Genomic DNA, 60,948 nt, shown 5'->3' with positions numbered 1-60,948 from the left:
TAAATTTCATGATGAACAAGGATGTGAACCAGCACTACTGGTCACACATATCTCTGCAATGATGATTTCTGTGCCTTGCCTGTGAAGAAAACTTCTTCACTGAAAGGGTTGTGAGGCACTGGAACAGGCTGCCCAGGGAAGTGGTGGAGTCACCATCCCTGGAAGTCTTCAAAAGACGTTTAGATGTAGAGCTTAGGGAAATGGTTTAGTGGGGACTGTTAGCGTTAGGTCAGAGGTTGGGCTCGATGATCTTGAGGTCTCTTCCAACCTAGAAAATTCTGTGATTCTGTGAAAAACCCAGCAGAGGGAGCCTTGTTCCTTCATGTCACTGCCCTGCAGAGATGCAAGACCACTCTGTTTGGTGGCTTTCCAGCCACTGGTGGGAGACATTTATCCTTCCTCATTACAAAGGTCAGAAGCAGAAATTACCTGCATGGTCCAGGTCTGGACTGCTCCCTGCTCAGGAGTGTCTGCAGCTGGGGGTACCCAGGCCCCACTGGCTTAAGCTACAGGATGGCTCTGCCAGCACCCATGGGCCTTCCTGCCCCAGGACCCTGCATCACGGTGCTGTCATGGCCCCAGACTTCCCCGGTTTCAGAATTTCCGATGTTAGACAGGAACTGGAAGGTGAAGTGCTGTTGATCCTGCTGCAGGACAGGAGTGTCCCTGCAGAGCTAGGTACTGCTTTGAGGCAAGTGGGAGAGGAGACCCCCAGCAAGATCATCTCTAGTACCAGCATGCCTGCAAAACCACCTCCTGCCAGAGCCCTCGGGACTGGGACTGAGGAGTGGACATCTCTCCTCTGTGGTGGGTCTGTGTGGCTTTTTGATGAGCGTCACCCTGGGGTGACACAGATGTAGTTGGTCTGGCCATGGCCAGGGAGATGGACCATGACATGTGTCTGGATCTCTGTGCACGCCATGCTATGAGGGCTGCAGTACTCCTGACCAGGAGACCGCTTCACACCAAGGAGCCAGTGACACAGACAGCAGTGGCCCTTTGTGGACTCACGGTGTGGCCCCAGCTCATAGTAACAGAGGAGCATGTGGGCAGCTCCCACTTGGTACCACTGATTACACCAACCATATGGCCTTGCCTTTGTCAAAAAGTGCAGCAAGAAGATTCTATGAGAAAATCCTTTCTGTTTGCTGGTAGAAATGATGAATAGAGATGTTTTCTTGCAAGCAAGTCACGTAACAGCTTGAATGATGACAGATGGGATCTGTGCAGTGTGTTGTGGAAAAATACATCTAGTGTCCATCTAATGCTGAACACATGCAGGGTTCCCGAAACTGAAAGGGAAATACAATTTATTTGCTACCTATATTCTTCTTTTTATTCTGCCTTATTAAAACAGCTCTTTTATTAAGCCATTTGTTGCCTTGACCTTTCTTACTGAGATCCAGAAAGAGCCCTGCCCCATCTTTCTTGCCCCTGTCACCCTAATGCTGAATATTTGTTATTATGGTCAGGATTCGGAGAAAAATACCATTATAGAAGAGGGCTAGTGAATAACTGAGCACTGGCACAGGCTGCTGAGAGAGGTTATAGAGTCTCCTCCTTGGAGATCTTCAAAAGCCTCCTCAATGTGGTTTGTGGCAACCCACATGAGGTATCCTTGTTTGAGGAGTGGGGTTGGACCAGGTGACTTCCAGAGGACCCTTCCAAACTCAAAAATCCTGATTCTGTGATTCCTTGAAATTAGAGAGGAGGAAAATCTCAAATGGGTGCTGCACACAGGCATGGGGGCTGGGTTACTCAGGTGACCCCACAGTGAGCAGGGAAGCTGAGAAGGATACACCCCAGTGCCCACATCTGAGGATGTTGACAGATGATCAGAGAAGCACAGCACTGACATGGAAGTAGATGCTGTGAGGAAGGGGAGGATAAATGTGGCTGCCTTGCAGTGAGCATGGACAGAGACTTGAGGAGGCCACACAGGCTGATGCTGAACAAACCACAGCCCCTACAGATTCCTGTTGGTAGATGCTCAGCCGTGGCTGTGTCCTTTCCTTCTACCCATCCCTGTGCTCACCAGCACATGCTGCTGGTGATAAAGCATTTGGAGATCAAGATTTCTGCTGCAGCTCTTTTCTGAGCACTGATTTCCATTACCCCCTCGCTCCCCTTCATTCCCCACCACCTCACTCCACCTGTGCACCACAGAGTGGGCACGAGCAGCAGCATTTCAGCAGCTCTACTCCAAAAGATTTGCGAAACTCTTCCCATGAGCCCCAAGCAGGGGATTATGTACAGACTTTTTTGCTGATGCTGCCAAAGTTGTGGTTTCAAGTTAAGAAAGCTTTTTCAGGCTCTTGAGGGAGGAGATGAGAACTCACCATCAAAGGCCCCCTGTCTGCATGACCTGGGGTCTCTGAGCAGCTTGTTTTCCACACTGGGACAGGTTCCTGCAGGACAGCCAGCACCTGCCTCAGTTCAAACACCACAGAAAACCTGCTCCTGTGTTGCCCAGACTCAATGAGATGCATCCCCTGAGCAAGACATATAGTGTGAGTACCTGAGTTGTCACCTTTAGTCCCAGCTCCTGCCTGTGAATTTCTCTTTTCTCCTGCACTGAGTTACCTGTGCACTTCGCAGTTCCACTGAAGTCTCAGTTCTTCTAGGAGCTGCTTATTTCTTGTGGTTGGGCAGTCTGCCATCTACATTTAGGAGATGAGATGTACAGAGCTGCCTGAGCAGCCAAATTCATGTAGTTGGTTGTCACCCCTTTTCATACATTGCACAATTCTTGGGTACCTTCTGTATTACCATCACTGATGGATGTGTTAAACCTGAAAATGAGTAATATAGATAACACTTCAACACTACCAGTCACTCCTATGAGAAATGTTCTGTCTTCAGCTATTACAAGAGTTAATACCCAGGAGACCTTGGCTGTCATATACCTACAGCTTGACTCACATGCAATACTTCCATCTAATGTGACATTGCCCACCCTGGCTATCAACAGGCAGCAGTGAAATATTTGCAGATTTTCTAGGTGCTTGTGCTCAGAGATTTATCACTTTAGTTTCTTGTGGGTGATACAATTGTTCACACCAACATTGCACTGACAACCATGATCTGAACCATTAGATCAGCTGCAAAGCACATCAGACTTCCATGGCACATCCCAACAAGCCGTGTTGGGTCAGGATGGGTCCCCAGCAGATATCTTGCAGAGTTGGTGGAAATCCAATCTTGTTCAGGGCTTTACTGAATTGCTGGTCTCTGAGAGCATCCTGCAGAATGGGTGTTTTGAGAAGGAAGTGTGATATGATCATTTCACTTGACTATTTCTCTGGTGGGTGCAGGGTGGGCAGAGGGCCCTTCCAAGGAAAACCATCCAGGCAAACATGGTGTCCTTCACCATCGTTGACTAACAGCAGTGCCAGGCAATCTCCAATAGACATCTTCACCAAAAGTTCTTGGTGTGCAGGAGCAGCAGTGCTGCTTCTCCTCTCATGATGAAGTGGGGCTGTGGCACAGGAGCTGCTGGTGAGATGGGGCACCTCACCTATGCGTGGAACAAATTGCAGATCTCTTACCATTGACGTTCCTATTCCTGTGAAATGGCAGAGTGATCATCCAGGAGATAAGTTAAATATTTCCGTTTCGGTATGTGTAAACTAAAGACATAGAACTCATTGGCTTGTGGTTTTACACACCTTAATGTAACATTTGTCACACAGAGGAAGAGGCAGTTTGAGACTGCTGGCTGTTAGGGTATAGACCTTGCCAGTGGCTTGGTGTTGAAAGCAAAGTACTGCCAGTATATATGTATGAAGATATATTCACCTCTCAGATTTCTTTTACATAAAACAAAATTTCCTGGCATTCTTTCACGCAGTGTTGGATTATGGATGACAGCCTGGGGAGCCTGCTGTCCGGTGGAGACCTGGAGGACTTGCTGGTGAGTTGCTCCCTGGCTGCTGCCCTGCAAGCTGAGCCCTGGGGCACACCTGAGGGGCCCAGGTTTGTGACTGGGATGTGTGGGGCTTTGCTACTGGGAGAGACCATGCTGGTGGGGACAGTGAGGGTGTGGTCACAGTTCCCAGAAAGCAGCGTGTGTGAAAGCATCTCCCACTGAGCAGGCTGCATGTGTCAGGGCTGACTGTCCCCTGGGGCAGGGCTGGCCCTAGGAGTGTCCAGGGGGGTCCCTGTGCTGGGGATGTGCCCTCACCGCTCTTGCTGCACTGGGCTGGCCATGGTAGTTGTGGCTGTGGGGGCTTTGAAGCCATCGGCACCCATCCATCCCCATTAGCCATGCAAAGGCCTTAACAAAATACAGAATTGAGCCCCAAAACCTCTACTGGGGGCTCTCAGCACCCTGGCTGTGCCCATTTGGTTGCTGGTTTGGTGATGCTTCCTGGGTGTCTCACACCACCTGCTCAGTGGCATGGGGCAGGCATAGGGCTGGGCACCCCCAAGGAGCTGTGGGGGGATGCTGGTACCCCCCCCCCGCCCAGGCTTACCACAGCATTTCTGCCCTTGCCCCTCTGGTGCAAGAGCCTCACCCCTGCAGGGCAGGACTGGCCACATACGTTCCTTCCTCTTTTTCATTCTCTGACCTGGCCAAGGCACACCTGATTTTTCCTTGTGCATGTGGTGTGAGATGAACTCTGCCAAGTATATTTACTAAGAGCGTAATTTGGGATTATGGCCTCATGAGCTTCAATGTCCTTGAACAGGTGGATTATCAATCAACAGTTAACTCCTCTGCATCCTATGATGACATCTTCCTCTACTCTGAACTGAACATTGACTGTGAACTTGAAACTATTCCAGCATTTGCACAGATTTTTTTTCCAGTGCTGTACACTGTGTTGTTTGTGACCGGCCTTGTGGGAAATGCTTTGGTCATTTGGGTCCTAATGGCCTTCAAGAAAGTCAGGGCCATGACAGACATCTATCTGCTGAACCTTGCCATCTCTGACCTCCTCTTTGTCTTCTCTCTCCCCTTCTTGGTTCAGTACTCCCTGGTGAGCCAGTGGACTTTTGGTAATGCCCTGTGTAAAATTGTCAGCTCAGCTTACTTCATTGGTTTCTACAGCAGCTCCTTCTTCATAACCATCATGAGCATTGACAGGTACTTGGCCATTGTGCGGTCTGTGTATGCTCTGCGGGTGCGCACGTCCGCCCATGGGGTCATCGCAAGCCTGGCCCTTTGGGCAGTCGCCATTTTAGCATCAGCGCCAGACCTCATTTTCTTCCAGGAAATGGATGACAGCAACAGGACTGTGTGCCTGCCTCACTATCCTGGTAGTGACAACAGCTGGAAGATTTTCAGTAATTTTGAAGTCAATGTCCTGGGGTGGCTGATCCCGGTGGGCATCCTCATTTTCTGCTATCACAACATCTTGAAAAACCTGCAACGGTGTCACACTCGCAACAAGTACAAAGCAATGAAGCTGGTTTTCATTGTCGTCACGGTGTTCTTCCTTTTCTGGACCCCCGTCAATGTCGTGCTCTTCCTGGACTCCATGAGGAGCATGCACATCATCGACAACTGCCAGGCAAGCCAAAGGCTTGACCTAGCCCTGGAGCTGGCTGAGGCGCTCTCCTTCGTCCACTGCTGCCTCAACCCCATCATCTACGCCTTTGTGGGTGAGAAGTTCAACAAGTATCTCTGCGAGGCTTTTGGCAAATACGCACGTTTTCTCTTGACCTGCAACAACTACAGTGTGTTCCACAGGCACAAACCGGACAGGCAGTCCTCTGTGCACATGGGGTCCTCGCAGTCATCTTTTGTTGGTAGTGTCTTGTAGAGCTGCAAGACAAAAGCTCCCATACTTCATGCATGACCTGAAGTTGAGAAGTCCTCCCGGTGATTCAGTTAATAAGTCTTCTTGTTGCCTTAGTGTAGGAGGTTTAGGTGCAGTGGCCCATTACCAAAGTGTGACTAGGAAATCACGCAATCCTAGAGCAAGCTGCAGTGCACCTTGCTCCATTATATGCTGTAATACCATTCTGAGCGGATGCCTGCATGGATGCAATTCTTCTGAAATACTTCTCTGTTGTTAGGAAATGTGAATGAGAGCTTCATACACTGAAATTAATCTGACAGTGATGTAGTTTTTGTGGTTTTCATGTTGCTTTGGGAAGTGGGTTTCAGCATAATGCTAGAGAAAGCCAGATATGGACTGTTTTCATACTCTGTGATGCCATTTTAGGTCTTACTGGATGGTGGATCATCCTTATCTGTGAGATGTCTACCTATCCTCAGTGTTCTTTTCTACCTAACTGTTCTTTAAGGCTCCTTTCAACCCCAAACATTCTGTGATCTTCCCAGTGCTAAAGAGGCAGTCTTACAGCTCAAAGTTGAAATATGTTGAGTAATCTGCCTTTTTCCTCCTGAAAAAGTTTCCTAGATCTAGCAGCAGTGTCCTCATCTATTCAGATTTTTGCTGTGCTGTGCATAGGTGGAGGCATTAGACAAAGACTCTGCCTTTCTAACAGAGACCATTAACCTGTCAGAGGTGGGATGCTGATAAAGCAATACATGCATGCAGCCATATATATGTGTGTGTATATATATATATATATGTATATATATTTGTACTTCTGAGAGTCTGTCCCTGAAATGCAGAGAGACATAATGGATGGAAAGACAGTTGAGACATGCACATGAGAGTAATGTATAACTTTCCCTGCCATTTTCCCTTTTTATTAACAGAATGTAATACTCCTTTTCAGGAAAATCTTTCTACCACTTGGCTGCCTCTTTCTAGGACGAAAGTATCTCCAGGAGTAAGGGTGACATGCCTTGAGGTGAAGTGGGTGCAGAGCACACACCCAAACTCACAGCCACCTTCTAGATGAGATGTAATTTGGTTAGCATACTCTCACCATGTTTATCACCATGCGCCTTCCCTGCCACTCCTCTAAGAGAGAGGTTGAGTTCCTCTAATTTGGAAAACATTACAGACATACCATGAATATACAGGAAGACACAGTGGGTGGTTAAGATCAGCCTCTTGCACGGAAGCCTGTAAAGAGAGTAACATTGTGTATATGCACATTTCCTCCAGGAACAGAGCTTTTATCCACTTCACTCCTTTGTATTCTGCATTTTACAAACACCACCAATGAATCAAAAGAATATATATATATATATATATTAGGTTTAAGTTTGAACATGAAGATCTATTACTTTGTGTCTGTTTTAAGATTACACACTGAAGCCAGAATGGGAGAACACCTGACTATTTAATGTGCTACCGTCATTGTGACTTCCCTTTAACCTGTGTCATCTCATCAAAAAGAAAGATAATGATCGGGATGCAAAGCTAAGTATCAGACGTGAGTGGGACCAATATTAAAATTGTGGTAGGCACCTTTTAAGCAAAGGTGTGACCATAAATAAAGTCTGTGCAGAATGGCCCAGCCCTTGGCAGTTGGGTGCTTTTCTTGGGACAAGCAGCTGTTGGGACAGATGCCTACAATTTGGCATCATCCTCAAGCTGCCTTGACTTAGGGCTCCAAATTGAGCAGATGCAGATAGATGCTTCCTGCTCTCCTGTGCTCCCAGTGCCCCACAAACAACAGCAGGGCAGAAGACACTCCACAGCTTGTCCCATCAGAAAAAAAAGAGGAGCTCTGAGACCTGTAGGTGACATGGGGCAGGTCCTGCTGGCTGCACAGCCTCCGGATGTGGGTCTCACCTCCTCCCCCTTCTCAGCAAGGCAGCAGCAACAGTTTGAAGCATCTGGGCTGCAAGGAGGTGCTGAGGTTGGCCCAGCTCAGGCTCCTGATGCAGCTGCTGCAGAGGAGGAAGGCAGCAGCCCCAGGCAGGAAATCCTTCATGCTGCAGAAAAGACCTCCTGCCTCCTCAGGAGAAGGCTTTGAAAATGGGACTGAGGCAGCAGCAAAAGGAAGATGCCCTTTAAATGCTACTGAGAACTAGGAAAGTGAAAGGCTTTGAAAAAAAGTCCCTTTTCTCATGTTCAACTTTATTTCAAAATGCATAAAATATGAAAATACGCACTTGAACTTTTCTGTTGTAAGACTGTGCTGAAGAACATGTCTATTAAAACAGCAGAACAGTGAAAACAGTGGGAAAAATTGTCATGTCTCACACAGAATCACAGAATTGTCTAGGTTGGAAGAGACCTCCAAGATCACATAGTTCAACCTCTGACCTAATACTATCAAGTTATCCACTAAAACATATCACTAAGCTCTACATCTAAGTGTCTTTTAAAGACCTCCAGGGATGGTGACTCCACCACTTCCCTGGGCAGCCCATTCCAATGCCTAATAACCCTCTCAGTAAAGAAGTTCTTCCTAATATCCAACCTAAACCTCCCCTGGTGCAACTCTAGCCCATTCCCCCTCGTCCTGTTGCCAGGCACGTGGGAGAATAGACCAACCCCCACCTTTCTACAGCCTTCTTTACTGTACTTATAAAGAGTGATAAGGCCGCCCCTGAGCCTCCTTTTCTCCATGCTGAACAAGCCCAGCTCCCTCAGCCGCTCCTCACAAGACTTGTTCTCCAGACCCCTCACCAGCTTTGTTGTCCTTCTCTGGACTCTCTCAAGCACCTTGATGTCTTTCTTGTAGCGAGGGGTCCAAAACTGAACACAGTACTCGAGGTGCGGCCTCACCTGAGCTGAGTACAGAGGGACAATCCCTTCCCAAGCCCTGCTGGCCACACTGCTTCTTATACAAGCCAGGATGCTGTTGGCCTTCTTGGCCACCTGAGCACACTGCTGGCTCATATTCAGCTATCAACCATCACTCCCAGGTCCTTCTCTGCCAGGCAGCTTTCCAACCACTCATCTCCCAGCCTGTAGCTCTGCTTGGGGTTGTAGTACCCCAGGTGCAGGACCTGGCACTTGGCCTTGTTGAACTTCATGCAGTCTCGGGTATAACAAACTGAGGAGACCTGGCCATGGGGAGGGGGGGGATGGGGGGGGCAAACAGAGGGAGGGAGCAGAGGAGCAGAAACCCAAAGGTTTCCTCACAGCATGCATCCTTCCAAGGCTGAGGATAAGGAGCTGTATGCATGCAATGAGACACTGAGCCAGCGAAGCATTCCCTTTTCAAAACACCAAGAGTTTTGGTGAGAGCTGATCCTATAATACTTGTCATCTGCCAGCTCCCCCACACAGCGTAACATCTTCCCAACTCAGTTGCTAGTGTCCTCAAGCATTACACCTCAATTGTCATCAGAAATTAAAATTTTAAATACAGCAAAATGAGCCCACTTATGCTAGACTGTGACACACGCAGCTAGGGAGGATGCTTTCCAAGAGGAGCAAAGTGAACCAGCTCACCCAACCAGATGAGGACAGGTTGTTGGAGGAAGCAAAGGTATTTTGGATGCTTGAGTTCTTTCAGCACTCATGTGTCTCACTTGAGATTATTCTTAACTCCCTTTACCATTAATGCAGTAACAGGAACTAGAGATTTCTTGAGTCCCTGTGGTACGTTTTTGTCACAGGATGACACAAATGACTGAGAGTAACCCAAATGAATTCTGCACAGATCAAAAAGTTCACTGTCACGTTAGAGTATAACCCACAATTACAGCACATCCCAGAACCAAGAAAATCTGAACACTCCCCCACCACACACACCCCTGACCCTGTTGTCCTCTTCTGATGTGCTCCTGTTCTGCAGCAGAGCCTCACTGTAGGCTGTGCACATCTTTTTTTGGTGACCTTGCCTAACCTACACCTCCACACACCCTTTTCAGGACTCTGTGGAGTAATACAACTGCTCAGTTTGTATTTTTGACTGTTACTGGAAAATGCTCTCTGGGAGTACAGCCTAAGTACTGATCACGAATATTGCTGAGCTTCAGAAAATGCCTGATGTGGTCCAGGAGAGGTAGGAATGATTTTCTGTAAAGCTTAGAGACACATCCTTCAGAAAAAAAAAAAATATATATATATATATGTGTGTGTGTGTGTGTGTGTGTTGTTCTTCATCTAAATGTCTTGGATCCCCGTTAGGCCACAGGTTAACTTGCCGCTCTTGAAAAGTCTTCTTCTAAAAGGAAATTCTCCATCCTGCATTTGCACGAGTAAGGGGTTGCTCCATGTTACCAAACTTGCTGGCCATTCAGTCTGACTGCAAACTTGAAATGACAGTGCAAAGAAGGTGCATTGACCTAATTTTGCAGAAAAATGGAAAAATGCAAAAATGTTAGGGTTTCTTCAGATCACTTTTGCATTTACTGTCTCAGTGTGCAAAGGGGAAGGGGAAAAGTGGAAATGGAGGGCATGTGTTCAACAAGCCAGGAAGCTCCCCTGTGACTGCAGGGATGTTTTTTTCCAATCCATGCTGCAGTCTCTGCAGATGCCCATTCTCTGACCTCACTCTTCTCTGGGTATCACAGAGGTGATGCGGGGGAGCTGCTCTGGAGGGTTGGCAGGGTGGGAGCATAGGCAGTGAGAAGGGATGAAATAACTTGCATTTCCTGTTATTCTGCAGTCTTGAGGGTACTCCTGTTTTCCTGCAGTGAACTGGTGATGGAAATTAAATGACTGTGCCAGCTACTGGGGGAAGAGCTGTGGGGGTAACCACTGCAGTGCAAGGAAGATTTTTGTCTGCATGTCAGTAGTGCAGAATCCTCTGTTGCTTCACTTCTGGAGGAAGCAAGCCATTGTACTGGGTCTGGCTGGAATGTTAACTTTCCCGGCAGCAGCCCATTCAGTGCCGTGCTCTGTACTTGTAGCTGGAACAGCAGTGTTATCACACCAGTGTTGTGTCTACTGCTGAGCAGCAGTGGAACAGCATTGGGCCTTTCTCTAACCCTCCTAGGGGGTGGGCAAAAAAGTGAGGAGAGAAACATCACTAGGGCAGCTGACCTAAACCAATCAAAGGGATATTCCATACCATGTGGTGTCACACTCAGCAATAAAAGGTGGAAACAGGAAGAAGAGGGGAGGGGTGGGCTCTTGTTGAGAAGACGTCAGTCCTCCTCTCAAACACCGGCTGCGTGCGTTGAGGCCTTGCTTCAAGGACGTGGTCAATCATCGCTCATTTGTGGGAAGTAGAGAGTAATTTCTTTCCTCTGCACTTCCATATAGCTTTCATTTATTTTGTTTGTTTGTTTTCCTCCCTTTTTCCCCTTTCCCTTTTATTTCCCCTTAGTTAAATTGTTTAGTTCATGGTAGTCTTTATTTAATTATTATAATTATTTCCCTTTAATTAAATTATCCTTATCTCAACCCGTGAGTTGTTCTTTGCTTTACTTCTCCCCCTCCTCATCTAAAGGAGGGGGAGTGAGAGAGCGGTTGTGGGGTTTAGCTGCCCAGCACGGTAAAACCACCATAGCCATGAAATCCTACAGTATTGTACAGACACCAACATGTACACCACTGTGGGGATGCAGAACTTGTTTCCATCTCCTGTGCTTCCAACAAGGTGCAATCTAGGGGGCTCATGCTGCAAAGTTTCAGGGGTGAGAAATTGTTTATGCTGTCCTTCTGCCCACCACCCTTTGTCTTTAACCTTAATATCTGTGAATCCTGTTCTTGGGCACATACAAAGAAAAAAGCCTGGTTGACCATGAGTGGTGAGGCACCTGAATGGCAGGAGCTGCACTGCAGGAGTGACATCAAGGAATCAGTTAAACGTTTTCCTTTATTCACAGTCTTTGGTTTATGATTTGTGGAATGTGTCATGGCCCACATGAAAGAACATTTGTTTTTTTCACATGCAGTGTTACCAGACTGTTCTTGGAAAAAAAAAAAATGTATCTTGCAGATTGCAAATACTAACATGCATTAAAATAATAAACCCTATCTGAAAAAGATCAGTGGCTGAACAGAATTGTCTTTTGTGTTTTGTTGGTTCTTTTCCAGGAATTAACCCCAGTATGTGTGGGGATACTGCAAGGGTAGGCTCTTACAGTGAATTAAATTGCTAGAAAAAAAGATAATAAGATAATCTGCTCTCAGCCTCTTTTTCCCAGGGAGAGGGGGAAGAGGGAGGGAGAGAGGAGGTAGAGAAGAGGCAGCTGGAGGGATAGTCAGTTGTGTAAAACTGCTTGGGATAGAAGAAAAAAGCATAGGCTGAAAGAATCAGTGACAGGACAAGGAAGTTCCTCAGGTTCTGGGATTGTGCAATTACACTGCATACAGTATCTTTATTATAAAACTCCAAATAGGGTCATACCTTGAAGGGAGAAATAGACCAGGGCCAAAAACTTCAGAACATTGCATTTATCTATCAATATTTGTGTGCGTGTATATATACATATACGTATATACATACATATTCACACACACACACATTTAATATATATATACACATATATATGTGATTATATTTTATATGTACACATGTATATGTATATGCATGGTTAACCATTCACATATATATCATTCATTTGCAGTTACCAAGCTCAAACAGCAGAAGGGAATGTCTCAAGAAGCTCATACTAGTGCATCACTTGTTTAAAGTGTTCAGAAAGCCTGTCTGGGTTTTAGGCAACTCTGAAGTGTCTGGCCACTCACACCAGTCTGTGTCATCTGGTTTAGATACCACCTGAGTTACAGGCTCTTGGTGTATTTCCCTATTTGTCTTCTCTCCATCCTGTTGCAGGCTTTCAGCAGAACAACCACCCCTCAGCTCATGGGTCAGGGCTGTGCTGAAAGCAACCACCTCCTTGGACACCTCCAGCACATCTCCAGGAAGTTTTTACATATGACCTTTACCAATCTCTCAGCTTACATTCGGTGTTTTCCACTCTTCGGTCTCTTTTTCCTAGTAACTATTTCTCCACTCATACCCAGGGCACTCATTCATTTCCATCAGGGTTTTTTTCTTAAGACTCCCACAGTGTCATTTCTCAGCTGTGACTTTTAAACCCTTCCAGCCCAGTAGCTGCAGGTCCTGGTAGCAAAGAACTTAGGCAGATAGGGAGGCAGGGTCATACCTAGATACTCTTCCATCTTCATGTTAACAAAACCCAGGCATAAAGTTAATTTCTTTGTTGCTTGACTAACTGATTGTTTACTAAACTCTTTCTGGGCTGGGAATGTTGTTTAGATATCAGGTAGAAGCCAGACCCTGGAGTGATTCTTTAAATGTGGGGACTGTTTCCCTCCCAAAAGCATGTTCCCCCTCCCGTGTTGAGTCCAGTCCCCACTGACAGAGAAAATCCACTCTGTTTTAATTCCCTGTGCCATTACTGTTGTCTATTCACATAATTAGTGTGCAAACCACTTTCCTTGGAGGGGAGTTAGTTGTTTTAATGGACACATCTGGCATCTTTCCTACATACAGACGATACAGCCAGCTCTGAGAGCAGTTCAGGACTAACTGCCTCCCCCAGGGGAGCAGCTCACTCAGGAGCTATGAATAATTAAATAAGCAATCCAGAAATAAGTATTACGCCTTTGTTTTGTTAACATCAGAAGTATTTAGGTGTAACCTTGACACCCTGTCTGCAAAGACAGACTGCCTCCTCCTTGTACTTTGATGCACAATTTCATGATTTTATTAGAGATATTTGAGGACCATGCATCCTGTGCTGGAGGCACTGGGTGCACCTTTCTGTACTACTAGGGCAGTGATGAGTCTGCTGGCAAATTTGGCCTCCTTTTCACAAAGAAGGTAGAGAAGTATTTCAGAAGAATTGCATCCATGCAGGCATCCGCTCAGAATGGTATTACAGCATATAATGGAGCAAGGTGCACTGCAGCTTGCTCTAGGATTGCGTGATTTCCTAGTCACACTTTGGTAATGGGCCACTGCACCTAAACCTCCTACACTAAGGCAACAAGAAGACTTATTAACTGAATCACCGGGAGGACTTCTCAACTTCAGGTCATGCATGAAGTATGGGAGCTTTTGTCTTGCAGCTCTACAAGACACTACCAACAAAAGATGACTGCGAGGACCCCATGTGCACAGAGGACTGCCTGTCCGGTTTGTGCCTGTGGAACACACTGTAGTTGTTGCAGGTCAAGAGAAAACGTGCGTATTTGCCAAAAGCCTCGCAGAGATACTTGTTGAACTTCTCACCCACAAAGGCGTAGATGATGGGGTTGAGGCAGCAGTGGACGAAGGAGAGCGCCTCAGCCAGCTCCAGGGCTAGGTCAAGCCTTTGGCTTGCCTGGCAGTTGTCGATGATGTGCATGCTCCTCATGGAGTCCAGGAAGAGCACGACATTGACGGGGGTCCAGAAAAGGAAGAACACCGTGACGACAATGAAAACCAGCTTCATTGCTTTGTACTTGTTGCGAGTGTGACACCGTTGCAGGTTTTTCAAGATGTTGTGATAGCAGAAAATGAGGATGCCCACCGGGATCAGCCACCCCAGGACATTGACTTCAAAATTACTGAAAATCTTCCAGCTGTTGTCGCTACCAGGATAGTGAGGCAGGCACACAGTCCTGTTGCTGTCATCCATTTCCTGGAAGAAAATGAGGTCTGGCGCTGATGCTAAAATGGCGACTGCCCAAAGGGCCAGGCTTGCGATGACCCCATGGGCGGACGTGCGCACCCGCAGAGCATACACAGACCGCACAATGGCCAAGTACCTGTCAATGCTCATGATGGTTATGAAGAAGGAGCTGCTGTAGAAACCAATGAAGTAAGCTGAGCTGACAATTTTACACAGGGCATTACCAAAAGTCCACTGGCTCACCAGGGAGTACTGAACCAAGAAGGGGAGAGAGAAGACAAAGAGGAGGTCAGAGATGGCAAGGTTCAGCAGATAGATGTCTGTCATGGCCCTGACTTTCTTGAAGGCCATTAGGACCCAAATGACCAAAGCATTTCCCACAAGGCCGGTCACAAACAACACAGTGTACAGCACTGGAAAAAACATAGATGTAAAGTATTTACTATGTTCTGTGGTGCAAGTGGAAGCCATTTCAGGATAGTAGTAGTCCTCATAATAATTTGAAGAGGAATTTGGTGCTGGTGACATGGCATCTGTTGTCCTGTGAAATGAGTTGTAGATATTATACAATGGAGAGGAGTTAAGAGTTGTTGAAAGGTAATCCATAGTGAGAGGAACCTATTCGGAATAAATAACTTAATCAGTTAATAAGCCTAAAAACAGTCTAATGTTAGTCTGAACTAAGCTTTTGCAAGAGGATATAATTTAGATACACAGAGATAAGGCCAGGCAAAAAAAGTACAACAATAGCAGCAAGCAAAAGCAGCTCACTGCTGCTTCCAGTGCCATACTGTCTCCCCATACAGGGGACGACATCATGAACTGCATGTACAGAAGGAAACCAACCGAACTTTCTGGCAGCTGACAGTCTCAGGATAATTCTTTTCTGTGCATTCTTTTACATTCACATAAACTTCCTATTCTGAAAATCATAGCATTGCTTTTCCTGCTTCCATGAAAACAAGGATGGAGAAATCTCGGGAAAAGAAGTTTCTCTCTCCTGCACATGCTTTGCAGCTGCAGAAAGCTAGAGCTGTGTGATTACCCTGACCGAAAGCCCCTGTGGAGCTAGTGCACATCCACAGCATGCAGCTGGGACAAACCACTGTGTCCAAGTCAGAGGATGAAAATGAGGAAGGAACATATGTGGCCAGTCCTGCCCTGCAGGGGTGAGGCTCTTGCACCAGAAGGGCAAGGGCAGAAATGCTGTGTTAAGCCTGGGCGGGGGGGGGGGGGTACCAGCATCCCCCCCAGCTCCTTGGGGGTGCCCAGCCCTATGCCTGCCCCATGCCACTGAGCAGGTGGTGTGAGACACCCAGGAAGCATCACCAAACCAGCAACCAAATGGGCACAGCCAGGGTGCTGAGAGCCCCCAGTAGAGGTTTTGGGGCTCAATTCTGTATTTTGTTAAGGCCTTTGCATGGCTAATGGGGATGGATGGGTGCCGATGGCTTCAAAGCCCCCACAGCCACAACTACCATGGCCAGCCCAGTGCAGCAAGAGCGGTGAGGGCACATCCCCAGCACAGGGACCCCCCTGGACACTCCTAGGGCCAGCCCTGCCCCAGGGGACAGTCAGCCCTGACACATGCAGCCTGCTCAGTGGGAGATGCTTTCACACACGCTGCTTTCTGGGAACTGTGACCACACCCTCACTGTCCCCACCAGCATGGTCTCTCCCAGTAGCAAAGCCCCACACATCCCAGTCACAAACCTGGGCCCCTCAGGTGTGCCCCAGGGCTCAGCTTGCAGGGCAGCAGCCAGGGAGCAACTCACCAGCAAGTCCTCCAGGTCTCCACCGGACAGCAGGCTCCCCAGGCTGTCACCTGCAGTCTCTGTGTAGGAAGAAATACCAAAATCAATGCCTCTGTAGATTATAGACACCTGAGACTTGAATATACACACTTATGTATACTTGAGTATACACACTTATGTTTCAATGCCAAGTCACTGACAAGGTCTTCACTCTAACAGCAGACAGTCAAAAATTGCCTCTTCCTTTATTCTTTACCTGTGTATTGCAATAAAGACCCATGCTGACCACAAGCCAATGAGGTTGGTTTCTTTAGATGATTGTCATACAAAACCAGCAACCTCAGCTTCAGCTTGAAACAGTGCTTTAGTCAGCAGAGGTAGAAACGTCATTGGAAGAGATCTGCAATTTTCCCCACACGTCTGCAAGGTGCCCATGTCTCTCAGCAGGTGCCCCTTTCTCAGTGGTAGCTCCAAATCACCAGGAAAGAGGAAGATATGCTGCTGCTCCTGGATTTGTGGAGGAGATGTACAGCCCTGTGTTTTGCAATTATTATTGCAAATGATCTTAATTTTCTTAGGAGGTATCAACCCCAAAGGAAAGTTCAGTCTGAGGGGTCACATCATTTGCCCTTGAGACACGTATCTAGTGGAATAGCTAGATACGTGGAATAGCTAGAACAGTATGGGAAAGTCTCAGAAACGCTCCTTTCTGGACACATTCCCCAGCCAGAAGTGCTGCTTTGCCTCCTTTTTGCTGTGATAATATCCATGTATGTCCAGAGATCAGAACTGGTAAAAAACATGAGAAAAATAAAAGAGATTTTAATGAGAGGCATTTATTTGTGTGACACACCTCTCTTGGCTGAAAGATGCTCCTGCAAAGGGATGTATCTTCATGACCACAGAAAACTCAGAATACCCCAGTAACTGGGTCTTGTCCAGGATAATCCTGTGTTATTTTCATCCTTTTGAAAGTGCTGCTTTAGTCTACCAGTAGTGAAACACAATGAAATCACTAATTATTCTGGGATGGTCGCCTTCCAAACAAGGACATAGGCAAAGCAGAGATGTTTAATGCCTTTTTCACCTTTGTCTTCAACACCGCTGATAGGCTTCAGGACCCAGAGCTCCATGAGCTGGAGGACTGTGACAGTGGAAATGATAAACTCTGAACAGACCCTGAACATCTGCAGGATTTGCTGCTCCACCTGGATCCATACAAGTCCATGGGTCTTAGTCATATGCACTTAGTCATATGGTCTGAATTTTTGGGTAGACCAGTGTGGTGCTAGGAGTTGGACTAGATGATCCTTATGGGTCCCTTCCAACTTGGGATATTCTAAGATTCTATGATTCTATGAGATCCAGAATAGATCACAACAGAAAAATAAATAAATAAATAAATAAAAAGGAAAAAAAAAAGTGACTTGAGCTATTCTGTCCAAATGTAAAAAAAAAAAAAAAAAAAAAAAAAAAAAAGAAGTTTGGGAAATAGAAGGTCTATTCTAAAATATCCTTGGTCTGAAGATGTCCATTGTAACTGTGAAATGCAGACTGGCACACATTTTTTTGTTAACATTTATATCAGAGCTATTCCTGGACATATGCTTTGCAGTTTGGCCAAAAAATGTTGGCCACAGCAAAGTTGTGATGAACCATGCCAGTTCTGATACACGACTTTTTACGTGACTTACTTTTTGCATAAATCTATGTTTCTGTTCACTCAGCTAAAATGCCAAAATGTACAGAGCTGCGTCACAGAAATCCCCATTCAGAGTAATGGTGTCATATTTTGGGTTTCAACAGACTCTGCTGACTCATGCATCTGCTGAGGTGTTGTCTGTAGCCAACGCCACTCTTATCTCAGAGCTGGCAGGACTTGCTGCCTGGGTACAATGTGCTTTTTGGCTATTTGGTACAGTCAGAGAGTGCTACTGTAACTCTGGCATGAACAGATGCATCAGACCCCATGCAGGACAAGACACCTCATTAAACGCTATTTTTCCTCACCATGCCCTGACATCCAGACACACTTCCCACTGACATTAATATACAGACATCACAAAGACATTTATTCACACATCTTTTCTTCAGCTGGCACTCTCCAAGGATGCTCAGTGTCTCTGTAATCCTCCATATGCTTTGGTTTGCAGAAGGTAAAACATGAGTTTTGAAAGAAAAGGGCACTCAGGCACCACAACCAGCTGAGGTCTTGATGTCACACCTGCTACTGTTTGCTGCCCAGTTATTCATTCCTGTACTTGAGGATACTGCAGGTACAGGAGGGCTTCTGAACAAGGCCAAGTGGTGCTCTTTCCTCTACAGAAAACAAACAAACAAACAAACAAAAGACAAAAACAGGCTGTTAACTGATGAAGAGCAGCAAGGATAATCATTCCCAAAGCCCTAGCCATTGCTTCAAGATAAAGGTGATCTTTCTAACAAATGTGAGCGTGGTGCCAAGGTGTGGTACTCACATGTGAAACAAACTGCAGGGGTGAAGCAAAGCCTGTGCTCTGGCTTTGCCAAAGAGAGGTGGCAAATTAAGAAACAGAGTGGAGCAGGGCAGGTCTCTGCTCACCTCTCCATTTCCTAACAGCACCCTCTCTAAGCCAGCACCAAGACCATCACGGCATGAATAGGCTTCTCTGAATTTCAAAGACATGACAGTCCTCTCTGAAGCATGGTGGCTGCCATGGAGGATCAGCCCCAGCCTCGCTCATTCCTGAAGCTGAACTTTGGTGCTGAGCTTACTGACTGACTGCTGTGAAGGCTGTTTCAGAAAAATGTGATCAATCATGATCTGAGGGGAAATGCCCATTTAGTACCAATCTCCCAAAACAGTATCCAGTCCATGTCAAAGGCTGAGCAGGTCTTGGCCGACCAGTGGATAGGGTTGTGGCAGTTTTCAAGAGGGGGATCCTTTCTGCATGGATCTGGGCAGCATTAGAAAAAATGTCTATGCATAACCCCCTGTTCAGGGCTTATGGGCAGAATTTCCTAGATCTTTTGGAGCAGAGCTGCTGAAATGATGCCTCTTGTGCCTGCTCTCTGGGCTCGCTGGTGCACAGTCCCTGGGGCGAGGAGGACAGGACCAAAGGGAAGCAAGGGGGCAATGGAAATCAGTGCTTGGCTCAGAAAAAAAGCTCCAGCAGAAACCTTGATCTCTGGTTGCAGATGAGAGAGCAGCATGTGCACAGGTGAGCACAGGGACAAGCAGAGGGAAAGGACACAGACATGGCTGAGCATCTACCAACAGGAATCTGTAGAGGCTGTGCTTCATTCAGCATCAGACTTCAGCTTAGCACCTGGCGAAGCAACAAGTCACAGACATCAGTAAGCATTTTCCAAGTCACTGGCACAAAGCAGTGCTTTTCTGCATGAAAGGTGATTGAGGAAACAGGCAACTCAACTGTGGAAGCAGGGAGAGAGCAGAGAGCAAGGCTGGGTGGCCTCCCTGGGTTTCTGTCCAAGGTAGCTGCATTCATTCCCCCCTTGCTCATAGCAGCTGCTTTCTCTGGGTTCTATGTAGCCCCATTGGTCCTCAGTGTCCACACCAGAGCCTGTCTCCAGAGGTGATGGGTACAAGGGCACCCATCAGCCTTCAGCTCTGCCTCACAGATGTCCTGAGCAACATGAGGAATGGAGAAAGGGGGGAAAGGAAGGCAGGACAGGGAAAGGAATTTTATCTTTGCAGTATTCTGAATGAGAAGTTGATGAATTGCAGCTGTGAACCTGTTCCTCCAACCTGGGTGAGCCCAGCAGAGAAGAGATGTGACTGCCCAGCTGATGGATCAACTGATCATTATTTTGGGTCTGTCAGTTTTGCAGCCAACACCCACAAGCAGCACAGCTTTGGCAATGCTCTTCACTGATGGGTATTACTCTGGTAAAACCTGAAGTTTGTGTCACATGTGTCACAGCAACTGTCCCAGGGATGAGGACACCTCTCCAGGAGGCGTGGCCAGGCCTCCATCACCTTCACAGGGCAGTAGCGCACTGTCCCCCCCCTCCGGCAGCTAGAGGCTAGTGATCAGCTCAGAAGCACAGCTACGGTCACCAAGGCATGAGCAAGAGTTTCACATCAATCTGTTTCAATGCTCTTATCCCCTTGGTGTCTGATGTGGGGATACATGTTCCTCTTCATGTCCAATTCCTGTTTGGGCCACACTCCTTCTGCTTGCAGAAAGTGTGCAAGCTTTGAGTGCAAGTGTGTCAGCTTTCTGTGGCTCTTCCCTTCAGGGAAATTTCTGCCTCTCCATCTTCGTAATGAAGAAGAATATCTGTGTCTCCTGCCGGTGGTTAGGAAGCCCCCAAGCCGAGCAGTCTCCTTGTGTCTGCAGGGCAGCGACATGGGGGAACCAGGCTCCCTCTGCTGGGCTCTCCTGCAGAGGCAAGGCACGGAAATCGTGTGTGAGGCGTGTGTGAAGTTCACTCCTCAGAGCAATGATTCAGAGGTGCTTTTACTGTGTCTTCAAAGTGGAAACCAAACATGTCATGGTTTAAAGTCAAATTTAGTTGGAGGAACAAAACACCCCTGGCAGTGCTTTTCACAGCCAAGGTCAAAACAGGGCTGTATCCATTTCTGTGAGACTTTGAACCATAATGCTATTTTATCACCAAGGTTTGGATGCTTGCAAGTTTGTATGGACATTTTTGTTCCCTTATGTTCAGAAAGTACTGTCCATGTAGACACTGTACTCTCCACAGTAGCCCTTTTTCTTCTTATTTACAAGGAATTAAATCCTCAAGGGCCATTGATGCAATGCCAAATCCTTGTTCCGGTGCTGCGGCACTGGGAGGAGGGTGTCAGTTCCCCTGGTTTCCCCAGGCAATGCCCAGGGCACCTCAGGGAAGCCCTGCCCTCAAGAGCTGAGACAGCCCCTTTCTCCAGAAAGCCACCACTGTCAGGCACCTTCCTGTGCCTTGTAGATGGAAGACAGTGTGCTCCAGCTAGCCCTTCCCAGGAAAATCTCTCTAGTTATGAGGGTTGCAATGTCTGTTTCTTCCCAGCTTTTTCCCCTAAATAAAAGTCTTTCCAGGAGCTTTCTCAGACTTTATCTCTGAGCTGTGTCTTGAGTGCCAGAGGGTGAACAGAGGTAGAAGATGGAAAACAGAGATATTTCTTCACGTTGCAATTGTCATTCAGGCTGTATTCATTCCACACATATTCATGTTACACTAGAAATATACACTATGATAATGATTAATGCTCTTAACTAGGGCTATCATTAACAGCAGAGTACAACAGAAGTCTTTTCTGTTTCCAAAGAAGATCTGTTGAGGATGTGTGTGAGTCAACCTGATTTGATGCCTTCCCATTAGAGCTTGTAGTGATTATCCCATTTGGCAAACTTCTTTTCTTCATGAAGGTGGTAGCCTACTCCTGGCTTGCTTGGCTTCACTTCAGTGCTGGGCAGTGTGGGAGGGAAAGGGCTGGCCACAGCCTTCAGAGAAACTCATCAGCATGGAGTTCCTGTCCCTAGCAACTGCTTCCACCCAGAGGCAAGCAGTGGCTGGAGTAATCTCTCCTGCTGTAATGTGAGCAGTCCTGACCCTATTTGCAAGGTTTTTTAATGCAAAGAGCAACATCGGAGATGCTGTCTCAGGTACCACTGACTAAGCCCCGGGAGCCAGTACCAGCCAGGATATTGCATCATCCATGCCTTTTCTGTAAGACTCATTTGCAGGAGGTGTAGGCTAGGCAGGATGCAGCCTTGCATAATGCCTGTGAGGAAAATCACAGAATCACAGAATGGTTTGGGTTGGAAATGACTTTAAAGACCATCTAATTCCACACCCCCTGCCATGGGCAGGGACACCTCCCACTAGACCAGGTTGTCCAAAGCCCCATCCAGAGTGGACTTGAAAACTGCTAGGCTTGGGGCATCCACAGCTTCTCTGGGCAACCTGTCCCAGTGCCTCACTACCCTCTGAGAATTTTATTTTTTTTTCCAAATATCTAATCTAAATCTACTCTCTTTTAGTGCAAAGCCATCACTCCTTGTCCTATTGCTACACTTCCTGAAAAAGAGTCCCTCTCCTGCAGGCCCCCTTTAGGTACTGGAAGGACACTATAAGGTCTCCTGAGAGCCTTCTCTTCTCCAGTCAGAACAACCCCCAATTCCTCAGCTTGTTTTCATAGGAAAGTTACTCAGCTCCTTGATCATCCTCATGGCCCTCCACTGGAATCTTTCTAATACTTCCATGTTTTTCTTGTGCTGGAGGCCCCAGAGCTGAATGCAGAGCTCTAGGTAGGGTCTCATGAGGACAGAGCAGAGGCAGAGAATCACCTCCCTCACCTTGCTGGCCACTCTTCTTTTGATGCAGCCCCTTATACAGTCTCTGGGCTGCAAGTGCACATTGTCAGCTCAGGTCAAGTTTCTTGTCAGCCAACACCCCCAGGTCCTTCTCCTCAAGGTTGCTCTCAATCCATTCTCTGCCCAGCCTGTGTTTGTGCTTGAATGTTGGAGACAGCTTTAGATTTTGGTTTCCTCTCAAGCCCAGTGCACTTTCTGCAGGGTACATGGATGGATTAGTGCTGCAGGGAGAACTTCAAACCATCACTGACATTGAAGAAGCTATAATTTGCCTTTCTGAATCTGGCAGTTCTCACAATGAGAACCTTTTCTTAATGCTGTATACCAGAAATTATCTTTTTGAAAGTTGAAAGTTTGTGATTTTGGCAGTCACACTGCTAAAAGAGAACTGCTATTTTCAGTGTGTGTGGAGAAACCAACCTTGAGTCTTTTGATGTTTTCCTGAAAGAAAAAAAAAATGCACAGTTTCCTACCTCTATTTATGAAGAAGGGGCATGTTGGGGCTGCTAGCACTTGCCAGAGAAAAAGGTCAGATTTGAAAATCCGCTACTTTGACCCTTTGCTATTCCCTAACCTTTAAACTTTATTTTCAGAAACTTAACCTTGCTGCTCTTTGCTAGCACCTAGATCTGGGTTCCCTGATTATTTCCATGTATGCTTGATCTGACCTACTTGGATGACATCACTTGCATAATTCAGTTGGCGCTGAGTTCAATCTGCATCATGTTTCTATACAATCATTGGAGATGTAACCCTAATTAAAACCCAGTTAGACAGGTGATATGAGAAAGAGGAGAGGAGAGAGAGGAGAGGAGAGGAGAGGAGAGGAGAGGAGAGGAGAGGAGAGGAGAGGAGAGGAGAGGAGAGGAGAGAGAGGAGAGGAGAGGAGAGAGGAGGAGAGGAGGAGGAGAGGAGAGGAGAGGAGAGGAGAGAGAGGAGAGGAGAGGAGAGGAGAGGAGAGGAAGGAAAAGGACAAACAAGAACAACAACAAAACCTCATGCAGTTGGCAGAAATAAGAGGATTAATTTATACAAGAGTGTTTGCCTGGTAGCTTGCTGCATCAGTCAGTGAGCAAACAGCTCAGACCGCCTGGAAGATGCTCTCCACCTCAAAACCCCATCCAGCTCTGGCAGTACAGGGGGTGCCTGGGACCAAGCTTGCATGGTCCCAGCCAACATGCTGAGCATCCTGTGTGTCTCCTCCCATGTGTCACAGATTCAGGCTCCAGCAGTACTACAGGGTGCAGAAAGGTCTCAAAACTGAGTCATGTCACTGGACCAGCATTTCAAATTCCCAATGGCACCTAAGGCAGGGACAGTACCTGGAGGTGTTTGTAGGAGTGTGTTCGAGGATCTTGGCAGTAGTACATCCCCCAGGTGGAGGCGGTGCCTTGCATCCCCACAATAACACAGCACACAGCTTCCTGTCACGGTGCCTGGAAATGTGCTACTCATCCCAGCTGGGGTGCACTGCACTGTGCACTAAACCACGACTACAGGCACACCCTTAACACAGCCCTGAGCATCTTGAGTGCCCTGGTCTGGGGACAGAAAGGCTCCTTGATTAATGCTAAAACTTTAAGCTGTCATACTCCTCCCGTCCAGTGGTCTGCAGGGAGATGTTATGCTCAAAACCTTATTTGTGGGCAAAGAAGCAGCAAGCATAGGTAAAGTCAATAATTTATTGTGAGTGTAATGCCAGTCTCAAGGCCTCCTGTGCCTGCACCCTTGCGTCCACAAGGCTTGTGGCCCCTGCTTGTCATACCAGACCTGTATTTCTCTACACTACACCACTGTGACAGCTCTAAACCACCTCTTTCTGCATAGAATCACTGCTCATTACTATCTGTACAAAAGTGTAGTTGTACCACAAAGATAAACAAAAGTAAAAGAAATTAGCCATAGACACCTAGTCAATTAGAGGAAGTGCTGCAACTGCTAAACCAAGTAAAAGAAAGCTGACAGAAGGTAAGCTGAAAGTCCAGGCAAAGTAGACCTGACAAGCCTCAGTACAAACTCAGTACAAACCTTATGACCAGTGACTCGCAATGGCAATTTTGGGGCTGCAGTGGTTACCAGGGACCAGTGTGCAGGAGAACCCTCTGCAGCAAAAGTACCACCACACTGTCCATGCTCCCAGTCACCACCCAAGCTCCCCCCAGCCCCTGGCATCTGAGACCATCCCCAGGTCTGAGGCTTGGTCCTTTCCATCCCCTGGTGCAGTCCTGGGAGACCTGCACTCTCACAACAAAGGCCAGAATTTGGATGAAATGCCCCCAGCACCGTGCACCTGGTTGGGGTGAAGATGAGAAGATCCCAAGGGATTACTTCTCTCCTCTGCAGTCCTTCTGTAGGCACTTCTGCTCCTCTGACTGGCCATATCCTGCTTCACTATTTCACAACATGACAGGAGGACCATAGTGGGTACATTAATATTCTCAGCTCAGCCCTGAAGCTCAGCCCAGGAAGCTGCCCTGCTTCATAGTTCAGGTTTCATAGGACAGGCAGAAGCACTAGAGAAGAGGAAATACACATTTGAAAACCATCAGGCTCAGCCTGAAGAAAAGATCGGTTTTCAACGCAACTATGAATTAAGGTAAGAGACAAGTATATTTCACCTATACTTTGCCACAGCAGGATGATAAGATTGTTGTGTCATGAACTTTGGGAAGCTCTTCACTGCTTAACTCTGGGAATCTAAGTGATACTTACTTTGGGTATAGATGAAGTGGTGGAAATGTTTATGAACCGTGCAAGTAGAAAGGGGAACAGTTTTAATAGTCAAAGCAGACCAGGACAAAGACATTTTATTTGGTAGCTGTTTTTTTGTGGCATCTTGTAGTGAGAGGAATATTCACCCCCTACTAGAAGTCCTCAAGGTTAAAGCAAAACCTGACAGGTGAATAGTGTGTAGCATCAGCATAAAAGGATGGACCAAGAAGATAAAGCCCTTCTACTTCATTAGATTTTTATTTTTTTTGGATGCCTGCAGGGATTTCACAAACACGGTGCTTGACAGCACTGGCAGGCACTTGCCAGCACTGCTTGCTTTTGGTTTAGGACAGTGAACCACCACCACAAACATCAATGATGATCAAAGACGGCCCAATACAGTGTTTTGGTAGAGATGATAGCTAGTGTCTAATGTGGACAGACTGGGTAATGATATGACAGAAGTCCCAAAACTTGAGAAACCAACTTTCTTTATGACCACATTACTTAATTTCTCTGTGATTCAGCCTCTTTCTGTGGGAAGGATGTTGCACAGAGGTGTCTGATCATTTTGGTGAGACATTTTGGTAACTAAGTTGCAGCAGCCTATTAAGTACTTGTGTGATATAAATATAGATGCAGAAACAGTGGCTCCCAAAATCTGGTCTGCTCTGGCAAGCTCTGTGCAGAGGCAATGCAGGCGGAGGCCGTGAATTGGGCAACAGAATAAAAAAAAAGAGAGCACCTGAAATGAATTACAAAAGTTTGGGCAGTGAAGAAAAAGTCCAAAAGGAGGAGGAAAAGGCTAAACTTGGACAAAGTGAATAGGAGAACAAACGGTGAACTGGGAGGTTGGCCAGAGGATAATGCAATCTTGCCAGGGATAATTTCATCTGGACACAGTCAAGGGATAATGTGCACTGCCCTCTAAAAGGAGGATTATAGAAGATGATTTAACAGATCTCCCATTTCTGGAGAGCATTCTCAGGTTTCTCAAGGATGCCATGGCAATGTGATATTATTAATAACAAAAAGCAAGGGGCAGGAAGTAAATAGGCGCAGCAATAAAGGTGGCAGGAGGATGGAACCAGTGGTAACTACAAACAAGCATAAACAGGGCACACTGCTATTAACAATTGTCTGTTTTTGATGTTCCTTCAACAGAAAACACAAACAAAATTTGAATGCCACTTAAGAAGGGAAGGCCTGGGGAAAAGAAATACTGAGGGAAAGCAGGTAAGGGAAAACAGGCAAAACACTCAAGTATGCATGTAAAAATAGAGAAATAGCATTATGAGCAACTGTCTAAATGGAAACGCCAAATAGGGAAACTACCAGGCTAGAGGAAATGTTTGTGAAGCAAATTTTTCAAGAAAAATGTGATCCTGGCCACCATCATCCAGCCAGATGACCACCCCAGACTGGCTCTGCAGTGGGCAGCTCTTGGAGGAACCTCTTCCCTCTTCAGCTCTGCCACTGCCCTTGGGGGCACCTTGAAGGTAGCCACTAGAAGCCTCCATCACAGTGCTGCACTGCTTTTGCAGGGATATAAGTGTGGTTCTTCCAGCCAACACAGCTAACTGGGTGCATTCAGTATGAGTCTTACACATTTCTCACACTTTCCCATCCTGTGGCAGGTCCCTGGGGGCTGACACTGCCTGGAAGCTATCTCAGGTTGCAAAAGTGCAGTATAGCACCCTAACGCCCATATCCATGGATCTGGTCCTAGCATCAAGACCACAAAATCACAACCTTGAGAGGCATGTGTGAAAAATTCAGAACCGTTTTTTGATGATTTTTGAACCTGTTTTAGGACGCATGTTCTACACAGGATCACACTGTCAGGTCATATTCTCCTAAGTGCTTAAAAAGTGCTTAAGTCATTTCTGAAACTGATATTTAGGGCTGTGAGCTCTGTATGGCCAGATTTCTAAAGGTACTTGTGCTACCAGAGGTTCAGACTGATGCCTTGTGGTGTTTTCAAAAGCACCCCAGTGCTTAGCTCCCATTGAGAAGAATTATTTGAATTAGTGATAGCATACCAGGAAAATGCCTTGATATGCTTATCTGCAACTTCACTTGCTCAAGAGCATTTACAAGTCATGTTCTGAAAGCTGAGCCCATATCCTGCTCCATTAAGGTCATGTTCATTTATGTTGCTATCTAAAGAATAACAGCAATAACAAGATCAAGAAAATCACCTGAGTTTTTGTAGAGAAACCTAAGGATACAGCAGGAACAAAAGACCCTCTGAATGGCTTTGAGTAAATTTGAAGAGAAAGATGTCAGGAGCAGGGGACCCATGGCACCCTATCTGCCTGGCCACAGACTCAGGGGCACTTTGTCCTCCCTGGTGTTGAGAAGGAGCTTAAAGCATTACAAGACTTACAGGTTTTATTATAAATACAGCAATAACCACAGGGGCAAGCTGCCATGGCACCACCAAACCACACACAGCCTTGGTGGTTTTGTCCCCCCTGGGCAGCTTGCAGCAAGTCTTCCTGATGGAACAGAAAAAAAAAGCTAATGAGGGGATGTGGCTGGGGGCAGGATGCCTTGTTGGGACCAGGGCTCAGTCCAATTTGTTGTGAAGTTAACACAAACATCCCAAATGAGACCCCTGCGCTGGCCAGCTGGGTGGGACCACAGTATAAGTATCTCCAGCTCTTGTTCAAAATTATATTTCTGTGGTTGCTCTGAAGCACAGGTAGTAAAGTCTTCACCACTGGCAGACAGTAATAGCTCCACGTTTCTGTTCTTTGCTTGCTTGCTTTCTTTTTCTTTCTTTCTTTCTTTCTTTCTTCTTTCTTTCTTCTTTTTTCTCTCTTTTCTTCTTTTTCTTTCTTTTCCTTCTCTTTCTTCTTTCTTTCTTTTCTTTCTTCTTTCTTTCTTTTCTTTTTTCTTTCTTTTTTCTTTCTTTTCTTTCTTTCTTTCTTTCTCTTCTCTCTTTCCTTCCTCTTTCTTCTTTCTCTTCTCTTCTTCTTTTCTCTTCTTTCTTTCTCTTTCTTTCTTTCTTTCTTCTTCTTTTCTTCTTTCTTTTCTTTCTTTCTTTCTTTCTTTCTTTTCTTTCTTTCCTTCCTTCCTTCCTTCCTTCCTTCCTTCCTTCCTTCCTTCCTTCCTTCCTTCCTTCCTTCCTTCCTTCCTTCCTTCTTTCTTTCTTTCTTTCTTTCCTTCTTTCCTTCTTTCCTTCTTTCCTTCTTTCCTTCTTTCTTTCTTTCTTATCATAATATATCTCATTCTGATGCAATGGACTAAGCTGGGTTGTGCCCTGGATTCTTGCTGCCCTAAAGTTATCTCCAGGTTAGCACCACTCTCAGAGCATATTTGAGAAAGCACTTTCTGGTGCTACAAAACCTTAGGTGAAGATGGCAGAAATCCTGGACTCTATACTATTTCCTCCTGTCCAATCCAAACCTGATCTTTTCAAACATATATATTTTTTACCTATAATTATTGGTTTAAATTTATAGGTTTACATGCTTCTCACCTCCAGCCAGTGTTTCTAATTTAAAATTGTAGAAGCTAGTGCTTCTAATTAATTTGTGATGGTGGTGTGGTGGTGTAAAAACTGTAGAACTGATACAGGGAAGGAGCTTTTTTTTTTTTTTTTTTTTTTTTTTTTTTTTTTTTTTTTCTTCTCTATCTTTGACCTAAATGTCTGTGTTAAGGGACTACAAACTTCTGCAATATTCAGGCTTACATTTGTCTTCATCAGAAGTGGTTTGATCAGCTTCCATTTCCAAGGCTTTTATTTTTTACTTAAAATGCCCTGATTTTTGGAAAACACTCAGCATTCTTCCTCTTGAGTTGGAAAATCTAATAATGAAGTGGCCTAGATCGCTACTTGTTTTTAAAAATCTTAGCGTCAAAGTCTTGGGGGAATCTCCATAAAGCACCCAAACTGATAAGCAATTAACAAGCTTGCAGAACTCTGCCTGGCCACAAAAATGGTCCAGCTGACCTGAGAATAAATCACTGAAAAAAATCACAGAATCACAGAATCACAGAATTTCTAGGTTGGAAGAGACCTCAAGATCATCGAGTCCAACCTCTGACCTAACGCTAGCAGTCCCCACTAAACCATATCCCTAAGCTCTACATCTAAACGTCTTTTGAAGACTTCCAGGGATGGTGACTCCACCACTTCCCTGGGCAGCCTGTTCCAATGCCTCACAACCCTTTCAGTGAAGAAGTTCTTCCTAACATCCAACCTAAAACTCCCCTGGCTCAACTTAAGCCCATTCCCCCTCGTCCTGTCACCAGGCACGTGGGAGAACAGGCCAACCCCCACCTCGCTACAGCCTCCTTTAAGGTACCTGTAGAGAGCAATAAGGTCGCCCCTGAGCTTCCTTTTCTCTAGGCTGAACAAGCCCAGCTCCCTCAGCCGCTCCTCGTAGGACTTGTTCTCCAGGCCCCTCACCAGCTTCGTTGCCCTTCTCTGGATCCGCTCAAGCACCTCGATGTCCTTCTTGCAGCAAGGGGTCCAAAATTGAACACAGTACTCGAGGTGCGGCCTCACCAGAGCCGAGTACAGGGGGACGATCACCTCCCTAGCCCTGCTGGTCACACTGTTTCTTATGCAAGCCAGGATGCTGTTGGCCTTCTTGGCCACCTGAGCACACTGCTGGCTCATATTCAGCCGACTATCAACCATCACTCCCAGGTCCTTCTCCGCCAGGCAGCTCTCCAACCACTCATCTCCCAGCCTGTAGCTCTGCTTGGGGTTATTGCACCCCAGGCAGAGGACCCGGCACTTGGCCTTGTTAAACTTCATGCAGTTGACCTCAGCCCATCAGTGCAGCCTATCCAGATCCTCCTGCAGAGCTTTCCTACCCTCGAGCAGATTGACACACGCACCTAGCTTGGTGTCATCTGCAAACTTACTGAGGGTGCACTCAATGCCCTCATCCAGATCATTGATGAAGATATTAAAGAGGACTGGCCCCAGCACCGAGCCCTGGGGAATGCCACTAGTGACTGGCCTCCAACTGGACTTGGCTCCATTCTCCACGACTCTTTGGGCCCGGCTATCCAGCCAGTTTTTAACCCAACGAAGAGTGCGGCAGTCCAAGCCAAGAGCAGCCAGTTTCTTGAGGAGAATGCTGTGGGAGACGGTGTCAAAAGCCTTGCTGAAGTCAAGGTAGACCACATCCACAGCCTTTCCCTCATCCACCCAGCGCGTCACTCTGTCATAGAAGGAGATCAGGTTTGTCAAGCAGGACCTACCTTTCATAAACCTGCTGACTGGGCCTGATCGCCTGCTTGCCCTGCAAGTGCTGCGTGATGACTCTCAGGAGAATCTGCTCCATGAGCTTCCCTGGCACTGAGGTCAAACTGACAGGCCTGTAGTTTCCCGGGTCTGCCCTCCGGCTCTTCTTGTAGATGGGCGTCACGTTTGCTAGCCGCCAGTCAACTGGGACCTCCCCTGATAGCCAGAACTGTTGATAAATGATGGTAAGCGGCTTGGCCAGCTCCTCTGCCAGTTCTCTCAGTATCCTCAGGTGGGTCCCATCCGGCCCCAACGACTTGTGCACATCCAAGTGCCGTAGCAGGTCACTAACCATTTCTTCGTGGATAGTGAGGGCCACATCCTGCTCCCCATCCCCTTCCACCAGCTCAGGGTACTGGGTATCCAGAGAACAACCGGTATTGCCGCTAAAGACTGAGGCAAAAAAAAGAAAAAAAAAAAAAAAGAAATATCAAAGAAAGAAATTTCCTCACCTTAAAGTAATCAGAGAAGGAGTGTGGGAGCAGGGAGCAAGGATGCATCTGAGAGTGTCCCAATGGCTTGTTTGCTCTGCTTCCCTTCCCATCAGAGGCTATAGGACTTTATTCAGGCTCCCTGTGCTGTGCTCCTCCACTGCATCTGGCTAAAGCCTGATTCCCATACTGATGACTTCTCTTGATGTGGAGGCCCTCAGATGTACAACAGTCCCCTTTTCCCGCTTGAAGTGCCAGTCACGCACCTTTCACTGTTAAATATGTATATATGATTTCTAGCTTGTGTGTTTCTGATGTGAACTGCCCCGTGTTAGTTAGATTAGCAAGACTGTTAACAAGAGCAAAAGTGATACAATTTTCACTTCAATACACTTTCTTTCCAGAAGTTCAGCAGACAACAGTGAATTTTTCACTGAGGACTTTCCTCAGACAATTCATCACCTGGGTGGCTATGCCTTTTCTATACTTTCTTCACCTCTTATAAGCTCGGACACCTGAAGTATGCCTACAGCCCTAGTAGCAAGCTCTACAATGGTAAAATCTTCCCTCCTTTGCTCCTTCCCATGTAGTACAGCTGTGAACACCCAAAGATTGCATCAGCTTTTTGTACTGAAACATCTAGCTGGGCACTCAGTTTCAGTGTCTGCCCATGTTTGCTTCAGGGTTTCCTGGTGGATGCACCCCATGCTCAAGGCATGGTCTGTGGTGTTCAGCCCACCTGCATATAACTTTTGGCTACAATAAAAGCCAAGGTGAATCATCTCAGAAACCCCAGATGACTCAGAGCTGGCTGAATCTCTGTGCAATTCTCTAGCATCACTTCACCCTGCTAGCTCTGATTCCCAGTTCGCTTTCAGACCACTGAAGCATTTTTGAGTCTGTACTCATGGTTCCCACAGAGATTTTACAAGCAATATATCCAGTTCAGTAGAGCTTCCCTCACTGACAACTGTTTTTTGAGATCTGAGAGCTAATCATGTCAAGTTCCATTGTAATGCTTTATGGGGTTTATGTTACTTTGGGCTGGAGACAGCGCCATTCAGATCATCAGGCAATTCCAGCCAAAGCTGCAAATCTCCAACATAACAACTTTTATCAACCTTGTCATCAACCAAGGCTTTTTTTTTTTTTTTTTTTTTTTTTTTTTTTTTTTTTTAATAAAGCCACACAGCAGCATTAGCTACACTCTCACCCTTTACTCCCTTTACTCTTTAAATTTTATTTTGCCCAGGATAAGCATTAGCTTGCACCACCTGTTCTATCTTGCTTCCTGCTTTTGAGTATTGGCATTGTGACAGCTCTTGCCATCACTTGTAGAAAGTGTCCCTATTTCAGGACTGGATGAAAGGCTCAATTTAAAGGAAATGCATCTGCTGGAATGGGCCTACTTTGGGCCCTAGCTAGCTATCACGACACCAAGCAGTTTCAGAGACCATCCCCAAAGGACAGAGCTGCCCAGCTCTGAAGCTACAACAACCAGTTGGGTGTAAGACTAGAAACCAGGCCCCAGCTCTGGTTTGTGCATTGCCCACACATCTGTGCTTTGTCCTGGGTGTCCTCTAAACCACAGTTAGAGGTGTCTGCAGCAGCTTGGTGAGTGCATGGTGGATGTGTTGCACTGGGTTGGTTAAGAGTTTCACCAGGACTAGTGAAGAGTAAGACTTTTAGTGCTAGTAAGACTTTTAGCCCACTTCCCTCCTGCTTATTTCTACCTAGATCTTGTTAGTTCCCTTAAATTTCATGTGTGTGTATGCTAGAAGTGCTACCAACAGCTATGACACTTCATTTGGAGGTAGCCAAGGGCATCCCCATGGTCTTAGCGAGAATCACTGGCAGGTGGAAGGTTGATGGGTGTAGCTATGACTGCACACAGACAACAGTGCTTTTACTTGGGCAGGGTGGTGGCAGCTCAGATCTAAAGGTGACAAAGGCAAATGCACCCATGGGGTTTCACACGGGTCCCCACAAAGCCTGCCAGCTTCCCTGGGCTAGCATCAGGCTGAATTGCCAGTATGCAGCTCAAGCCTCCTGGGCTGAAAACATGCCCTGTTTGCACAAGAAAAGCAAGTTAAGTCAACCTCACCCAGAAGTGCTGACTAAGGTGTGAAAATCTTCTTGAGATTTGAACACTTTATCAGCATATTGTGCAAATCTGAAGTGTGACCCTCTTGCAGAAATCCGTTTGGTTTTATTTGTTGGCTGCTTTTTATTCACTGGCAGCAGAGGCATCATGAAAAGCCCAAGTGCTTGCAGACCTGGCTTGTTGGCAGAAAAGCTTGTAACATGGCATTAGGCTGATAATGAGTAAGATGAGATGTGCAGACAGGATTTTGCTCTTGTGTCACCCGGCTTGATGCCAGGGATGTTTGAAGGCTGAAATGCAACTTCTGTTGTTTAGGGAGTTTGCGACTCTCTCACAATTTCACTTCTCTATGCACTACATATAGCATACACGACACAGATTGTCTGGGAATAGCTGTGTTGAGAAATAGGGTTTTCATCCTGCCTACTATTGTCTTTTAGGCAACTATAAGCATTACTAAAAGCAGAAGTCTTTGTTGGGTGTAGGGTGCAAAGCTGCTGGGGAAATGGGGAGAGAGAGAAAAGTGGTTGTAGAGCTCCATGAGAAGCAGAAGTGAATCTACTATTTCCTGTATTCAGCAAAGGAAAATGCCTAGCTGAGAAACATTGCAGCCACTCCATCCTTACTTGGTATCCTCTGCAGTCTTCAGTTAACTTTTTCCCTTATTTAAACATTTATCATAAACACAAGAGAGAAAATTGGGTTTAGTCGGACAGTGAGATATCACATGCATGGGGTGGGTTCTGCAAGGCTGACAGAGGACACCTGGCCAGGAAGGATGAAGGGTGGGCAGAGTTCGGATCCTCACTCCAGAGTGCAATAAAGTTTTATTGCAAGATGCTTATCTGACATGTTTATTTGTTTGTTTGTTTTTGTGAGACCTTTGGTTGGTTGCAGCCCACCTGCTGGGTAATATCAGCTTAAACTGAGGAAAGTGGTATCAGAGGTGCTAAATTTTCAAAAAGAACTGACTATATTGGGTATGCAGAATGAGTAACAGTGGGAGGATATGAATGTGCAGTTGGATGGATACCAAATCTATCAAATAGAGAGTGAACAAGACACAGACTGTGACAGCAGATTTGGATGCTGCCAATATCCCTTCCTGCTGCTGTATGTGCTACATGGGATCTTACCCTTTCCATCAGCAGAGGTTCCATGGGTTTTGTAATAGCCCATTTGGAGGTAGAGGAAATAACATGCTACTGTAGAAATAAATTATCTCCACCAATGAGCTCACTGAAAAGCACTTCAAGAAAAACCCTGGCCCAAGTTCCCCTTTACTTCATTAAGGCCAGGATTTCATCCTGCACCTCTGTGTGAGTGCTCTTGCATGAAGAATTGGCCCATTCTAATCTCAGTTTTTTCTTCAGGCAATGCCTGTGGAAGCAGCCTGTGCAGAAGGCTGCCAGCCCTGAGGACTGTTCTGTGGCAGAAGCTGCATTTCCTTGCAAGTGTAAGGAAATACCTTTCCTTACAATACCTTTTGTGTGTCCAACACAACTTATCAGCATGTACCAACTCATACAGAAACCCCCCAGAGGAACAAGCTACCTTTCTGGACATGAAATCAGGGAGCAAGCATGGGAATGATGAGCATAACTATTGGCCCTCTGAGAGGAGACAGTGAAACAGTGGAAGCTCCCTCTCTCCAAATGATTAATTTCTGAAATTTCTGAATTTCTGTCTGAAACAGGAGCTCTCACACAGCAGAAATGCTGGGGCACTTTGCAGCAGCATTGTAGCCTCTGTCCTGATTTGTCACAGAATCAAGTTAGGAAGGGAATTCTGGAGGTCTCTGGGCCAAAGACCTGCCCAGAGCAGGGCCAGCCAAGTTTCAGACATTTCCAGGAATGGAAATCCCACTATGTTCCTGAAGCCCTGTTCTCATGTGTGACCACCCTCACAGTGAAAATATTTTCCAGCTAGTAAGTAACATGGCCATTGCCTCTTATTCCTCTGAGAAAAAATTCCCTGCTTCTCCTTTACACCTTCTCACTAGGTAGCTGCAGACAGGAATACCTAGTGAGAAGATTAGGACCTTGGGTCCTCTAGCCCTCTCTTGTTAAGGCTGATCAAACCCACCGCTCATCTTCCTCTAATATGCCAGGTGCTCTGTCCCCTGACTATTCTGGTAGCCACCTGCTACTGCTCCCAGTACATCAGTGAAGAACCAGCTGTGGAGCACATCAGCCCACGGGGCAGGAAGGACACTCTGGCACTGTGCAGATGGGTGCAGTAAAATATCTAGCAGGGAGTAAGGTGGGCTGTCTTAGTGACTCATATTCAGCATGAGAGCCTTTGGTGCATCCCTGACACTTCTTTCCGTTTTAAAGGGACCTGCTGCAGGCATTTGGTCTATGAAGAGTTGAAAGAAAATGTCAGAATGAGAAGGCAGAAAATGCTGGGCTGTTTGGATTTTATACTATGTCTCCTGCTCATTTCTGTATCCCTCTACATGGTAGATAAAGCAATGTCTGGGCAGACACAAGAAGAGATGGGCAACCTCTCACCCGTCTCTGTAGGCAACACTGATTAGCTGTCTCGCCAGTAGAAAATTAAAATCTTGCTTTACTATTCCCATCAGCTTTTGCTCCAGCACCTAGCTAGGCCTTTCCTCTTCATTTCCCTATAATTGTGCACATTTCCAGGAGCAGACAAACTAAACTGGGCTACAAGCAAGGAGCCAGATGGTCTTGCAGACAGGCTCAGCTCCCTGTTGAAGATGCAGTGAGAGCTGCCCAGCCTGTGGGTGTGCCTGCCGGATGCATGCTGCACCCTCCCCCCCCCCCCCCCCCCCCCCCCCCCCCCCCCCCCCCCCCACCATTCTCATGCCCTGAAACTGCCAGCGCTGAGACAGCCCTTCTTCTAGCTCATTTTTCCTGTGCAAAACCACAAACATTATTTTCTAATGACTATGGGCACTTCTCATTTAAATTTTGGGGAAAACAACTATGCTTTGAACTTTCAGAACAAGATATCTTATAACAGAGAGTATGTGTTGCCAACTGGCACAAAAAAAAAAAAAAAATCCTTTGAGAAGTGACTACAAAATGAGAGGTCAGAACTTCACAGCCCACGCTACAAACAGCACTCTAGCAGTGAAGTGTTAGGAGAAAATACAAGTAGAGTAAAAAGAGCCATCCACAGGGGAGTTTGTTGTAGTTACCAGTACATCATATGAAACTTCTTGGGCAAGGGCTCTAACATACTTTTTACTTCGTGCTTAGCACTGCAAGGCTTATTTAAACAGAGGCTGTGGAAGCTATTGTGCTCAGTGAAACATGGACATGTAAGCTGGGATTCCACACGCTTTGCTCCAAGGGTCAATAGTTAAAGACCATTGGTGTCTACCACTGTGCCTCTGCTCTCCTTGCAGTCAAAGGGGGTTTCATCAACACGATCAGGAGAGTCCAGAAAGCAGTCCGTCTGTCTTGTCTTAAAACAGACTTCGTCCAACCTGCATTGGATCAGATGCACTGCTCTTCACTGGCTGTACTGACTATATCTCCCAGTAGCAGGAGATGTAAAGCATCCCTATTAGATACAGCTTAGGGTCACTAAACTGAATCCTACCTTTGTATCAATGGGGGTTCTTGTAAGAGAATCACAACACTGTGACCAAGGGGTAGTTATTAGATGCAGTTTTGTTAACACTGACCTTTTCTTTCAGTTTCAGCTTTAACAGGTGTTTTGGCCATGCGGTCATGGCCCTGGGCTTCTGCACAGCACGTCACATTCAATTTCCCTTCATTTCTTACAGAGAGCACAAATAACTGATACTTACAAGTTCTTTACCCAAGCCAAGGAGCAGACCTAATGCAATAACTTATGCACTCCTCTAGCAATTTTGATTCCCTGCTAACAAAAGTCTTTACAGAGACTTAATGTCACATCCCAAGGGAGCGCAGAGGAATGGTGTGTGCCCCAAGTTTTTGGATGTGCAAACAAGTGAGCCCCGAGATCATGCATCGTCACCTTATACACTGTCTGGGTGAAGTCTAACCTTGAGCTAATTGAGCCCTGGCTCCAATCTGACTATCTTGCACTCAAGGCAGAAGCACTCACATTATGCTTTGGTGCTTGAGGAAAAGTGTCAATACAGTTTCTCTTCATTTGATATAAGAGAATTTTTTTAAAAACTCATCAAAGATATGCTTGCTCCCAATGGATGTCCCAGTGCAATCTTTGCTTCTGCCACATAAACATGTGCTCAGGCGTGGCCAAGCTGGGCGTCTTACCACACTTCCACCCTGGGGTTAACATCTGGGGTTATGCTCAGCTCTAGTTGATGCTGACAGGCATCTCATGCTGATCAGCAGCTACATTTAGATTATCGCTTCCTGAATACTGCCCAGCCAACTGGGAGAGTGTCCACATTTCTCATGCTGTGATGCACTACTTGCAGGGCTCAACTACTCGGATGTCACTTTGCTGCTACTCTGCTCCTCATTTGCTGAGAAGGGTCTTATTCAACAGCCTTTAACATTCTCACTTATTTCTTCTTATACTAAAGAGCTAATTTTCAGTGAAGTACATATAACAGAAGAGTCTAGACTTATTTTAGTAATCTACCATCACCTCCACAGTCATACAACTCTCACTAGCCAAAATTGTGACATAATCCCAAAGCAAGTGTGTTGGTGAGGTTTCTCAGTATTGCACCATAGCAGATGCTGGCTCTCTCTCTAACAATTTTCTCTTTTCCCTTGTCATTCATGTTGTCTCTAGCCAGAAAATTCATCATGGCAGAAGCATTCCCAGAAGTGACAACTGAATACGCTTATGATGAATACGCTTTTACCTGTGATAAAACTGACATCCAAGAATTTGGGAAAATATTTCTGCCGATATTTTACATTGTTGTGTTTGCTCTTGGCCTCATGGGGAATCTCATGGTGGTTTTTGCCATTTTGAAAGCAGGAAGTAAAAAAAGCATCACTGACATTTATCTTCTAAACTTGGCTGTCTCGGACCTTCTCTTTGTGGTCTCCCTACCCTTCTGGGCTTCCAATACAGTGCGGGGGTGGACCCTTGGGACTATCCCATGCACAGTTGTTTCTTCACTGTATTATATCGGTTTCTTTGGGGGAATGTTTTTTATCATGGTGATCAGTATCGACAGATACTTGGCTATTGTCCGGGCAACGTACTCTCTGAAATCCAGAACCATGAAGCAGGGCTTTCTGATAACTTGCGGAGTATGGGCAACAGCAGTTTTAGTTTCAGTGCCACATTTTGTGTTTTCCCAGCTGTTAGAAAATGACTGCATTCCTGTGTTCCCCCAGGAGCTGGAGAACATCTGGCCAGTATTCTGCAATGTGGAACTGAACACCATAGGCTTTCTCATCCCAGTCTGTATCATATGCTATTGCTACTGTGGGATCATCAAAACCCTGCTGTCCTGCAAAAATCAGAAAAAAACACGAGCCATAAAACTGACCTTGGTTGTGGTGGTTGTGTTTTTTCTCTTTTGGTCCCCTTACAATGTGCTGATTTTTCTTGAGACTTTAAAGCATTATGAGTTATTTGTAAACTGCCAACAAATTAAATCACTGGACTACGCAATGCACCTGACTGAAACCGTTGCTTTCAGTCACTGCTGCCTCAATCCTCTTATCTATGCCTTTGCTGGGGAAAAATTCAGGAAATACCTTTACAGTGTTTGCTTAAAGTACTGCCCATGCCTGTGCTTCTGTGGGCCCTGCAGTCGCTACCAGGTCAGCTCTTCAACTAGCTATGCAGAAAGCACTGTGAACAGCAACATTACCCTAAACACCAGTGACCAGGATGGAACTGTCTTCCTCTGAAGTCAGAATGCCTTCTGTAAAGAATAAATGTATGTAAATGTATGTAAATAGCCTTCTGCAGGGCTACCCATCACTGAGAGATTGCCATCACCCATGGGAAAAGACCTATGACAGCACTGAACTACTGACATGCCTCTGGTTAAAGATTAAATATTCTAAAATAGTGAATATTTTAAAAACAAAAGCTGTACTATATGTCAAGGCTGAACGCTGAATTGAATCAAGAGAGAGAAAGAGGACAAGTAGAAGCAAAAGCAGCACCCTCTGCCCAGAACAGAGATGGAGAAGAATTTAAAGGTAGGGAAATTGTTACACAGTTTTGCCATCAACACTTTCGTGTGTATATACACCTGAAGTGCAAATGATCTATGAATAGATCTAAACTCCTGTTTTAAGGAAAGAGAGATTTCTTTAATGAGTGGTATCTGACTGTTAGCAAAGGGGAATACTTTTATTACTGTATATTGAATCATATCTATATGGAAGTGATTTTGGGGTTATTGATTGCAACAAATGCTTTACCTGTGCTTTCATACCTAATAAAATCCTACTGTTAAAATAAATTAAAGAAAAAAAATAAAAGTGTTTTTTCTGAATATGCATTTCATGCCAACAGTACACTCAGTGTTCATAGCATGCAATTACCAGAGCAAGGACTGTCCTGAAGGGTTTGGGGCCTGACCCAGAGCTAATCAGTGCCAGCAGGCACCTCTCCTGATATCTGTGGGCAGAATTTGGGAGAACCAGTTACTCAGCACCTCCTCAAAGTGCTCTGCTGAGCGAGGGCCTGCATGAGCACACGCTGGGACAACTGGAATTGGAGGTATGGGCTGGGGTGTCATTGTGTTTGGCCATCGTTTGCAGTACTTGGTAAGTGTACACTTCATATCCAAGCTCTGCTTGCCCTACCTTGGAAACACCAACTGTGTCTATATTATCACAAAAACAGCTTTGGGGACAAAATAACTACTAATCCATGCTGTCTGCCACAACCTTTCTCAGCCTTCATGGCCTCCCTCACCACAGTTCATTTTCCCATGGAGACCTTCATGCATACCCAGATTTAATGTGTTGCAGAGGACATATTTACTATGTGCACTCGACAGCCCCCAAATATCCTTTTTTTTTTTTTACTCTTGCAGTGACAATACTTTGGGGGTGGAAAACATCAATCAGACAAGACAATGGAGTGTCCTTTACCTGGACCTCCCTGGAAATCTCCTGCCATTATCTGCTACAAGGAGAAGTGGGATATTATAGGACCTGTGGGCTGGAATTAAGCGTATGAAAAAAGGACTGTTGCTGCCTGGAAAGCTGAGATCACCATACAACCAAAAATCAAGGACCAGTCTTACAAAATGAGTCCATACCAATGGGAACTATGTTTATACATCAAGGGAACTGACAAAAATACCAGATGTGATGAAACGCTCTCGCTTACTGAGTAACACAAAAAAGTTTTTCCTGAGTATTGGTGGGAGGAGTAGGCCCTGTCTTTCTGGAACTCAACGACACCATGTTTTTAAGAAAGCCTGGAAGAAAGCCTTTCCATTCAGTAACTGAGTAATTTTCCACATACATTAATTCAACAAATATTATTGTTATTATTATTATTTTTGCTACTGAATATTTACCACAATCTACAGCATAATAGTGCCTTTTCATAACATGTCCTATATTAGGTGTAAAAATATCATACACACTCAACTTCTAAAATTTCAGTTGTAAGTAAGTGGATTTCCAGACTCCAGACCTCTTGGATAAGATTAAGTGTAGCTTAAGCATCACTTGAAATTAAAGTACTTTTCCAAGTTCAGTCTGTCTAGGCAAGAAAAGACTACCTGCCCCCACCCCCAAGCAAGTGATTCCTTGTGGTGTTTTTAAGAAATGCTAAGTGCAGACAGAAGGAGGAAGGTACTTGAGACTAAACAAGAAGTCATCTGCATGAAATCAGCCTGAAGAGGGTTTATCGCTAGATGACTGAGTACTGCAATCTCTCTTTTTTTTTATCTTTTTTTTTTTTTTTTTTCCTTCTTTCCTTTATTTTTCAGGTAATGGTGAGCTGCTGAGTGGGAAGAGTAAAAGGTAGTTTTAAATATGACCCATGCACCACCTCCAGAATGAAAAGGCCAAGCCTGAGCTTTTGGCCAGCTCTCTAGGAAAGTCCCAGTCTTTCTACAAAAATCCTGCACATCACCAGCATGGTACATTGCAGCACACACGCCTTGAAGATGTGTCATCCCCAGTAGTGCAGACTTGCTTCTGTGGGTCAAACTGCTTTGACAAGCCTGGTCTCTCTGCAATCCACACAGTGCAAACTGCATGTGCAAAAATCCCTCACTCAGCAGTCCAGAGCTCCTGCTGACAACCTGCACTTTTTCTGTCTTCTTTAAGACACTGTGCAATGCAGGGCTTTCAAGGATTGTCAGCATAACATTATCATTTTTTATGCCATGTATTCACAAGTTGTTATATAGAATTTGCTATTTATGTGCAAGGCCTATTTGCTCAATTTTTGAGCATCTGTGTGAGGTTAATAGCATCAAGAGGGTTTCCAGACATTGGTCTCTGCAACACAGAACTGTTGTAATTTCTTCTCAGAGCAGAAGTGGCAAATATTTGAAAACTCGTTATAAACCAGAATGATCAGTTTTGTTTGGTTTGCATTCACAGGAAGAGCTCTGTTGCAATTGCCCTTTAAAACATTCCAGCCTACATGAACCACATCAGTTCCCTAGGTTTCTGCTCATAGAAACACTGAATCACAGAACTGTCTAGGTTGGAAGAGACCTCCAAGATCACCTAGTTCAACCTCTGACCTAACACTAACAAGTCCTCCACTAAGCCATATCACTAAGTTCAACATCTAAATGTCTTTTAAAGACCTCCAGGGATGGTGACTCCACCACTTCCCTGGGCAGCCCATTCCAACGCCTAACAACTCTATCAGTAAAGTTCTTCCTAATATCCAACCTAAACCTCCCCTGGTGCAACTTCAGCCCATCCTCCCTCATCCTGTCACCAGGCATGTGGGAGAACAGACCAACCCCCACCTCACTACAGCCTCCTTTAAGGTACCTCTAGAGAGTGATAAGGTTGCCCCTGAGCCTCTTCTTCTCCAGGCTGAACAACCCCAGCTCCCTCAGCCGCTCCTCATAAGACTTGTTCTCCAGACCCCTCACCAGCTTCATCACCCTTCTCTGGAATCACTTGAGCACCTCAATATCCTTCTTGTAGCAAGGGGCCCAAAACTGAACACACTCTTTGGGCCTGGCTATCCAGCCAGTTTTTAACCCAATGAAGTGTACACCAGTCCAAACCATGAGCAGTTAGTTTCTTGAGGAGAATGCTGTGGGAAGCGGTATCAAAAGCCTTACTGAAGTCAAGGTAGACACATCCACAGCCTTTCCCTCATCCACCAAGCATGTCACTTTGTCATAGAAGGAGATCAGGTTCGTCAAGCAGGATCTGCCTTTCATAAATTCATGCTGACTGGACCTGATTGCCTGGTTGCCTTGTAAGTGCCATGTGATGACACTCAAGATAATCTGCTCCATGAGCTTCCCTGGCACTGAGGTCAAACTGACAGGTCTATAGTTCCCTGGCTTTACCCTCCAGCTCTTCTTGTAGCTGGGCGTCACGTTTGCTAGCTGCCAGTCAACTGGGACCTTGCCCGATAGCCAGGACTGCCGATAAATGATGGAAAGAATCATCTTATACATTGCGCTCCTGGAGGTATTCTTTGCACCATTTGAGCCTGAATGAAAGCCCACTGGTGTCACTTTAAGTCCCTCTATTGAACTTTCAGTTAACTGCAGCATTTATTCAGAGACACGACTTCTCTAGAAAAGCCTCTGCAGCAGGAAACTGGTGTTACCTCACCACCCATCTCTATAGTTCAGTCACCAACCAATTAGCCCGTAGATCTACACGTTGGGATATGCAGGCAATGGAGAGAAGCTGCAGTTCCCCTACAAGAATCATAGAATCATAGAACCATAGAATGGGCGAATTGCTCACCCATTGTATGATGTTTTTGTTAAGTTGTATGCTGGACATTTTGTCCAGCAGGATCCTATGGGAAACCGTGTCAAAAGCCTTGCTGAAGTCCAAAAAGATCACATCAGCTGGTTTCCCTTGGTCAACTAGATGGGTGATCTTGTCATAGAAGGAAATCAAATTTGTTAGGCAGGACCTACCCCTCATGAACCCATGTTGGCTGGGACCAACGACTGCATTGTCCCCCAGGTGCGCCTCAATAACTTCAAGAATCACCTTCTCCATAATTTTACCAGGCACTGACGTGAGACTGACAGGCCTGTAATTGCCAGGGTCTTCTTTCTTACCCTTCTTGAAAATTGGCACAACATTTGCCAGCTTCCAGTCTACTGGCACCTCTCCAGATTCTCAAGATCATTGAAAAATAGTTGAGAGGTCCCACGATGACTTCAGCCAGCTCTCCGAGCACCCTGGGATGAATCCCATCCAGACCCATAGACTTGTATGGATCCAGGTGGAGCAGCAAATCCCACACATGTTCAGGGTCGGTTGGGAGTTTGCCATTCCCACCGCCTTGGTCCACCCACTCAGGGCACCCTGGGTCCCAAAGCCCATTATTAGCACTGAATACAGAGGTGTAGAAGGCATTAAATGTCTCTGCCTTGCCTATGTCATTGTCTGTGAGGAGACCTCCCCCGTCAAGTAGAGGACCTATGTTTTCTTTGGTTCTCCTTTTTCTGTTAACATATCTAAACAAAAAGCTTTTTATTGTCTCTCACAGACACAGCCAGCTTCAACTCTGGTTGGGCTTTGGCACCACAAATATTCTCCCTACAAACACGAACAGCATCCCTGTAATCTTTCCCTGTCGCCTAACCCTCCTTCCAGCAGCCGTACACTTTTCCGTCTAAGCTCCAGTAGAAGATCCCTGGTCAACCAGGATGGCCTTCTGCCCCACCTGCCCGCCTTCTGATATTCTGGAATTGCCTGATCTTGTGCTTTTAGGAGGCAGTGCTTAGAGACTGACCAGCACTGGTCATCACCCCAGCACTGGTCAGTCTCTAAGTCAGATGGATGCCAATGCCTTCAAAAGCAGCTTCCCAGGGGACCTTGCTGACTAGTTCCCTGAGCAGCCTGAAGTCTGCTTTTCCCATATCCAGGGCTGAAGTTTTGGTGTCAGTTTTCCTTCTGTCACCATAAATTCTGAACTCAACCACTTCATAGTCACTATGACTGAGACGGCCGCCAATTGCCATGTCTCCCACAAGACCCTCTCTGTTTTCCAGCAACAGATCAAGGAGGACACCTTTCCTAGTTGGCTCCCTTAGCACCTGCACCAAGAAGTTATCATCTAGGTGCTTTATGAACCTCCTGGACTTGCTCGTGTCTGCTGTGTGGTGATCCCCGTTGATGTCTGGCAAGTTGAAGTCCCCCATAAGGACAAGGGGAGTTGATCTCGAGGCATCTCTTAGTTCTGCAAAGAATAATTCATCGGTGTTGTCGTCCTGACCGGGTGGTCTGTAATAGATTCCCACGACATCCCCTTTATTTGTTCGTCCCTTAATCCTTACCCAGAGGCTCTCAGCTTTGCCATCCACAACCTGAAGTTCCACGTAGTGCATCCCATGCTTCACATACATCGCCACCCCGCCTACCCTGCCTGTCCCTTCTGAAGAGCCTGTAACCATCTATTGCAGCACACCAGCCACAGGCCTCATCCCACCAGGTTTTGTTTATGCTGATGATGTTATAGCTGTGGGACTGGGCCAAGACATCTAGCTTGTCCATTTTATTCCTCATACTGTGTGGTTTTGTGTAGAAGCACTTCAAATGCACTTCCCTACACACAGCACCTTGTGGAGCCAACCGAAGGACCTCACTGGCACACAGTCCCTCTGATTCTAGTGCACCATCCCTTAGCTCATCACCAGCATGCCTGGTTTTATCCCCTTCCCCCTTCGACTTTAGTTTAAAGCCCTATCTATCAGCCCTGCTAACTCATGAGCCAAAACCCTTTCCCCTCTCTGAGAGAGGTGCATCCAATCTGGTGACAGCAGGGCTGGTGTTGCGTAGACCTTCCTGTGATCAAAGAACCCAAAGTTCTGTTGGTTGCACCAGTCCTGAAGCCATGTGTTGATGTGGTGAGCCCACTTGTCAGCATCGATCCCCGCTATCGGAAGGACAGAGGCAAACACAACCTGTGCCCCTGATCCTTTAAGTAGTCACCCCAAAGCCCTTAAGTCCCTTTTTATCGCTTTTGGTCTTCTCGTTGCTACCTCGTCATTACCAGCCTGAAAGACCAGTAGCAGGTAGTAGTCGGTGGGCCATACTAGGCACTTGACTTTCTTAGCTAAGTCTCTCACCCGAGCCCCGGGGAGACAACAGACTTCCCTGTCGGTTGTGTCCAGTCAGCATATCAGGCCCTCTGTCCCTTTCAAAAGGGAGTCCCCCATGACAATAACCCTTCAGTCCTTCTTGACAGATGATGTAGCAATGCAGGGGGTAGGCTGCTTTGCCTTAGACACCATCTCCAACTGGGACAGGCTTTCATCTACTTCATCATTCTGACTGTTGTATTCTAGAGCCTCATACCTGTTATATAAGGGTAGATGGGAAAGTGAGGTGGGCAGTGACAGGATTCACCTACCACCCTGAACAGGAACCTGCCTCCATTTCCCCCCGTGGCCTAGGTCTCCTCCTACTGCCTGGTGGGATGAGGGGACTTTTGTCTTCTGCGCAGCAGGAGGCACCTGTGCTGTGGCAGGCTCATGAGTCTGTCTCAGAGAGGGCAGAGTACACCTCCACCAGTCAATTTCACTCTCTGACTCCCTGATGCTCCTGAGCCTGCTGACCTCCTCCTGAAGCTCTGCTATCTGGCTGAGCAGCTCTTCAACTGGGCACACCTCCCACAGGCATACCCCTCGCTGCTGCTGTTGGATACTGACAGAAGACTTGGGCACACCCTGCAGCCCAAGACCTGGACGGCGCAGTGTTTCCCCGAGCCCTCCATCTGAGCAGCCACATCGGTGACGGTGGCTGGAGAGGCCACAAGAGATGCGGAGGCCATGGTTTTCTGCCTGGTTGATACCATGGTCAGGTTTCTTGCAAGCAGGCTACCAGTACCAGTACCGAAGGCAGAGACCACTGCGGATGAGCATCGAGGGGCCCTGCCTGCGCGAACTGCTGCGCCCCGCCCTGTTTGCCCGTCCTGGTCGCTGCGCTCCCCAGGGGCAGCTTTTGAACAGCTGGGAAGGGGGTGCTTCTGGCACCACCCACACTTTGTCAGCTTCCCTTGTGAGGGCTGCCGGGCCCTGGTGGCTCCCTTGAGTGGGCTCGATGCCAAAAAAAAGCCCTGCCCGCCTCGACTCCCCGCTCCACTGCAGCATGAGTCTGCCCCAGAGCCGATCGCCTCAGCAAGTGGCCACTTAAAAAAACCCCTTCTTATCTCTTTTGCAAGCCTCATCTCTAGGTGGGCTTTAGCCTTCCTTGTCGCATCCCCTCAGGCCCTGACAACATTTCTCCCAAGAGGACAGGCCCTTTTTCCACATTTCATAGACCTTCCTCTTCCTTTTGATCTTATTGATGAGCTCCTTGCTCATCCACACAGGTTTCCTGCCATCCTTCCCCAATTTCCTACTCTTAGGGATGCACCGATCCTGAGTTTGGAAGAAGTGCTGTTTAAATGTAGCCCAGCTCTCACATGCACCCTTGCCTTCTAGCAACCTAGCCCATGAGATACTCCCAGGCAGTTGGCTCTCTGACAGTCCAGGGTTGCAATCCTGCTTTTAGCCTTACTTCTTCCACCAAGTTCTATCTGGAACTCCACCATCTCATGGTCGCTGCATCCCAAGCTGCCCCCAGCCTTCACATCCCTAACAAGCCCATCCCTGTTGGTAAGGACAAGGTGCAGGAGCACACCCCGCCTTGTCTGCTCCTCCACCACCTGCGTCAGAAAATTATCTTCAGCACACTGAAGGAACTGTTTGGACTGCGTGTGCCTGGCCAAGTTGCTTACCCAACAGATGTCTGGATAATTGAAGTTCCCCATGAGAACCTGTGCCTGTGACCGTGAGGCTACTACCAGCTGCTTGTAGAAGGCCTCATCGACCTCCTCCTCCTGATCTGGTGACCTGTAGTACACCCCCACAACAGTGTCCCCCATACCAGCCCACCCCTTAATTCTCACCCACGAGCTCTCCACTTGTCCATCACCCTCCCCCGGGTGGAGCTGGGTACACTCTTATTGCTCCCTCTGTGAGATCCCCTCACAGTAGACACAGTGTGGGTTACACAAGCTTTTGACAAGGCTGGTGCAACTGGTGCTGCTCTTGAAAGTGCCAGAAATGTGCAGTCTGTGTCAGTGCCACAGGCTGGGCCACGCAGCTGTGCTTACCAAGTAGCACAGCTGTGTGTTGGAAACAGCAGAGATGGTGAAAACAATCAATTGCAACTTCTACCTTCTGTAGTGGTTTAGTAATCTGCCAAAGTAGTAGCTGGGAGCAAAGGGGTTGACTTTTTTCACAGTCCCCACACAGGCATGGATCAAGAGGAATTGGCCTAAAGTCATGAGAATTGGACTGATGATATTTTCCAGATCACATCCCATAGTGATGGACCTGGCAAAGCATCCACTGGTTTTTATTTTTCAAAAATTAATTTGACTTTTTTTTTTTTTTTTTTTTGGGGGGGGGGGTTTACAAAAAATAATTTCAAAACCAGGTTTGTAGCAGCCAAAAATTGTGTGCATCCAAAAAGCCTTTGTTGATTAAGAACAAATAAAATCTGTATGTGTTTATTGAAAAGTGTTCAATATTGACAGCTGATGTGTCTGAAGTAGCATTTTGCACTGCAGAAGTGTGAGCTGACTTCTGTGGTGTGTGTTTTGCTGTCCACTTTAATTTGGGCCTCAGCTGGCATAGCTCCATAAGCTCTGACCAAAAGATCTAGTAAAATCACCATCTTGCCTCTTTCTCCACCTTCTCCACACTGTTTTTTCACATGACCTGATTTAAATACTTGGTTGGGACATAAAAATCCTTGGCATGTATTTAAGCACTTCTTTTAATTTGATGTCTTTTTCTGAGAATATATTCCACATTTCCTCCTGCCATCAAAGAGACACCGTACTTTTTTGGATTCTCTGAAGGGGCCAGGTATGAATTAGTGCATGAAGTCATTTGTTCCCCTGCCACATGAAGAATCAAACAGTCAAAATTTACATGGAGAAATCCAGAGCAGATACAGACTGTACAGTCTATAAACTGTACACTGAACTCCATGAAAGATGGAGTACACAGAGTCTGTTTTTAAGAAGCTGGTAAGGAGCTAGCCTATATGTTTTCTGCATCTTTGGTGTGAATTATTATTAGATGGGTGTGTAGTGCATTTTCTGTCATCCTATTTGGCTGTTCCCTGGCTATGCTCTGGAGCAAGTCTGCCTGCTCTTCCAGTAAGGAAGCGGAGGCACAATGGGAAGACTTGCTGCTGCTTCAGCTTTGTTCCCACAGGCAATAGGAACACGATGCCTTCAAGCTATTCAACAGCACAGACTCAAGTCAAACCTCAAGCCAGGCTACAAGGTGTTCTATATGGAGCCGCCATTCCCTCTGCTCCCCTGACTGCACCTGTCAGATGTGTCTTGCCATACAGATAAGATCTCCAGGTCAAGACCCATGTCTTTGTCCTGTGTAGGTGAAACACCAAGCACAGTGCCTATGATTCACCATGGAACTGACATGCAAACATAATGAGTAAATGAGCAGTCAAAGCTAAGAATAAGTTGATCCAACTATACAAAGCAACTTGCTTACTCTGTTTCCCTCAACGTGTTTCAGTCTTGCTGATGACTTTCTCTCTTTCCACACGCTTTTTCTTAGTGATGAAATACCTTCATACTGCACATATACTGTGTACCAACATGAAATATTGTCTGTCAGTTTCACTTCTCTGGTATCACTTTATGAAATTAATGCTAATGTACGTAAGCTAAGGACTGGGCCTTAGGGACTATAATGCATTAATCCTACAAAATATGACGTACTTTTTCCCCAGTCTATATTGCAACTGTCCCCTAAGCCATTGGCTTATTTAAGGTATGTAGGTTTGTGTCCATTGTGTGCAAGAAATGTGATTGAAGTGGCCGACAACAAATAGTTATTATAAGATCACAGAAAAAAAAAAAAAAAAAAAAAAAAAAAAAAAAAATAAAAAAAAAAATAAAAAGTTTCTGGGAGGAGATAGGAGACTCCTAGCTTTTTTTTTTTTTTTTTTTTTTTTTTAAAAAGCAATTAAATAACCAGCCTCTATCAAACCAACCCGTTTTATCAGCTTGAAATATATTTTAAGTGATGTTTATGTAAATGATCAGCTTGTTATTTCCAGTCTGTATCTCTAGATGGCACTGGAAGACAGCACATGCTGAGCATGGTGCCACTGAAGCCAGAAGAAATGACTGCAAAATTTAGATAGGTTTAGATAGAATGCAGAGGGGGAAACTTTGCTAAAATTCACAGGTGGTTGCAGGAATAACCTGTGTGAAACTGTACTCCGTAAGAAATTTCTTCTACCTGAGAGGGATAGGAAGAGAAATCTGTCCTTTGATGTACCCCTTCCCTATGGCTACTGCCCACCATCTCCTAGCTAAGTGCATGCTTGCTGCAGTGCCCTGCACATGATGCGCAAGGAAGAGAGTCTCAGAGCACCACCTCAGAGAAAAGAAAGGACTCTACTGGTAGAGACAGGAAATGACATAAATGTCTTTATTACAGGTTAGAGTCAACTAATGGCACAGTACCATGGAAAGAGGCAGACTGTGCATCTCCATGAGTTTTCACCACCCCTGACAGCAAGCCAGTTCTGGGATGTAAACTGCCAGGAAATTACTTGGCTACTGGAAGGAAAGAGTTGCTTGTCCAGTTAGTGCTCTTGGGTTTGCAGGCTCAGGGAAGTGCTGGTGTTGGGAACTGGGTTGCTGGACTGAGGTGGAGGAGAGGAGCTCAGTGCAGTACAGGGGAATGGGAGCAACTGCATGCCAGACCCATCTGCCAACAGGAAAGAATTGTAAGGAGACAGCATTGCAGAAGCAGTCAAAACCATGGCAGATGTCAGCAGAGGCCCCGCTAAGGATCAGAAGTTTGTGTGGCTGACAGCCCTCCCCATTGCCACCCCAGGCTGCTGGACTCTTAAGGGTATTTGAGAATTTTAGTGTATTTGAGTGGACCTGGGTCTGGACAGTGCCTGAGGGGCCCATTCCTCTCCCAAGGCTGTAAAAGCCTGTAAAAGTAGCCCGTTAAAGATGGGGTCCTTGAATAGTCACAGCACTTTGGATTTCAGTCGGTATTTGCTCATTAAAAAGGAGTCTGGAACCAGTTTCTAACATCTGTAAATGGCTTTTATTAAAACTGTCATAGAAGAGAAAAATGTTCTGATGTGATGAGTTGGACAGTACTCCTAGGACTTTGGCAGAGAAAGCATAAAAGCTATCACCGTGTGATCTTTTAGGAAGCTTGTTTTTTGTTTTTTTTTTTTTTTTTTTCCTGAGCTGAAATTGTACAGTGATTTCTACTTCAGCACTTGATTTAGAAGCTGCTATGAATCAGTAGCAGTCTTTTTCTTGACCTTAGCAATATTCAGGTGAATAAATGGAGTTTTGAAAAATTGAAACCTCCCTTTTGTATATTAACTTTTTATTTTATTTTATTTTTTGAGGCAGAGGAGGAGGAGCAGTACTGGCTGTTGCAGTTTTACTGACTAAAGTAGTGACTTTATGAGATTTATAAACTTTTTGAGATTACAAAATTAGAAAGTACATTGTGTCCATGAGATCAGTGTTTCTGAAACTCTGGAGCCAGTTGTATCAAATGTGTTGGTGACTTGCATCAAGTGAGAGAATGGTTCAGATCACTGGGCATGTGATTGCAATATGTCTCATGCCAGAAGATAGCACAGATGTGCAAAGTTATTTCTCCAGACAAATCTGTTGGTAACTTAAAGCCCATTTTCCCCAAATAATGTATATATGTATATATGACTATTTTTTCTGGTCAAAGCAGGAATGCTGACCCCTCGGCTTGGGAATTTTAGATGTTCGTGGACTGTCTTAGCACACATTATACCAACCGGTGTCAGTGTTTGATGCTCTCAGGTCTTATGGTGGGATGCACTGTGATTTTGTAGCTCATATCAACCAGTGTCACCATTCAACAAATCCAGATACATCACTGAGACCTAATTTGGGAGTGTGGGGAGGAAAAAGCTCTGGACTGATACAGAAAACATGCCTGTATTTTTGGGTCCCTGATAGGCAAGATGGGAATAGGCTGTTCAGTGCTTATTCCTCACTCAAGCAAGCAACCACAGCTTTTTGGGCCAACCATCAGGCCAGCTCAAAATTAAGTTCACCATTCCTCTTGGAGGTATTTGTTAGTCTGCCTTTGCCTTGTGGTTGTGCTGTGGGGGACTTTCTGGTAGGAAGGTAAAAAGTGAGTATTCCAGCTGAGTTTACTCAACTGTAAACTCAATAAGCTGGACTGGAAAATTTTTGGTTTGCGTTTGTTTGTCTTTTTCTATGTGAAAACAGTGGAAAAAGATTCATGATCAAGTTGATAGCTGGGTCAGCAAATGTTTGAAAAATCTCAGCTGTTATCTTTGGTGGCATATTTCACCCAATTACAAATTTCAATCCCATTCCTACAGGATAGATATCCCATAGCTATAAGAAACAACAAAACAGATGATAGGTGATGTTGGTGTTGCACTCTTTAAAACCCTCAGCTTCTAGTCTCTTTCTCAGAAACGAGAAACTTTTCTGCCACAGGAGAAACTGGGAAACGGGAAAACTTTTCTGCTTTTTACTCTTGTTTGTTCATTGCCTGATTTGCTGCTAAAGGGCCTGAACTTCCAGTATGCACTGCTCAAAACCATAAGGAAGATTGTCCCAGGCCTTCTTGCATGACACCAATTCTGGGTTTCTGAAAAGTCACAAATGACAGAAAAATTCAGGCTCACAAGACTTCAGGTTGGTCATGGTTTGCAGCAAAGGTATACTATGCTGGTTTTACTTCCAAGGCTGAAATGATTTATTTTCACATTCCTTCCCTTCTGTCTGTACCCTGTTACAGCACGGTGAAATTGTGTATGAAAGCAAAAGTGAATTGTCTGGGAGAATGTGGTGGTTTTACTCAGGTGGGCAGCCGAGCTCCACCACAACCGCTCTCTCACTCCCCCTCTCCTCAAAGAGGAAGGGGGAGAAAATACAACACAGAGAACTCGAGGTTTGAGATAAGAAAGGTTTAATTAAAGGGAAAGGGAATGGGAGGAAAAAAAACAGAGACAAAAGAAGCAATCAGTCCGCGCGGAAGCACAGAGAGAGGAAAAATTATTCTCTACTTCCCATCAGCGAGCGGTGTTCGGCCACGTCCTGGGAAGCAGGGCCCCAAACGCGTAGTGGTTGTTCAGGAGGAACAGCCCCCTCCCCCACGAGAGCCCCCCCTTTTATTGCTGAGTGTGACATCAGGTGTTATGGAATATCCCTTTGGTTGGTTTAGGTCAGCTGCCCCAGCAATGTCCCCTCCCCATCACTTAGCCCACCCCCAGCCTGCTGGCATCTTGGGGCTTGGAAGGAGTCCTGATGCTGTGCCAGCACTATGCAGCAATAGACACAACACTGGAGTGATATCAGTGCTGTTCCAGCTACGATTGCAGAGTACAGCACTGTGTAGGGCTGCTGGTAGGGAAAAGGTGACTCCAGCTCAGACAGACCCAACACAACTTCCACCCCTTATTCCATAACATTTCGTGTCACAATCAGGTACAGTTTAGTATATAGAATGTTCTCATCACCATTGTTTTCTGTTCATTGAAGCATTTTTATGTCTGTACTTCTCTTTATTCTATAGGTCTTTTCCCCAAAATGCTCATAAAAACTGTTGATGGTTTCGCCTTCATCTGTCAAAGTGGTCACTCAGGGCAGGCGAAGTTGGTTTTCTTGACACCAGCACCAGCTTAGCTCACATCAGTGTTGCACTTGCCCAGTTCCTTGCAAAGTTGACCTGTCATTGGTTCTGCAGTGTCCTCCTACAACACATAACTTGGATGACAGATTAATTTTCTCCCAGTGTTAAATCTCCTTGAGGCACACACTTGATATCCCCATCTTTCTGCATTACCCACCAGGTATACCCTGGTCCTTGGGCAAAGACAATCCCACGAGTGGGTTTGCCTTTTCCCGAGGCAGGGGCAACCCACACCGCCTTCCCCATCCACTTCCCCACACGCATTACAGGGACTTTAGCTTCTCCCACAGTGTGTAGGGGTTTTGTTTCAGCAGGACCAGGACGGCTTTCAGACCCCCTGTTGTTAACTAGCCAAGTGGCCTCTGGTAGATTTATATCCCAATGTTTCCATGTCCCAGCACCCAATGCTCGCAGCATAGTTTTTAACAGTCCATTGTACCTCTCAACCTTCCCAGAGGCTTGTGGGTGATAAGGGATGTGATACACCCATTCAATGCCATGTCTCTTGGCCCAGGAAGTGATCAAATTGTTTCGGAAGTGACTCCCATTGTCGGACTCTATTCTCTTCGGTGTACCATGTCGCCACAGCACTTGCCTTTCCAGGCCCAAGATAGTGTTTCGGGCCGTGGCATGGTTTACAGGGTATGTTTCCAGCCACCCAGTAGTTGCTTCTACCATGGTGAGTATGTACCGTTTGCCTTGGCGGGTTTGTGGAAGTGGTCCGATGTAGTCAATCTGCCAGGCCTCACCATATCGAAATCCAAGCCATCTCCCCCTGTTCCAGGGAGACTTTACCCTCATGGCTCGTTTAATTGCAGCACAGGTCTCACACTGATGGGTAACCTGTGTGATGGCCTCAATGGTCAGGTCCACCCCTCGATCACGAGCCCATCTATATGTGGCGTCCCTCCCCAGATGTCCTGATGTTTCATGAGCCCATCGAGCTACAAACAGTTCACCCTTACGTCCCCAGTCCAGGTCCACCTGAGCTATTTCAATTTTTGAAGCTCGATCTACTTCTTCGTTGTTCTGATGTTCTTCGGTAGCACGATTCTTAGGCATATGGGCATCTACATGACGTACCTTTACAGCCAGGTTTTCTACCCGGGCAGCAATATCTTGCCACAGGGTAGCAGCCCAGATAGGTTTACCTCTGCGCTGCCAGTTGTTCTGTTTCCATTGTCGCAGCCACCCCCATAGCACATTTGCCACCATCCATGAGTCAGTGTAGAGATACAGTACCGGCCACTTTTCTCTTTCAGCAATTTCTAGGGCCAGTTGTATAGCTTTCACTTCTGCATACTGACTTGACTCACCTTCCCCTTCCATGGCCTCCACAACTTGTCGTGTGGGACTCCACACAGCAGCTTTCCACTTCCGATGGCTCCCTACCACACGGCAGGATCCATCAGTGAACAACACATATTGCTTTCTGTCTTCTGGCAACTCATTGTATGGTGGTGCCTCTTCAGCACGCGTTACTTCTTCTGTCGGTGCTCCGAAATCCCTGCCCTCTGGCCAGTCCATAATCTCTTCCAGGATTCCCGGGCGATTGGGTTTCCCCATTCGAGCCCGCTGTGTAATTAACGCTACCCATTTACTCCACGTAGCATCGGTTGCATGATGTGTAGTGGGGATTTTCTCTTTGAACATCCAATGTAACACAGGTAGCCGTGGGGCCAAGAGAAGTTGTGCTTCTGTACCAACAACTTCTGAAGCTGCTCTAATCCTCTCATATGCTGTTAATATTTCCTTTTCAGTTGGGGTGTAATTGGCTTCTGATCCTCGATAGGCCCGGCTCCAGAACCCCAAAGGTCGGCCTCGAGTTTCTCCTGGGGTCTTCTGCCAGAGGCTCCAGGTGAGCCCATGCTCCCCAGCTGCAGTGTACAGTATGTTTTGCACAGCTGGTCCAGTACGGACAGGCCCAAGGGCTACTGCACGAGCTATTTCTTGTTTGAGTTGTTCAAAGGCCTGTTGTTGCTCGGGGCCCCACTCGAAAGAGTTCCTCTTTCGAGTCACTCGATATAGAGGACTCACAAGCTGACTATAGCCTGGCACATGCATTCTCCAAAATCCCACAAGACCTAGGAAAGCTTGTGTTTCTTTTTTGCTAGTTGGCGGAGACGTAACTGTTATTTTGTTGATCACATCCGTCGGAATGTGGCGACGTCCATCCTGCCATTTTACCCCCAAGAACTGGATTTCCTGTGCAGGTCCCTTGACTTTATTCTGTTTAATGGCAAATCCAGCTTTCAGAAGAATTTGAATTATTTTCTTCCCTTTCCCAAAAACTTCTTCTGCTGTGTTACCCCATACGATGATATCATCGATATACTGCAGGTGTTCAGGAGCGTTCCCCTGTTCCAGTGCCGTCTGGATCAGTCCATGGCAGATGGTAGGGCTATGTTTCCACCCCTGGGGCAGTCGATTCCAAGTATACTGAATGCCCCTCCAAGTGAAAGCGAATTGTGGCCTGCATGCTGCTGCTAGAGGGATAGAGAAAAATGCATTAGCAATATCAATTGTAGCATACCACTTGGCTGCCTTTGACTCTAGTTCGTACTGGAGTTCCAGCATGTCTGGCACTGCTGCACTTAGTGGTGGTGTGACTTCATTCAGGCCCCGATAGTCCACTGTTAGCCTCCACTCGCCATTGGACTTCCGCACTGGCCATATAGGACTGTTAAAAGGTGAATGAGTCTTGCTGATCACTCCTTGGCTCTCCAGATGGTGAACTAACTCATGGATAGGAATCAGGGAGTCTCGGTTGGTGTGATATTGCCGCCGGTGCACAGTTGTAGTTGCAATTGGCACTTGCTGTTCTTCAATCCTCAGCAATCCTACAGCAGAAGGGTCTTGTGAGAGACCAGGCAGGGTAGACAGCTGCTTAATCTTCTCTGTGCTCAAGGCAGCTATGCCAAAAGCCCACCGGTACCCTTTTGGATCCTTGAAGTACCCTTTCCTGAGGTAGTCTATGCCGAGGATGCACGGAGCCTCTGGGCCAGTCACGATGGGGTGCTTTTGCCACTCATTCCCAGTTAGACTCACTTCAGCTTCCAATATGGTTAGCTCTTGGGATCCCCCCGTCACTCCGGAGATAGAGATGGGTTCTGCCCCTTGGTGGCCTGACGGCATTAGGGTACACTGTGCACCTGTGTCCACTAAAGCTTTATATTTTTGCGGTTCCGGTGTGCCAGGCCATCGAATCCACACAGTCCAGTAAATCCGGTTGTCCCTCTCCTCTACCTGGCCAGAGGCAGGGCCCCACTAATCCTGGTCGGAGTATCTATCAATTATTTCTTCCAAACGTGAAGCAGAAATCTCTTCATCAGGGTCAGGAGTAATACTATTCCTTCTACTGCCTCTGGGGGACTGTTCAACAGAAACTGGGGCAGCAATCTTCCTAGGGGCCCTCTTTGTTGCTGTTGTATCTTTCCGTAGCTCACGTACCCGAGAAGCTAGGGCCGAGGTCGGTTCACCATCCCACTTCCTCATATCTTCCCCGTGGTCACGTAAATAAAACCACAAGGTACCTCGCGGTGTGCGTCCCGGATTCTCCCTTGTTTGAGCCGGGGACTGCTGGCGCTTGATGGCCGAAAGATTTTTCCGTTTAGGTGAGGACGAAGCTATGTGTTCATCTAACCGTTGGGACAGTTTCTCCACAGCTGAAATGCAGCCCCGTACTGGGGGAGAGAGATTTTCTTCATATTTATGAAGCTGGTTGGACACGGTATCCACAGTTGGCCCCATCCCCTCGTCCCAACCCATGACTGCCAGTGTGCTGGCATGTGTTGGGGGTGCAGCTCGTACAAACTTCCGCCACATGGACGCTGTGCATTGCACTTCATCGGGGTCTTTAGGTGCCTGGGCGTTGTTTAAATCACTATAAAGCATCTCCAGCACAGCTAATTCCCGCAGCTGCTGGAGGCCCTTATCCATAGTGGTCCATTTGTTTACTTGGTAGACAATATCCTCTTTGTGGGGATACCTTTCTTTCACTGCTGTTAGGTTTCGCCTCCAGAGGCTGATAACTTGTGCCTCTCTTCCAATTACTCTATCAATGAGTCTTTCTCTAGAAAGGGATCCCAGCTGCTTGGCTTCGTTGCCTTCTAGCTGTTGGGTATTGGCCCCACTATCCCAGCATCGAAGCAGCCAAGTGAGGATGTGCTCACCTGGATGGCGACTGAAGTCTTTCCGTATTTCTCGCAGCTCACTCAGAGATAGAGACCGAGTAGTTTCTGATTCATCTATGATTTCAGTCTCTTCTTTGCGATGTTGCCGTGATAACGCTGCTTTAGAGCCACTTGCCTTTTCCTCTTCTCCCTCATCCGTAGAAGGAGCTTCTTCCCTTACTAAACGACCTGATCTCCGTTTCCACTGTTTCGTCTTTACTACAGGGGCGACTGATACCATAGATGGTCGGTCCTCTAGGGTGGTCATATTGTGTGCTGTCTCATCAAATTCAGGAACCTCCCTATCCCCTTGAGGGTGCTGGGCAATGTTAATTGACATCTGATAGGCGTAAGCCAGACCCCAGCAGAGTGCAGCCAGCTGGTGGAGTTCTCTAGTATTGCCAGGGTCAGGGCATACGTCTTTCAAACATTCCACCAGTTTTCTTGGATTTTGTACTTGTTCAGGGGTGAAATTTAGAACCATTGGAGGAGAAAACCGTGATAGGTACCTGCCCAAATCCCCCCACACACCTTGCCACCCACAACTTTGTCTGGGGACAGGTCCTTGAATAATATTCTTAATAAATTGCTTTACTTTGGGGAAGATGACAAACACTAGACCTAGTGATAGGAGGATAATATCTGACCAGGGGTATCCAAGATACTGAAAGGCTGCTGTAATTAGCCCACAGGGAGAAAAGTAGAAGGCACTGTAATTCCTAATATTTTCAATAAGATAATCTCCAGGAGACCAGGAGGATAACAATGCCGGGTTTGAATACCAAACAAAACTGAAGGCCAGTATGTTACAGCACAACATGATAAAAAAAACAAGCACAGACTTCAACACTTTCTCCGATCGGATGTAAAGGAAAAAAGAAAACAGAGAGTGGGCTATATACAACATATCCACACAGAAAAGTATTACCAGAAAACCGAGCATTATGACTACCAATATGTTAGTTGTAAATACTTCAATCAATGCTATTATTATCTCAACCCTCGAGCCCCACGTTGGGCGCCAAAAAGGACTGTGGTGGTTTTACTCAGGTGGGCAGCCGAGCTCCACCACAACCGCTCTCTCACTCCCCCTCTCCTCAAAGAGGAAGGGGGAGAAAATACAACACAGAGAACTCGAGGTTTGAGATAAGAAAGGTTTAATTAAAGGGAAAGGGAATGGGAGGAAAAAAAACAGAGACAAAAGAAGCAATCAGTCCGCGCGGAAGCACAGAGAGAGGAAAAATTATTCTCTACTTCCCATCAGCGAGCGGTGTTCGGCCACGTCCTGGGAAGCAGGGCCCCAAACGCGTAGTGGTTGTTCAGGAGGAACAGCCCCCTCCCCCACGAGAGCCCCCCCTTTTATTGCTGAGTGTGACATCAGGTGTTATGGAATATCCCTTTGGTTGGTTTAGGTCAGCTGCCCCAGCAATGTCCCCTCCCCATCACTTGCCCACCCCCAGCCTGCTGGCTCTTGGGGGCTTGGAAGGAGTCCTGATGCTGTGCCAGCACTATGCAGCAATAGACACAACACTGGAGTGATATCAGTGCTGTTCCAGCTACGAGTGCAGAGTACAGCACTGTGTAGGCTGCTGTAGGGAAAAGGTGACTCCAGCTCAGACAGATCCAACACAGAGAAATATATTTTATTTTCCTGGGGAAGTGGTTGAGTGGGACTATGGTACATAGAATTAAAATTCTCACCTGTAGGTTCATACAGCTGAAAATACAGTTGAGTGCTGCTTTCCAGAGGAGGCACTTCTCTGATGCACCTTCTCTGAGTTGCACCTGCCTTGAGCTAAGACCCTTCAACTGAGAGCCTGAAGAGAAACAGATGTATGTGTCCTCCCTTTGCTGAGATGGATATATAAAGTGTAGCCCAGGTTCACTGATAGATGGAAAGAAATTGGCAGCACTATGGCACCAGCCAGAGAAATTTGGTTGGCTCAGCCTCCAAAGACTTGAAAATACACTCCATGACAATGATGTACTACCCTCTAGCTGTTTTTCCTGCTGAAGGACCCGATGCTCATTGCTGAGATCTCAGACCACATCTAGTAGACATAAATAGCTGCTTTGGAGGCTTGAAATTGAGTTCTATTAGGCGTCGTATCCATGGACTAGATCTTAAACTTGCAATTTGGTCAGATTTTTGAACATATACCTTTTGCAAGTAGAATCACATATAGTTAATAACTCAGATCATAGAATCATAGAATATCCCGAGTTGGAAGGGACCCATAAGGATCATCGAGTCTAACTCCTGGTACCGCACAGGTCTACCCAGAATCACAGAATCACAGAATCACAGAATTTTCTAGGTTGGAAGAGACCTCAAGGTCATCGAGTCCAACCTCTGACCTAACGCTAACAGTCCCCACTAAACCATTTCCCTAAGCTCTACATCTAAACGTCTTTTAAAGACCTCCAGGGATGGTGACTCCACCACTTCCCTGGGCAGCCTGTTCCAGTGCCTCACAACCCTTTCAGTGAAGAAGTTCTTCCTAACATCTAACCTAAAACTCCCCTGGCTCAACTTAAGCCCATTCCCCCTCGTCCTGTCACCAGGCACGTGGAAGAACAGGCCAACCCCCACCTCGCTACAGCCTCCCTTGAGGTACCTATAAAGAGCAATAAGGTCGCCCCTGAGCCTCCTCTTCTCCAGGCTGAACAAGCCCAGCTCCCTCAGCCGCTCCTCGTAGGACTTGTTCTCCAGGCCCCTCACCAGCTTTTTCACCCTTCTCTGGACCCACTCAAGCACCTCCATGTCCTTCTTGTAGCGAGGGGCCCAAAACTGAACACAGTACTCGAGGTGCGGCCTCACCAGAGCTGAGTACAGGGGGACGATCACCTCCCTAGCCCTGCTGGTCACACTGTTCCTGATACAAGCCAGGATGCCATTGGCCTTCTTGGCCACCTGAGCACACTGCTGGCTCATATTCAGCCGACTATCAACCATCACTCCCAGGTCCTTCTCTGCCTGGCAGCTCTCCAACCATTCCTCTCCCAGCCTGTAGCTCTGCTTGGGGTTATTGCGCCCCAGGTGCAGGACCCGGCACTTGGCCTTGTTGAACTTCATGCAGTTGACCTCAGCCCATCGGTGCAGCCTATCCAGATCCTCCTGCAGAGCTTTCCTACCCTCAAGCAGATCGACACACGCACCTAACTTGGTGTCATCTGCGAACTTACTGAGGGTGCACTCGATGCCCTCGTCCAGATCATCGATGAAGATATTAAAGAGGACCGGCCCCAGCACCGAGCCCTGGGGGACGCCACTAGTGACTGGCCTCCAACTGGACTTGGCTCCATTCTCCACGACTCTTTGGGCCCGGCTATCCAGCCAGTTTCTAACCCAACGAAGCGTGCGCCAGTCCAAGCCAAGAGCAGCCAGTTTCTTGAGGAGAATGCTGTGGGAGACGGTGTCAAAAGCCTTGCTGAAGTCAAGGTAGACCACATCCACAGCCTTTCCCTCATCCACCCAGCGCGTCACTCTGTCATAGAAGGAGATCAGGTTCGTCAGGCATGACCTGCCTTTCATAAAGCCATGCTGACTGGGCCTGATCGCCTGCTTCCCCTGCAAGTGCTGCATGATGACTCTCAGGAGGATCTGCTCCATGAGCTTTCCTGGCACTGAGGTCAAACTGACAGGCCTGTAGTTTCCCGGGTCTGCCCTCCGGCCCTTCTTGTAGATGGGCGTCACGTTTGCTAGCCGCCAGTCGATTGGGACCTCCCCCGATAGCCAGGACTGCTGATAAATGATGGACAGTGGCTTGGCCAGCTCCTCTGCCAGTTCCCTCAGTACCCTTGGGTGGATCCCATCTGGCCCCATCGACTTGTGCACATCTAAGTGCCGTAGCAGGTCACCAACCAGTTCTTCATGGATAATGAGGGCCACATCCTGCTCCCCATCCCCTTCCACCAGCTCAGGGTACTGAGTATCCAGAGAACAACTGGTATTGCCGCTAAAGACTGAGGCAAAGAAGGCATTGAGCACCTCCGCCT

General features: G+C 46.6%; 3 protein-coding genes across 3 annotated transcripts; 2 read left to right on the top strand and 1 right to left on the bottom strand.

The window, feature by feature from the left end:
• The first annotated feature begins 3,859 nt into the window (after window positions 1-3,859).
• LOC116486878 (C-C chemokine receptor type 8-like) lies at window positions 3,860-5,768 on the top strand. Its single transcript, XM_032183405.1, has 2 exons — window positions 3,860-3,913; window positions 4,692-5,768. The coding sequence occupies exons 1-2, from the start codon at window positions 3,860-3,862 to the stop codon at window positions 5,766-5,768; spliced, it is 1,131 nt and encodes a 376-aa protein (XP_032039296.1).
• An 8,054-nt stretch (window positions 5,769-13,822) lies between these two features.
• Window positions 13,823-14,893, bottom strand: CCR8 (C-C motif chemokine receptor 8). Its single transcript, XM_032181077.1, has one exon. It carries the CDS (start codon window positions 14,891-14,893, stop codon window positions 13,823-13,825), a length of 1,071 nt encoding a protein of 356 aa, XP_032036968.1.
• Window positions 14,894-24,969: 10,076 nt separating this feature from the next.
• Window positions 24,970-39,045, top strand: CX3CR1 (C-X3-C motif chemokine receptor 1). Its single transcript, XM_032182600.1, has 3 exons — window positions 24,970-25,035; window positions 26,316-26,387; window positions 37,687-39,045. Exon 3 carries the CDS (start codon window positions 37,701-37,703, stop codon window positions 38,763-38,765), a length of 1,065 nt encoding a protein of 354 aa, XP_032038491.1. The 5' UTR covers window positions 24,970-25,035; window positions 26,316-26,387; window positions 37,687-37,700; the 3' UTR covers window positions 38,766-39,045.
• The last annotated feature ends 21,903 nt before the right edge of the window (window positions 39,046-60,948 follow it).

Source organism: Aythya fuligula, chromosome 2 (assembly GCF_009819795.1).
Source record: "Aythya fuligula isolate bAytFul2 chromosome 2, bAytFul2.pri, whole genome shotgun sequence".
Lineage (NCBI taxonomy): Eukaryota > Metazoa > Chordata > Aves > Anseriformes > Anatidae > Aythya > Aythya fuligula.
This window is presented reverse-complemented; position numbering and strand designations above follow the sequence as displayed.

Coding starts and splice junctions, on each gene's coding strand:
- LOC116486878 (XM_032183405.1), top strand. CDS start 3,860: ATGGATGACAGCCTGGGGAGCCTGCTGTCCGGTGGAGACCTGGAGGAC. Junction 3,914..4,691: donor GAGACCTGGAGGACTTGCTG/GTGAGTTGCTCC, acceptor GTCCTTGAACAG/GTGGATTATCAATCAACAGT.
- CCR8 (XM_032181077.1), bottom strand. CDS start 14,893: ATGTCACCAGCACCAAATTCCTCTTCAAATTATTATGAGGACTACTAC.
- CX3CR1 (XM_032182600.1), top strand. CDS start 37,701: ATGGCAGAAGCATTCCCAGAAGTGACAACTGAATACGCTTATGATGAA.